We start from the raw sequence: 72,089 nt of genomic DNA, 5'->3' as shown, positions 1-72,089 counted from the left end.
TTGGTCTTTGTACTTTAATTAATCACTAATTTCGAAAATTTACTTATTCAAAATTCAATTCACCTATAAAATAACCCCATAAATATTTAATAAAAATATTTACATGCTCAGTTTACGGAAAGAAGATACTGATACCTCATTTTCCAAAACCACTAACTTTAGAGTCATTACAGTTGTACCTTAATTTACTGTCAAATCAATAAAATTCCTATACCAAAATTCAATAATATACTAAAATAGACTCATAAATATTAATTAATAATGTTTATGGACTCAATAATCGAAAATGGGGATCTAAAACCACCATTTCTAGAACCACTAAAAACGAGCTGTTATGGGAAAAGTTCATCAAGGATGAATTTGTTGGAACGTCGGTTTGCCTCGTGGCGTAATTGAAAAATTATTTTGGCAATCATCAACCATGGATCCATGTAAGAGGAACGAATCGGGTTGGAAAAGAGTTGAAGATATACCTTTAGGATTTGATTTCTTTCATGCTGTCAATTCCAAACCGCAACGAAAAAGGTCTCGGCCTCTACGTAGTCCACCCAGTCAAAGAAAAAATAACAAAAACTCTTTGAACTTTTTAGAGAGAATTCAAAAAGTGACTGCTACACCTTTGTCAGTTTTTTTTGTAACCCTAATACTATAATAGATTACCTTTCTTTTTCCTTTGATATCACAAAATAAAAACGGAAATATTCCATTAGAGAACATACGGAAAGTTCTATTATATTCTTTCCGAAAGAATATTATCTTCCATGTTATTTATCTTTGACCGAAATTATTATAACTATTTATTTTAATAATTTTGGTAAACTATATTTAGTTAATATTTTATATGAATCAAATTCATATATTAATTTTAACCATGTTCTCTATTTTTGTACAACAAGTTTGTACATATAATGCGTTCAATATTTAACTATCAAATTAATTTAATTCAATAATTAATTTAATTCATGTGATAGGTAAATATAATACCAACTATTTTAGGATTCTTTTTGCTTCAACCATAGGGTGTGACCCTATAGACTATTGTAACATTAGTAGTAATACTAGAAATCTTCTAATGTTACAAGCAATGAGTGGAATCTAGCAATGCATTATTGTTAACCAAGTTACAAGAAGTCATGATTCGACATAACCTGTCTGTGATAATTTTTTCATGTATTATATCATTTTATACTTTATATCTAGATTGGACACAAGTCATGGAATAATCCCACTTGTACAGTCCAATCTCATATTTCTTGATATTCTGAGTAGACTACTATAAACAAAAAAGTGTGATATCTCATATCAACTTATTTGAGAATGGCCATGCATTTCTAGTCTCACTCTATCAAGTGGCCTAAGATATTGCTCACATTATGTAAGAGGGACAAATCCTATCTTGATTAATCATATCCCACTACATTGATTGTGGTATACCCAACATCAATCTTTATAATACAACCAGTTACGATAGACGTTTGACTGTATCAAAATATACGACTCACGATGTTCAGACAATGATGATATCAAGTCTGAGGATCATATGCATAGTTATCACTATGAGTAATGTTTTGATTATTACATAATTATCCAAGAAACATACTCATAATGGGTTAGTCTAGTATGTTGTCCTCTAACATGTGCTCATGCACTGATTTTGACATCCCTATGTCAATGACAACACATTGTCATCAATAAACTACACATTAGTATCAATGCATTATTATTGTTCAAGCCCACAATAATACTTGACTAAGGACCTTTTAAGAGTAATCATATTATTCTCAGGACCTTATTATTAATCAATTTATTTGCACACACACACAAAAAAAAAAGAAACTAAAATAACAATGGGAATGCCTTATATTAGCAAACAAGGTAAAACAAGTATGTGATTACAATAATCTCATGATTGATCTTTGGGCATTCTCTAACAGAATTTGTGTTTCTCATAACTAAGAATTATCAATAAGTTTCATTTCATTCTCAAAAGTTATCCCCAATCAATTTTTTTTCTCAATAAGAATGCTAATAAGAGGAGTAGAATACATATTTGAACTGAAAAACAATAAAGATTAACTAATTACCATCATTGTATTAAGCAAATATTTTCATTTTAGCAACATATGAAGAATGCAATATGATGCATGCATCTTGTATTAAAACCTTAAAAATCTTTTCCCGTTGATACGTTCATTCTCACACCCGTCAATCATGTCACCTTGGGGTCCTATTATTAACTAGCAAGAACATGGATTACATCCAATTAGTTTGTGAATCTTTATTCTCAAGACTCCACACGAACCAATGATCTTTTAATATTTGGTCATCATCTCTAGCTTAAATATCGTTTCTTGGGAAACTATTTGATAAGAGTCAATATTAAAATGTAACACACCAAATCTGACCGAGTAAGTTGGACCCAAATTCGACGTGCCACATTAGCCATTGAAGTGACTCTCCATTATCTCCCAACCTAAACACCAACACACCTGTAGCTTTCAAAAAATAATGTGTTAAGTTATAACACAACAGCGGAATAATATCAAACACAAAAGGTAAAACATGCGAGCTTATCAAACAAACAAAGGTAGGGTTTTCATGTCACCTAAACAATAAAAATTTAAGGGTTCACATATGACACACAACATAGGTTCGTCTAATAGAAAATCATATGTGTTTGCAATACAACATAAAAGCATGAGTTCGTATAGAAAATGGTGGTTCACTATAACACTAATTCGCATATAATACTGAGACGTTTTCACAAAACTAAAGGAAATACAATGTAACACTCATGCATGAGGAAACATCAAACTTTATTCATAATAAAGTATAATTTAATAATTGAAGACATGGTTTGAAAAATGAAAATAAACTTAAGCTTTTTAAAGAAATTATTTCAATAAAAGAATTAAATAAGTCTAAAATCCCCATAAATAAAACATTGTCGCCTATTTTCTAGGTTCGCCAATATATATTTAGGGATAAGCCTTGCCAAGTCACCTTGCCACTACCATCTATGACCTACTTACCTGCGAAGGAAGAGAGGAGTAGGTGAGTTCATTGAGAATTCAGTGAATAAATTAGGAATTGGCAGAGTATGCTTAAAATAAAAAAGTTTAAAAATAGAGAGAAGACTTAGTCTAAAAATCATGTCGCGAGCTGGGTTCGCCATAAAGATGCGAGACCCAATTTGTCGTTTTGCCTGCTTATCAGAAAAACATATAAATATGTAAAAGTAGTTCCAGTCGTGCTTGTAGAAAACTCATACTTGACTTAGCTTGTTTGAAAATGGATCTTGTATAGCATGAAATATGTTCACATACTTGTCTTATCAGAATGGCTAAGAAAATATAAAATATGTTCTTGCCCACACTTATCTTATCAAAATCTATTGGATATGTCGATCTCTTTATAATGCCTTAGAATAACTCAAAGAGTCCTAAACATGTCCCATAAGTGAAGTGTGAAGCAATGCCCTCTCCTATACACCAACATGTCCCGTTGAATAGAGCATAGCTTGACATTCCCTTATCTCTCCACATGTGCCAGGGCCTCAATGCCCAAATCATAGCACTTATAGGTGAGTACTTGCAATCCTATGGCATGCCAGTATATCCAACATAAGGGATTGGAAAGGAGCACACACAAAAACTTATCACATAAAGCTCGCACAAGGAGCTTGCTTGAAAACACTTACTCATAGAGCTCGTACTAAAGTGTGTAAAAAACACAATTTATAAAATTTTACTTTAAAAACATATCTTAAAATATAGGCTCAATTAGGAGCACGCATAAAACTTATTTTTAAAAAATAGCTTTAAAAATTGTGACTTGAAAACATATTTTTAAAACAGGGTTTCAAAAAACTTGTTTTTGGAGCTTAGTTTGTAAACCTTAAAATTTCAGAAAAAACATAACAGTTTGCACACGCATGGCAATTCTTAACCACTCACTAAAAAAGCTTGAGAATTTAAACGAGTTTATCTTTACCTTTATCCTTGTTGGTAGATGGCCCGGTTGGTTCGCAACACACATAAACACACAGACTACTTAAACAAACAAAGCTTACAGAATTCATACATGCAAGTGAACCTAGCTTTATGGACAACCAAACCTAACAGAGGCTTACCTTGGTTCCTAAAAACTTGATTCAAAATAGAGACTTGACGATAGAATATTCATTAAGAGAATTATCATGGAATAAGGGTCGTATTTACAGGTGCTAAGTGTCTTAGAAATCTTAAGATACCTTACTTGACTTAGGAAATGTGTTACTTGCACAAAAAGTATTCCTAGATACACCATATCTTTAATTTCTAACTTGAGTCTGACTTTAAATTTGAATGGCGAACACCAATTTGCAACTTAACTAGCGAACACTAGCTCGTCAAACAGATTGACGAACTCTAGTTTGCCAAACAGAACAGCGAACACTAACTCGCTAAACAGACTGGCGAACACGATTTCAATGAATCTGGCAAACCCCCTTACCGCATCTTTTGGTGTATACTGTTACGTCGAAACATTGGCAAAATCCTTACTGATACTCCTTTGACAAACTCCCCAAATCACAGTAACACTAGTGATAACCTAGTTTGTCGAAACACTAGAGAACCCTCACTTGTGAGGCTAAAACTTCTAATCTCGGTCTCGAGATGTTACAGTGTAACCATTGACTCAACATCCATCATGAACATGCTTTCATTTGTGAGTCATCTTGGGACAATCTCACTGAAATTCATGCATGACTAGTTGTCCTTAAAAGGAGATCCCATCTGGTGAACCCATTTGATAAAGTTTACCTTGGGGTACAGTCAGGGTAGGATCCAACTCGAAACTTTATCATGCTATCACTTAGGGACCATGAATGGAGGTCTTAGGTATTGTTCAAGGACCTTCTCCTACTCAATATTTTAAAAAATATGCAAGGTTTTTTTATCCTAGATTTCAAGAAAGATCATACAATAGTCATAGTGGCATTCTTACCTAATCTATATGACATATGTGCATGGCATGCTATGACAGTTTTATAATATTCATATTCATTCATTCACAAGAATCAATCGATCATAAAAATAAACAATTTCGATTCTCCATAGTTTTTCGTTTAAGGGAAAAACTGAAGAAGTGAATATGAATAGTGCACCAGGTAGGGTCATGGGAAAGGGAGGTGAATCTTATTTGATTGCTTAAAAACAAAGATTTTCCTTACCAGAGCCAATCCTAAAGATGCACATTCTCATTACCACACTTCTTAATTTTTAATTGATCAACTATGGATCATTTCATAAATATATATCACAATTATAATATAAAATTATATAAATATTATAAAGAATTGTAAAATAGATATATAAAGAGATGGGTAATTAAAATAAAATTGTTGACCACGGTTTCCATGGTCTTATTTCTAGAAAATAAAACAAAATTACATAGTTTTCACCACAAGGCATTCCCTAGGTCTTCAGCTGACACTGCTCTATCTTCTATTCATCATGGACTCTATTTGGAAAAATTACATTTAAGCCCTATGTCCGTTTCTGGCTCACAAAAATTCTATGAATTAAAAAAAGGTCCTACGTAGAGGTGATAGTCCACGGTCTATTTCCTAGAAACCAAAACCTTAGCAAAAATAACAATTATATAACAAATATATAATATTGCATCGATTCCCGTATATAACTCCAAACATGCATAAGATCTAAATAATGTCACCTTCTGTGTAATCGAATTATTCAAGAAAAAGAGAAATCTATTTTGATTACTTATTTATACTTATAGATAAAACACAACCTGGCTCTAATACTAATTATTGGAAAATTAGGTTTGGAAAACGCAGCGAAAAATAGGTTTAAGTGAAAACTAGAGTTTTAAATTTTTTTTCTAAAAACAAGAACTTAGATGTGTTATATAAAGTAATAAACACTTAATAAAAATCGTACATTTATGATTCATCTAGGATGAACAATTCGATCGAGTAGTCTTCTCCACTATCCTTAAGCTCACGTTTGCTGAGTGTGGGCTTGCTTCGAATTAGAAAATTTTCCACAAAATTATTAATGGGGCAATTCTATAATTTCACTAAACTTTTAGGGTCAAATTGTAAATAACAAGAATATCTCTAGAAATTTTCTAAAATAATTTCTTCAAAACATTTTCTCTCTACAACTTTTCTTGAATTAAACTGTGTGAGAAACTCATGCTTTCTTTATATAGGGAAAGTTTAGAGAGAGTTCAACTAGGATTAGAATTAATCACATTAATATTAAATTAATAAAATATTATCAAGATAAATATTAAATTAAATTTATTATCTCATATTAATATTAAATTAATAAAATATTATCTTGATGAATATTAAATTAAATTTATTATATAATATTAATATTAAATTAATAAAATACTATCTAGATAAATATTAAATTAAATATAAGATTAAATTTATTAAAATAATATTATCTTTGAAAAATATAATTTGAAATCAAATTACACAATAGTGTCCCACTAGGAGTATGAGTTTTCCACTGCTCTACCGCCGAAGAATCGTGGCCGTCGGCAATTTGCCAGTTGTTGGACGCCATCATCGTAGTCACCGTACCTAGAGGCGCCATTGTCGATGCGACTCCCCCAGCACCCTGAACTATTGCCTCTTAGCTCAAATGGGCTTGGTCGGCTTGAGATCTCCTCGCAAGGCCGCTGATATTGTGGTTAGGGCGGGGCTGGTCGTTCGAACAGCTACCCTACACCTAGCCTACCCTTCTTCCCCAATCAGTAGATGCCCACCCAGGTCGATCGTTCGCATGACCAGCTATACGGGGTGCAACATCCTTTGGCTAGGCGTTTGTAGGCCTGGCTCAATGCTGCCGATGAGGTTGGCCAAAACCCCTAGCAGGTTGTTTGAATAGGTTGCTGCCATGCCCGGGGCACCATCAGCTAAGCATTCGCGTGCCTGGCTGGTGTGCTAGTCGGTTTGGTCTAGGCCAGTGAAGACCTGACCGGTCTAGTCCAACCATCAATTGGACTGTTGGCCCTGTTTTACAAATTGGACCCAGTTCAAGCAGTTTTGAGTTTCGGTCTCAATTTTTTGTTCTCGAGTCCAATTTTCAAGTTCAATTACCATCAGACTAATTGTTGGACTTGAAAATTATTTCCTAAAATATCATATTTATTTTAATGAATTTGGTTAATTTAATTTTACTTGATCAAAATTAATTTTCCCAAAAATCACTGAGATTTTCCAAATTAATTTTTCAAAAAAATTATTTATTCAAATTCTCTACTTGAATAATTCTCACGGCCATCTAATTTAATTTCACATCGAATAAATCGACTCTATTAAATTATTTCCAAAGTCATAGAGTTTTCTTCTAATTCAAATGTAGTCCGATCAAGCTTTTGTTGAGCTAACGGAGGGATCAATCGAACATATACAATTAGGCTCGAGTTAATTGCAATTATGCCTAGAAGCATCATTTTGAAATTCACAATTTACTTAATATGGAGTCAGACCACAATAAGTACCATGATTGAAAACTCCTTATTGTATACTCTTTACGAAAGCAATTCATCCAACTGTTTTGACCAATGACCTTTTCATGTGTATGTTACCCTCATATGATATCCTTGATTCCTTTAAGTTAAATCTATTTCGCTCAATACAATTTTGTTTTATCTCATTGTCACATTTGTGCCTTCTTAATGATTAATATGATCATTATCAAATAATGACTATGATAAAATTTTCATTCGAGAACAAGTAACCTGTGGTCTCGTTCCATATTTATCAATGCACACAATGTCAATGAAATGATATCGTTAACTCTTTAATCAAGCTATGAATTCCATTATAACAGTAAAGTCATGTCATACACAAGTCATGTACCCAACATACTGACTATCGACTCAGTCATATTTAGAGCATAAGCATCTATTTATATCAAAGTACATCAGTTGCATACACATGGTTAGTGACTAACTCATGATTTAGGTAAGTCACACCATGCATGTCACAAGTGAATTAGTTCACAAACGGGTTCAAAATAAATTCAACTTAGGTCCAATCCAATGTATCATTCTTCGAATGAGTACATATATGTCTTGACCCATGGAGTGAGTTGTTCCGATAGCCAAGACTAGCCATCTCCCCAATTTGAATTCTAGATGACATAATAATCCTTATAAGTATTTGAATCAAATTCTCACTTTGATTATTTTACGGGATTATGGACTCTCTTAGATTATCTACTGAAGTAAGCTGTCTTTCTCGTAATGTAAACATTCTTATAGTTCCACTTATCATCATTCGAACTTAGACAATCAATGAGCTAATACTTTTCTTGTCACAATTTCATTATGTATGCAAAATATGAAAGATAGAAACACAAAAGATATAATATTGAAATGTGAAATTAACTTTATTCATTTATTCATTGCTTAAATACATAGAAAACGGTTACATGATTATTACAATATAGGCACATTTCCGAACATATGTGGGCTAGACAAATAATAGTGGTTAGGGTTTAGGTGCCAAACAAGCATTACTATTCCAAGTTGGTTTTTATTATAGTATGTGTTGTGTGAATCTACATGTATCGTAGATTTTCTTGGTCTGGTACCTCCATCCTTAGAGTACTTGATGATCGGTGGTCCCACTCGTCTTCGTGAGAAGGGGTTTAAGTAAGCAAGGATTAGCGAGGGGTACCTTACGAAAGATCGCCACAGTGGTCCAGGTGAGATCGCTTAAGTCGGCACTAATGGTTCGGGTTGAACAACTCAATAGTCCACTACGTGTCTAACGGTAAAAGGGAGTATAAAAATTATAAATATAATAAACTTTGTATAATGACCCGACTTCCAGTGGTGAAAAAAATGCAATTTTGAAACCCTATTTTCATAAACCGATTCCATAAATATAAAATAGTAATATTTATGGAATTATTATAAAAATTATCAAAGTTCGATTAATTAATTTAGCCGAAAGAGAAGTTAATTTAGGCTAACAGACTAAATTGTAAAAGTCTAATCAGTAATTAATAAAAGGCTTGAAGACCTAAATGAAAATTATCCAAAGGATAAAAATGTTAAATAAACCAATAATAAATGATGGATAGTAGATGATGATGATGATGATGGATGCCATTAAGTTTAATTAATTAATTATTAAGTTACATTAAACTAAGATTAAATTAATTAAAACATATTAATTATAATTTAATTTTAGCATATAAATAAAAGTAAGTGGAGAAAGATGATAAGCCATCATCTTCTCCACCTTCAACCATTTTCTTGAAGCAAAGAAAGTGTAACACCCTCAACCCAATCCGATCAACCGGATCTAAATCTTGGGTATTACCACACAAATACAATAAGTAAATACAACTACAACGCAAGGTAATTAAATTACAACGATATTTAATTTGGAATCCTAATCTATTACAAGCACTTCAAGGTATGGGAATCTCAATGTCAACTCAGATTTTGAATACGCCGCCAACACGCTCTATATGCAAAACAGCCTAATACGCCACTCCTTAGGCATAGCCCTGGCATCATCCCTCCTAGCACAGACTCAAATCAATTCGCATGTAACAAAACACACACCTATACAAGTTTGTAAGAACTTAGTGAGGAAAACATCATTTACCTGTGTCATTTTTGCACATCTCAACTGGCAACTTATTTGGATGATTACATCGTTCTGAACCTCTAACTTAGTCACTAGCGAATTCTCCCTCAATTTCTATTCTCATTTACAAGTCTGATATTATATCTTGCTCAGATCTCATCTCTTTACCCATCAACTTCTTTGATACGCCACTTACCTCTTTCAATTTGACCTTTCATAAGTCTTTACCTGTTTCCTTTACAAAGATCCATACTATCGAATCATCGTCACTCTTGTATATGTAACTTTAAGCTGTCGTTCCACAATTCATGTTTAATCACCTATACATAGCACGTACATTCCTTCTGATATACAGTTAGAAAAATCCTTACTCAGAATACGTTTCTTTTACGTTTACCCATCACTTCTTCTATATCTCATCACTTCATTATTCTCAGCCAAATCATGGTCTTGTATAACACTGTAACACCCCAAAATAAGGCCTAGGAGTTTTAGGGGTATTTTAGGAATTTTAACCTTAGAGTGTTCGAAATTTTGTGACTTGGCATACTAGTAATATTTTTCATTATGGTTTTTAGAAAATTAAATCAATTTCTAAAAATGAGTTTTAAATACCTTTAATTTTGAAAATAGGACTGATTTTTAAAAGAGTCAAAATTGAGAGTTTTTATGAAGCAATTTAACTAGATTTTAAAATCCAAGATAAATAACCTCCCTTCTCTAAGTTATTTCACGTAAAAACAACCCCAAAATTTGTGCTTGTTGTCCCTTGCTCTCTCTTGTTATTTCAATCAATTTTGAACTCCAAATTTTAATTCCTTTTCACTTCTATCATCTCTTAAGTTATAAACCTCTATAAAAACTAAGAAAAGCACCCAAAACACCATAGTTTCCTCCATTGTCAAGCTTGTGAGTTTTTTGGGTTTTCGATCAAACGCTCCATTTTTCATCATTGGAGGTAATGGTTCAATTCTTTGTGATTTGTTTTAATGTTATCCAATCTTTAAAACTAAATTATTAGCCACTAAATTGCATGTTTTAAATAAAAGTCAAAACTTGGGTCGTTAATGAAGAATTTCAGGATTTTGAATAAAAACATGGTTTTAAAGTGTTTTTCAACTTGTTTCGACCTGATTAGAAGGTTTAAAGTTTCGTTAAGGATTTCTAAGGATTTAATGAATTTTCGTGAAAATTGTCATAAACATGTCAAAAATTTTGATACCTTAAAACCCATAGTTTTGATTAGTTTAAAGGTTGAGAATCAGTCGTAAGTGAATAATTAGATGAACATAATTCGTTTTAGGCAAAAAGATTAAGTATAGACCTAGATATTTGAGTTTCAAGTTTGTTAGTTAAAATTTTAGTTTCTTGAGAAATATAACTTAGGCTTGTGTTTTTGGTTGGTTTAAGTGAGTTTTTGGTTGAATAATTGATTGTGTATATTGTGTGGTTAATATGTGTGAAGCATCGAAACCGTTGGAACCTTCTTTGAGCTAGGCGAAAGGTAAGGAAAAGCTAGTTTAAGCTTTCGAATTTTCGGCGAAAGCGTAATTGGTGAGTGCTTGAAATAACTACTTGTAAACATGATTCATAGTGTTAATTGGGAGCTTAAGAATAGCCTAAACCCGTATCCTAAGTTTCGAGTGTAAGCTTTCTATTTTCCTTGTTTTATTTTGGCAAATATGTGAATATGTGAATAATTGTGGATTGATTATTATGATGCAATATTGTGAATTGTATTGTGTTGTAGGAATGTTAAATATACTGAATGACAGTAATGATGTTGTATTAACGATATAAAGATGTGCAATGAAAGTGTGCAAAAGTTGGTAAGTATGTATGTGTTGAATTGTGAAATATAATGCTAGTGTAACAGGTTTTGTATGTGATAAATTGATTTTAATGCACTCGTGTGTTGACAGATATGTGATGGCTCAATGAGCATTATTGTGGCACTTTAAGTGCAATTGAATGTGAATTCAAGAAGCATTCATTGTGTACAAGAATGTGATGTGAATTGATGAATATGAACAAAGATGATGTGCATTAAATAAGTGGTTAAAATTGTGTAATTATGGATATTTTGGCCTTGTGACCTTTGGGTATTGAGGCCCTGAGAGATAAAGGAATGTGAGTTAAGCTCCATTCAACGGGATATAGTTGGTGTTTTGGAGAGTGTTAACTTTATGCTTCACTTATGAGACATGTTTGACTCTGTGAGTCTATTTGGTGTGTTGGAGATTCGTGCATCCGATGGGTGATGATAGAGCTCACTTAATGTTTCATAGCCTCAAGTGCCAAATTATCTTAAAATGTTTATATGTGTAATGTGATGCATGCCTAAATAAAGATGTGGTTGCTATGCCAATTTATCGTTTAAACATGATCTTATATGTTATGATAATATAATAAGAGATTGTTGCTTTTAATTGTGAATAATATGTTAAATGAGTTTATTTAAGTTACATGAAAATTTTAGTATGATCTCCTAGTAAATTGCGTATGTGATTGTGGATTGGGTTGTTTTCATATAACTTGTGAATGCCTGTGAGTATATAAGTTAAACTTGTGAGTTATTAAAGCATGTATATGTTGTTTTAGTCTCGAAGAATTATTTTTTAAATGAATTAATGAAGTATGAACATGTAATTCTAACTTGAATGGAATATGGTTGTGAATGTATTGTATTATGCTCTTGATTGACCTTTGATATTGTGTGTACATTGTGGTTACTTTGAGCTTGTTAAGCTCACCCACTCCCTTCTTAAACTTTATAGATTAGTTGTGTGCCAGTGCGAGCGGTGTGGTTTCGAGGGGTGGTCTAAGCAAGTCCATTTCCATGATTTTGTAGGTGTTATTCTTATTTGTTTATGTTTTGGGAATAAGGCAATATGGTAGAATTTTATTGGTATTTACCATGATGTTTTGGATGCTTCCATAGATTATTTGTTCCTAATTTTATGAGATTAATTTCGTATTACGTTGATTATTGCTCTGACTTACTTTCGATGTTTGAAACTATTACTACGGCCATTTTAACATTTATTTAATGATGATACGACAACATGATGATTTGGTACATGTTGGAATGACTTATATGCTTATGTATGTTGATTTTTCTGGTCTAAAGCAGAGGTATTGATATTCGTGTTACAAAAATGATAACTCTATGATTTGAAATGTGCAAGAAGTCAGAATCGTAATTTGGTATCAATACCCTATCATGAGTATCGATACTCGGGGTAGAAAGATCGAACCTTGGTACATGTACTGATAGTTTTTGAGGTTTGGGTTTTTAAGCGAGAAATAGTAAGCAATTTTGGTATCGATTTTCCAAGCAGTTTTGATACCATTTGAGAGAATTATCGATACCTTTGTTACAATATCGATACCTACGTGAATTGTCTTGGAAATGTTGCTAAGTGGTCCTAATGCATGTTTAATTATTAATAGAAGTTTATTTAAAGTATGTTTGCCATGTTTTAATGATGGTTGATATATGTTTGACTAAAAATTTATAAGATCACTAATAAAGAGGATGATTTTTTAATAATATGACAATTTACTGTGAGTATGACATGAAATGGTGGTGTGGCATCCTGATATTCAGGCTTGGTGACCAAGCCAGGTATAGGGTGTCACATCACTTTATCATAGCCCGTACAGACATCATACCTTACTGTTCTTTCTAATCGCACGTACAAGCCATGCTAAACGTGCCAAAGCAGTTTAACTTAGAATTTGTCAAGGATCATTCCTTTACATCACGCCATTGCGAGTGATAATGCCTGAAAAGAGTTATATGTCATGCCTTTAGACTTGGTTAATTGTCTATATTCAGATGAATTTAGTTGCATTTTAGAATATTATATTAGTATTTTTGCAGGGCATTACATTACAGGAGTAGAGGATAATGATTGAGAACTAGGCAAAGCTGAAAGGAAGAAGAAGAAGGCAGTCCTTCTTAGCCAGTAGTAGACACTGTGACGCTGGAGCTGTAGGTTGGATAGGTGAAAGCTATCTTCCTGAAGTTCTTTCTTTACTTTCTTATTTTTTGTTTCATAAACTGAATTGATGAAAGTGATGTTGAATGCTATTTTGAATCTAGATGTTATTTACCAGCCCATGAGTTAATCTCATAGGGTTGGGATTACTTGATGAAACCTTTATTTCCATGAATGGCTAAAGCGTAGGTCAGTTTTAATTTATTGTTCATTGAATGGTATTATTGAATTGCATGGGTGTAGTCTTTAGACATAGATGAATGTGCAGCATGTTTACAAAATTAATCTAATTCTAAAAAGGTTAGGTTACGTTAGGTAGATCGAAATTGAATGATATGAGTAAGTGTTTAAAGGAATACTCATAGCGGACTCTAGACACAGAGCAGTGTCTCATACGGAAGGAAGTAGAAATAGTCGTAGGAACCATACTCAAGGCCTATACAGATATAGTGCTCTAGGTGAGTTAGCATAAGGTCTAGCTCTCGAATGAAATAGACCACAATAGAACAATTTCGAGCAGTAGAATAAGATTAAACTTGTCAAGGCATTATTGGTTAGTGAGGGTACGTTCTTAGTAATTTCAACTTTACAAATCAACATCATAGATCCTTTATCCTTTGTCGTAGCATCTTTGTCTTCACATCCTTAATTTTTTACTTATTTGTTTTGCACATTTTATACAACATTATTCTCCTAATTGCCACTGCACTATTATTACTATTTTTGCCTTAGCATTAGGCTCACTTTATTATAATAACTTAATTTTTTTTACCTATTTGATCCCTATGTAGACGATCTCACTTATCATTTTATTATTTGATTTGATGTGTATACTTGCACAATTAGCATATCATATTCACACGCGAGACGTATTTGGCGCCATTACCGGGGATCGAAATTTTGGTGAAATTTAGTTTTGTTATTTTACAAATTTCACTAGTTTTAGCTAACTTAGTTGTATTTAATTTCTATAGGGTTGTTACCAGGGCATGAATAGAAGCATTCCTACTAATAGAGGCTATCCTTTTGACCTAGAGATTGAGAGAACTTTGCGAAAAAGGAAAAGAGATGTTTGTAACATGGTAAGGGACGGGAATGATTCTGGTCTAAATGATCCATTTAATACAATTGGTCAGGATGTTGATCTTCCTATTCATCATGTGATAGATGATCAAGACAGGCAGATTCAAGAGCATGTTGTGCCAATTTTAGATGACTTGAATCCACGGATAGTTAGACCACACATACAAGCTCAGTAATTTAAATTGAAACCAGTCATGTTTTAGAGGTTGCAAACTGTTGGGCAGTTCAGTGGGTCACCAACTAAGGATCCAAGACTGCATTTAAGACTTTTTCTAGAGGTCTGTGACTCATTTCGACAATAGGGTGTTCTTGAAGACACTTTGCGACTTAAACTGTTCCCATATTCCTTGAGAGATTGAGCAAGAGCGTGGCTTAATACTTTATCGTCGGGGATAGTGGCATCATGGAATGACCTTTGCCAAAGGTTTTTGTTACGGTATAATCTGCCAAATAGGAATGCCAAGCTTAGAAATGGCATTACGTCTTTTTGACAATTAGAGGATGAAACAATTTATGAATCTTGAGAAAGATTTAAAGAATTACTGCAGAAATGTCTGATGCATGGGTTTCAGCACTAAACTCAGATGGAGATATTTTATAATGGGTTGAGTGCACATACAAGGATGGTAGTTGATGCTTTTGCTAATGGTACTTTGTTGGATAAATCTTCTAATGATGAGTATGAGATTGCGGAACAGATTACCAACAATGATTATCAATATCCTACCACGCGAGTTGGGATCGGTAGGAGAACTGCTGGCACCGTGGAACTTGATACAATCACTTCATTGACTGCCTAGGTATCATCTTTAACTAATATGATGAAAATAATGAAAAGGCCAATTACGGTTCAGGAGACGAAATCAGTTGAGCTATCGTGTGTTTATTATGGTAAAAATCATGTGTTTGATGAATGTCCATCGAACCCAGCATCTATGTGTTACATGTGTAATTTTAATCGAAATAATAACCCTTATTCCAACACCTACAATCCAGGGTGGTAGTAACATCCAAATTTTAGTTGGAATAATCAAGGTGCGGGGAATTTTAACAATGCTCCAAGATAGAATGCCATCAGTGCATCGCCTGGTTATACTCAACCTATGTCGAGGAAAAATGCCCAACAAGGTCAAACATCAGCTTCATCATAATCATCATCTATTGGTGCTTTGTTGAAAAAACATATGGCCAAGAATGATGTCGTAATTTAGAGTCAAGTTGCATCCCTTCGAGCTCTTGAGAATCAAGTGGGGCAGATAGCAAATGTTTTAAACTCGAGACCTCTAGGAGCTCTGCCGTGTGATACTGAGAATTTGAGATCATAAGGGAAGGAGCATTATAAGGCAATCACTCTCAGAACTGGGACTCAGCTGAATGAAATTGTTAAAAATGCCATTGCAGAATAGGGAAATTTAGATTTCAACCATGGAAAGATTTCAGAAACATTTGAAAAGAACACTGCAACTGGAAAGGCTAAACAAAAGACTGTTGCAAAAAAATCAGATCATCTTGTTGATGGAAATGCTACAGTAAAATAGCAGCAGCAACTTGAAGGACGACCACCTCCACCATTTCCGCAATGATTCCACAATTGTAAACAAGAGGTTCAATTTAAAAAATTTCTAGATGTCCTTAAACAACTCCACATTAGCATACCACTAGTGGAAGCTTTGGAGCAGATTCCTAATTATGTAAAATTCATGAAAGATATACTGTCAAAAAAGCATAGATTGGGAGAATTTGAGACTGTTTCTCTCATTGAAGGGTGCACAGTGATATTAATGAATAAATTACCCCCAAAGTTGAAGGACCCAGGGAGTTTTACTATTCCCTGCTCAATTGGAAATCACTATGTTGGGAAGGCATTGTGTGATTTAGGAGTGAGTATCAATTTAATGCCCATGTCTGTATTCAGGAGATTGGGAATTCGAAAAGTAAGACCTACTACAATCACACTACAATTAGTTGATCATTTCTATGCACATCCGGAAGGTAAAAATAAAGACGTGTTGGTAAGAGTAGATAAGTTTATTTTTCCAGCCAATTTCATAATTTTAAATTGTAAAGTTTACAGAGATGTGTCAATTATTCTTGGAAGACTTTTTCTTGCTACAGGTAAAACTTTAATTGATGTGCAAAAAGGGAACTGACTATGAGGATTAATGATCAGCCGATCACGTTCAATGTATTTAATGCACTAAAATATGCTGATGAGAATGAAGATCCCATGCCATTGACTTGATAAGAGTAGCAATGGAGGAAGAGTTCGCAAGATTTTTCCACAGTAATTCTGATAGTGATATAGATTCACTTGAGCTCAATGAAACAGAGACTCTCAGAGGATTTAGTGAACTCATAGAGGTAAAGCAAATTGTGAATGGACCAGAGAAAAAGTTTAGATCCTTGGATTTATCAGTTCATACTTTCAATCCTCCTAAACCATCTATAGAGGATCCCCCTACACTGGAGTTGAAGCCTTTGTCAAAGCATTTAAAATATGCTTATTTAGGAGAAAACAACACTTTGATAGTAGTTATTTCTGCGGAGTTGACACCAACTCAAGAGGTGAGATTGTTGGAAGTACTCCGGCGATCTAAGAAGGCATTGAGATGGACAATTGCCGACATTAACAGAATTTGTCCTGCTATCTGTATGCATAAAATTTTACTGGAGGATTGCCATAGCAATTCTATTGAACAACAAATAAGGTTGAATCCAATCATGAAGGAAGTTGTTAAGAAAGAGACTATCAAGTGGCTCGATGCTGATATTATTTAACCGATCTCTAATAGCTTGTGGGTGAGTCTTGTACAATGTGTGCCTAAGAAAGGATGTGTCACAGTAATCAACAATGAGAACAACGAGCCTATTCCAACTTGCACTATCACGGGGTGGAGAGTATGCATGGATTATCACAAGCTCAATAAGGCAACTCAGAAAGACCATTTTCCCTTACCATTTATTGACCAAATGTTGGATACATTAGTTGGGAAAGCTTTCTACTATTTTTTGGATGGTTATTCAGGATATAATCATATTACAATAACTCCTAACGACCAATAAAAGAAAACTTTCACTTGTTTATATGGTACTTTTGCATTTCGACGAATGCCATTCAAGATATGTAATGCCCCGACGACATTTCAGTGTTGCATGATGGAAATATTCTCTAACATGGTGGATAATTTTCTTGAACTCTTCATGGATGATTTTTCTATCTTTAAGGATAATTTTTAGGGCTATTTGGCAAATCTAGAATTGGTTCTCTGCCGCTGTGAAGAAAAAAAATCTTATTTTTAATTGGGAAAAATGTTATTTCATGGTTCTTGAAGGTATTGTGCTAGGTCATAAGATATCGTGACAAGGGATTGAAGTTGACAAAGAAAAAAGTGAGGTGATAGAAAAATTGCAGCCTCCTACAAGTGTCAAGGGTATTAGAAGTTTTCTAGGTCATGCGGGATTTTATAGAAGATTCATTAATGATTTCTCAAAGATATCTAAACCTTTGTGTGCCTTGCTGGAGCAAAATAGACCTTTCAATCTTGATGAACCTTGTTTGATCACTTTTGAAAAGTTGAAGAAACGATAAGTAGAAACACCAATTGTAATAGCTCCAAAATAGACATTGCCTTTTGAACTCATGTGTGATGTCAGTGATTATGCTGTGGGAGTAGTGTTGGGACAACGGAAAGACAAGTTATTTCATGCAATTTATTATGCGAGTAGGACCTTGACGGATACGCAACTGAACTACACCACCATTGAAAATGAGTTATTGGTTATAGTTTTCGCATTTGATAAATTTAAATCTTATTTAGTTGGTACCAAGGTTAAGTTCTACACAAACCATTCTGCTATTAAATATTTGATGACCAAGAAAGATGTCAAGCCAAGATTAATTCGGTGAATACTTCTGCTGTAGGAGTTTGATTTAGAAATTCGAGATAGAAAGGGGACTGAAAATCAAGTGGCTAATCACCAATCAAGGTTAGAAGCTGGGAATAAAGATGGTAATGTTCAACTTATTAAGGAAGATTTCCAGACGAGCAACTGTTGGGTGCCCCGGCATTATCTTGGTATGTCGATATAGTGAATTACTTAGTAAGTGGGTTACTGCCACTTGATCTCAACAGCCAAAGAAGATGGAAGTTCTTTCATGATGTTGACATTACTATTGGGATGAACCCTTCTTCTTCAAGCATTATGTTGATTAGATAATTAGAAAATGTGTCTTTGATGAAGAAGTACATAACATCCTGTAACATTGTCACTCAGCGACCTATGGGGGACACTTTAGAGGAATGAAAACTGTTGCCAAGATACTCCAATCTGGTTTCTATTGGCCAATTCTATTTAAGGATGCCCATGAATTTTATAAGTAATGTGATTGTTTTCAGAGGACAGGAAATTTATCTAAGAGACATGAAATGCCATTGCAAAATATTTTAGAGATTGAATTGTTTCATGTTTGGGGACTCGACTTTATGGGCCCATTTCCACCATCATTTGGCAATCTCTACATACTTGTGGCAGTGGACTATGTCTCTAAGTGGGTCAAGGCAATATCCCTACCTACAAATGATGCCAAGTCAGTGCTAAAGTTTCTACACAAGAACATTTTCACAAAACTTGGTACGTCTCAAGCCATTATCAGTGATGAAGGTTCTCATTTTGATTGCAAATTAGTTTCTAATGCTTTGTAAAGGTATGGGGTGAAGCATGAGATTTCCATGGCATATCAGCCCCAAACAAATGGAAAAGCAGAGATCTTTAATAGAGAAATTAAACAGATTCTAGAAAAAGTGGTGAACCCAATTCGAAAGGATTGGTTCTCTAGGCTGGATTAAGCCTTGTGGGCTTATCGTATGACATTCAAAACCCCATTGGGGATATCACCTTTTAAGTTGGTTTATGGGAAGCAATGTCACCTACTTTCTAAGTTAGAGCACAAAGCGTTTTAGGCCATTAGAAAACTAAACATGGATTGGATCATTGCTAGCCATAAAAGGTTGTTAAAATTGAATGAAATGGAGGAATTCTGGGCACAAGCATGTGAGAATGCTAAACCGTACAAGAAGAAGACCAAGCGGCATGATAAAAATATTATGTCAAGGCAATTTGAACCAAGACAACAAGTGTTGTTGTTCAACTCTAGGCTCAAATTATTCCCGAGCAAATTAAAATCTCGTTCGGCAGCTCCCTCTGAAGTAGCTCAAGTATACCCTCATGGAGTTGTTGATGTCAAAGATATGAAAATGGGGGTCACATTTAATGTTAGTGGACAATGCCTGAAGCGCTACTGGGGTGGTCATGTAACTCAAGATAAATAGTTCATTAGTCTCTGAGATGTTTAACTTCAACATTTCGATAATTCCTTTTCATTTTATTTTTGCTGATTTTAAATTTCTCTTAGTTATTTTCTTTATTTTGTTTCATAAATTTAATTTCCTTATATTTCATGTATTTTTTTTCATAACAAAAATAGTGAGGTCGGGCCATACGTTACCCATAGGCCCATAGAAATTTGTTTTACAAATATTTGGGCATTTAACTTTTTCACTTTCACTCCAAATTCCATTACATCAAAGTCAGGTCATAATTACTGACCTCCCATCACCCATGTCATACCACATTTTCTCCCTGCATTGTCGTCATTTTATTTTACCCTAATCTCCTCAATTCTTTTTATAGTTACCCTAAATCTTCTTTCTCTCTACACTTGTGTTTCTTTTCAGAAACTACAAATTTTTTTTCTTCTACACTGACTTTTACCTTAACTTTCAACAATGGCTAGACGATCTATCTCTCAATCATCCATTATGCCACCTCACACTTTCTTTAACACTACGACAGAAAAGCGATATCAGAACAACATCTCCAAGCAACCCTTTTGCTTAAAAAAAACCTTTCTTTTAAAAACGAGCCTTTTATGGGATACGATGCTTCCATTTCTTCTATCATTGAGCAACATGGATGGTAAATTTTTTGTTTGCATCTAGGGGATGTTCTAACCAAGATTGTTCGAGAGTTCTACGCTTACCTTACTTCCCCAAATACTGCTTCTATATATGTGTGAGGAGTCTCGATCTTATTTGATGAGGAAACTATTAATGCTCAATATGGTCTTTCTGATATCCAAGACGAGCATACCCAGTTTGCTGCAGACATCACTATTGATGGGCTTTTCAGGTTCTTCAAGACAATGTCAAGGCAAGATTGTTACAGAACTCTTGAATGGAACTGGAAAAGAGATGTAACTCTAGTTCCTTCGGAAATGGTAAGATCTTTGGAGCAAGAAGAAGGGGTTGATCCGTATCATCTTGACTTGGTTCTGATTTCTCTATTTTTTTAAGAATACCGCTTCTCCTACTCGTATCGAATAGAACATGCTGAGGCAAACCTTCTTCATGTAAAACCTGCTTGATTTAGATCGGGAGAATCGTACGGTTTTATGAAACCATTTGTATATGGCTCGAATCTGTAGTCAATCCTATTTCTGTATCACTTCCTTAAGACATGTTTAATCCCTTCTAACCACAACTCGACCGCCTCTAAGGAATGGATGTTGTTGTTCCATTCCATAATGCAGGGTAGGAAGATTAATATTGGTAAGATCATCTTAAACGAAGTCCACCGATGCATACAAAAGAATGTCGGGAATCTCAACTTCCCATCTCTAATCATCGCGCTTTTCCAGCGAGTAAATGTTCAAGTGCAATCCAGTGAAGATATGACCCCAAATAAAGGGGCCATTACAAGATTGATTGTTGCAAAGATTTCTGGGGAGGATTTGCCACTGCAACAACCTCTTGGCTCAACCTTTACGTCCTATACACTGACATTTTCCACTGCAACCACCTCCACTTCTAACAGCTTATTTAAGCAGGAAGTGCTCAACTCATTCGAGAAATCATAGAAGTAGAATAATATTATCGAGACTTAGCAGTTTCAGCTTGTTGTAGATTTGGAAAAGCTAAAGGAAAAACTGGTTTTCTACTAGGCTTATGCAAAGAAGAGGGAAGCTGCTATGAAAAGTTCCTTTCAAAAGAATTTCACCAAGTCGATGCCTATATTTCCTGACTTCTTTAAGGAATTGCAAACAATTGTAGCAAAAAGGGTTGGTGAAGTAGAGCCAGCTGAGACAGACCCTGCCACTGCCGAGAAAGAAACAAAAGAACCAGAGGAAGAAATAGAGAAAATGAAATCAGTCTACATTGTTACTGATCGTGAGGAAGAAGAAAAAGTAAATCCCACACCTGCACCACCAGTGGACAACACTGCAGCTATTCCACCTCCCTCTATTGAACCAGTGACTGAACATGATCGAGACATCAATCGCCTCATTGACGAAATCACCAAGCCTGATAATGAATAGAAGGATGTGCCTCTCCACTCATTAAAAAGGAAAATATGTTATAAGCATGGTACACGAAAATCCACCTACAGAAAATAATGAAGTAACCATACTAAGCTCCAAGCCAAGGAAATTTTCTTCCTTTCCTTACATCATGCATTCCATTTGTTTTGCCATGTCATTTTCTGTAAATATTTATCTTCTTGTATTCATGTTTCATGTCTGTACATGCATTGAGGACAATTCATTAAAATAAATACTTTGTTTATATTCAGTAAGCATGTTTATTTTAGTGAATTTTGTTTTGCCAAGTAATTGACAAGAACTGTTTCAACTATGATGAGTACAAATTTTACTTGTGATGTTCGATGATGAGTTTAAATTCTTCAATAAATCTAGAACATGTGACAGTGGATTAGATAAATTTAGCTTAGGAGAGGTTGCTTGGAAATTACCTCTTAAAATGTCCTGAATTTTGTTATATTTGGACTATAGCGAATTTCTTTCAATAAACTTAGAGATTCTTATAGCTAAACTTAATAAAATTTCCAAATCATTATTTAAAGAGATAACAGTAGATACCACAATACTTAGAATTGCCAAGTAAGTCAGTAACACTTTGTTTGCTCCATCGTGTTGTTGGCTAAAAAAGCAAGTGTAAGCAAGAGTGTGCAATAAAGTAAAGAAAATTGGACGCACTCCATTGTAGCAACAGGCTGAGTAACTAAGAAGTTGTTTGCTCCATCCATCTTCTAAGTTAATCGCTTTAGCTTCATGAGTGATTTTTATGCAAATTGTGACATGGTTGAGTACTCGATAATTTAGTGTATGCTCCATTTTGATTATCGAGTGTGACATGTTACAACCCTTGCTTCGGAAAAGTTTTAAATAAAATAAAATGCCATTAAAAATCACCTTGAGTTTAGCTAAAAGATGAACTAAGTAAATTGGAGATACTTGTTATAGTGAAAGTTACATGAGTACATAGGGAAATATTTTCTACAGTACCTTTGCTGAATAAGCTTATGAAACTTGATCAAATTTTTAGACATAGAAGATTACTAAGAACTGAAGTACAGGATGCCCTTTTGATGGTCTAACAATAAAAATGTGATTATGTTGTTGTGGCAATTCGTACATTCATGCATTCATGCATATCGTGCTTGAGGACAAGCAATAACTTAGGTTTGAGGGCGTGATAACTCTTGAAAAAATTTATATGCCATGCCTTTAGACTTGGTTAATTTTCTATATTCAAGTGAATTTAGTTGAACTTTAGGATATTATATTAGTATTTTTTAGGGCATTTCATTAAGGAGCTTGGATTATGCTTAAATTTTATTATATGTTACTTTTAATTGTTTGCGGGAAGGATTTGTTTGTTTATTGAGTGGTAGGTGTAGAATGAGGAAAAATGAGTGAAAGAATGAAGGTTTGTCGTGGAAAAACGTTGATGAGGTTACCAACATGGATGATGTGGCAATGCTAGGAAGATACCCAGTCAGCACTTAATCGTTATAAGCCTTGATGTACGTGTACTAGAAAAATAAACCTAAAAAATAGTGAAAAAGATCATGGAATGATGGGCCTACTCTAAATGAAGAGATATAAAACCTAAAAAGAAAAAATGGAAATGTAAAAATTTGGAAAAAAAATTGGGGGAATATTGGAAAAAAATATCATTAGACAGGAGTAAAGGATAACGGTTGAGAACAAGGTAGAGACGAAAGGTAGAAGAAGAAGGCAATCCCTCTTAGCCAGCAGTAAACACTAAGATGCCAGAGCTGTGGGCTAGATTGGCCAAAGCTATCTTCCTGAAGTTCTTTCTTTACTTTCTTATTTGTTGTTTTGTAAACTAAATTGATGAAAATGATGTTGAATGCAATTTTGAATCGAGATGTTATTTACCAGCCCATGAGTTAATCCATAGGGTTGGGATTACTTGATGAAACAATTATTTCCATTAATGGCTAAAGGCTAGATTAGTATTAATTTATTGTTTCATTCAATGGTATTATTGAATTACATGTGTTTAGTTTCTAGACATAGATGAATATGCAACATGTTTATGGAATTAATCTAATTCTAAAAAGGTTAGGTTAGGTAGATTGAAATTGAAGGATATGAGTGAGTGTTTAAATGAATACTCATAGCGGACTCTAGACATAGAGCAATGTCTCATACGGAAAGAAGTAGAAATAGTCGTAGGAACCATACTCAAGGCCTATAGACATATAGTGCTCTAGGTGAGGTAACTTAAGGTCTAGCTCTTGAACGAAGCAAACCGTTGTAGAACTATTCTGAGCAGTAGAATAAGGTTGAACTTGTCGAGGAATTATTAGTTAATGAGGGTAGGTTCTTAGAAATCCCAACCTTACAAATCAACATCATAGATCATTTATACTTTGTTGTAGCATCTTTGTTTTCACATCCTTAATTGTTTACTTGTTTGTTTTGCACATTTTATACAATATTATTCTCCTAATTGCCACTGCATTATTATTACTTTTTTTTTGCCTTAGCATTAATCTCACTTTACTATAATAACTTAACCATTTTATACCTATTTGATTTATGTGGAGACAATCTCACTTATCACTTTATTACTTGATCCGAGGTGTATACTTCCATAATTCGCATATCATATTCACACGTGATTGCAAGCCTTACTATGATATGCCACAAACACCTTTTTTTTAGATTTTTTCCATAAAGGCTATCACATTAGAATTTTCCACACAGGTTATTAGTTCATTGTTCATCACAAGGGCGATTCTTAAGAGTGCGTCATGAATGCATTTTTTATGGAGTTTGCCCCAAGTGCATTCCTTTCATTTTCCTCCATAAAGGCTTCATTCCATGGTACGCCACAGAGGCTATCCCTTCATGATTCGCCACAAAGGCTTCCTTTCATATTGTGCCATATAGGCTATAATTGTAGGGTTTTCCACAGAAGCTACCCCATCATGATTTGCCACAAAGGTGCTCCTTTCATCTTGCGCCACATAGGCATTCCTTTCCTAACATGTTTACGATATGGATTTGCCTAAACTCACATTATGTGATATTTTCCCATCATCATCGTGGGACGCGCAGAGAACCCTTTTGGGAAATCACCATCCTTTAGTTCTTTCCATATGATGTCACAGCCCAACTATGGTCGTACACAATATGGTGCCATGGCTGTGGTCTTTCCTTTCAGAGATTGTGTTTTTAGTCCCAATGGACCCTTTTAGACTCCACCGCAATAAATTTACACTGATTCTCTAGACAGACCCTTTATGCGCTGATACAATTCACATTCATCTTTAACTCCATAACTTACTCTGAACAGAGCTTACCCATAACATACATCTAAGACACACATATACGACCAAACCTACTTCTCAGATTCCATACCATATAATGCATTCTATCCTTAGCATTCGTTCGTATAGTTGCATAAGCATCATACTTATACTTTTCCAGTTTCGATCTGTACAAAGATATCTCATATACATGCAAGAGTCAGCATAGGGATTCATCTAATTCTCACCTACGACAGTTAAATACTCCAGATCCAAACTTCCACCACACAAATCAGCAGCAACTACTGTTACAGAATATGAAAACCCATTAAGATCTATTCATATACCCATTTTTCTATTATTTCTAACATTGTAAATCCCCAATCAAGGCCTTGTATCTTCATCTTTCTAATTTACCAAATCCAGCAGGCTTAGATTTTCACAATATAACAGGCAAAGTCATTAATCTTACCTCATTAGAGAGTAATCATTGTTGAAGATCAAGATCTAAAACTCTAGCTTGAAGGAGAGAGAAATAATGTAAGTTCTTTAAGACTCCGGTAACAATACTTCTTAAAGAAGGAAGAAGAAAAACTCCTTCTTTTCTAACTTGAGTATTTATATAAATAACCTAAGCCCTTATTGGAACATGACACGTGTCTTAAATTTTCAAGACTACCTTAATAAAAATGGTTTACAACTGTATACGGAAATTCAATATTTTATAATTCTGGTCTAACCCTTCATTCCATCCTAACTACCTCATTAGCACATAACTGACTTGATATCCCAATAAACTGGGCGTACAATTCCTTTGGCGATAACCCAATTTACCCAAATATCCTCATCATTCTGACCAATCACTTCTTCTTTACAACTTACCACATTCAGAGAACAATCCTTGCATAATACTCTAACGTCAACTATGTGCCCGACTTATACGCCAAAAGCATCTATTGGGTGGATAGGACTTTACCACTCAAACTACTTTTGGGTTTCCGCCTAACTCAAGACCCGCCAAAACTAGGTGTTACAGAAAGCTTCAAATTGAGCAAAGCATTCAGCCAAAATTCAACAAAGGTAACTAAATCTTTTTCTTAAAATTTTTTATAGATTTATGATCATGGGAGTTTGATTTAGATAGCCCATGTAGCAATTTGTTCAATTTTAGAATTTTTAGCAAGCTGCCATTATTAATAAATTAATGAATTAGGCTTGAAATTGATAGACATTAAGCTTAGATTATGATAAGGACTAAATTGTAAAGCTTAATAAACTTGGTTGTTAACTTTGTTACATTAGGGACCAAATTGAATAAATTGAAAATTTTTATGAAATTGTGCTAGGAATTGAAATTATAGTATCCATAATGAATGAGTGTGAAATTGAATTTTGGTTTGATGCTAAAAATCGAAAGATATGCTTATCCCGAGTTCAGAAACTAAATTGAATAAAATGCAAAATATGCTTGATTTTCTATTTGAATGTGAATTGGATGAATTCTGATATTATTCTTTTATTAATTATTGATCACAGGTAAAGAAGACGTTAAGCCATCGAGAGGGAACAGAAAAACGAGAGTCATCGACGAGTGACGTAAGATTTCGATTTGTCCTTTTATGATTCGAGATCAATTTATTTCTTTGCATATTCATGTCATATTGAATGATTGAATATCAATGAGAGTTAATAATGACTGTATGAATTGATTCGCTATGATTAATATTGATTACTGAGATAATGGACTGAATTGAATAAAAATTAAAAGTGTTATGATTTTATGGGAACATAATGTTTAATATGAGAATGGATTGAAACATGTTATATGGTGAGTTATTTGTGTGTTACTGATGATTTGGAATGAAAATTGTGAAATTGAATGTGAAATAATATATAAATTGGATTGAATTAAATTGAATTGAATTGAAATAAGTAATTGTTGTGTGATAGTATAGTGTACAGGGTATGAAAATGAAAATGTGACAGATTACAGGGTATGACAAGTAAATGGAATGCTTACAAGGTATGCATATGCAAATATGAATTATTACAGGTATGGTAATGCAAATATAAATAGTTGATGTCTATGTGAACTTACTAAAATGTTAGGATATGGTTGGCATGCCAATAGAGTTATATTTGCACTTGTACAGGTTATGTGATTCTATGGAGATTATGAAAGGTTATATCGAGACCCAGCATCTATTTCGGATCATCAAGTATTATTTGTCTCTACGGAGACTGTGGTGTGGTAGAGGGATGTAATTGAAAATGTACATTTAATGCCTACGAGCTTTGCACTTCGGTGCTTTAGTATGGTGTATTTTACCCATGTATCTGAGTCCATTTTACTAGGGTTCATTGGGAAAAACATTAAAATCAAATCTTGAAATTAGAAAAAGAAATAAATCAAAATTTTGGTAAGCAATTAAAATGTATGATCCGAATTGAAATGGTATGAACTTGTGAATAAATACTGGTATATGATATGATATGATTTGATGATATGGAACTATATGTGTGTTTATATATAATTCATGATAATTAAAGTATATAAAAGATTATATGAACTGTTTAGAATAGAGCCCTAAAGGCCAATTTGAGTATGAAAGAGCTATTAAGCTCGAAAGTGGTTGAATTGGTATAATGAGATTGAGTATTCAATTGAATGAATAACTATGTATGTATATGCTTATAGATGAATGTATGAATTGAATAAGTAGGATATGAAATGAATGGAAAATTGTATGGTAAATTTTAAAAAGTATAGTATGACACAATCATATGAATTTGTCAATGAGAATATGTTTTAATTGTGTACGCTACAAATGAAAGAATTAGTATTCTAATTTTGTATGTTATTACATGGTAAGTTATGTCAAATTTATTAATGAATTGGTATGCAAATTGCTATATATATTCATGTAATATTTGAATGGAAACTATTAGCATAAATGGTATATGTGAATAAGTTAGACATTAGATTTGAATTTTATTGTATGCATTTGCTATTATAACTTTGACTTGAATTATGAAAGTACCACTAAGCTTTATCATTCAACGTACGATTTGTTTATTTCATGCATAAGTATAGATGGATCTCGAGGTCCCGAGAAGCAACTTGGCATCCAATCCGTAGCCCTCAACTCAACAATGTTTGTATAATCCCTTTTTAATTTTGATAAATGGCACGTACCTAGGTTTTAGAGTCAGTTTTATATCGATATGGTCATATTGAATTCAGGATTGGCAATGTAATTTAATTTTAATGCATATCTTTTTAAATACATATATGAAATTGATATTAATGGATGGAAATGGTTTAAATGATTTGATATGTATAAATTGTCATATGTATTAAAGTTGGGAAAATGAATTTGTGTAATGCATATGCATATATGATACTAAAGGCTAGATTTAAGTAAATGGGAATGGTTTTGTTTGCTTAAATGGTAAAATTATGGTATTGGTTTGTTTGTATAGGTGATGCAATTTGGTACCATTTTGAGATAGGAAGTCACGTCGCGACGTCGACCTCTTTTCATCACTCAACGTCACCATAACAAATCGTCAGTGAGTTATGTCGCGATGAGTAACCCCTGAAGTTGCAACGTTAACCTATATTTTACAAACTTTTCAATTTGGTCCAAATTCAACCTCGGGTTAGGAAAAGAGCTTTCGTAAGCTCGTATAAGACCCAAAAATGACAGAATTCATATTGAGATTAATTAATATTATTAATAGCACATATGGGTAATTGAATCATAGTTGCTCCGACAATCGATGTGGCATCCCATAGCTTGGATCTGGTGATCGGATAAGGTATGAGGTGTTACACTTTGTATTGTTCACTTTCTAGAAACCATGAAACTTAACAATGTTTTTAGCTCCTGAAACCTTTCAAATCAATCTATTTACACCTTCAAGCTACATCATTTTCTTTATCAACATATAAATCAAGCTTTGTTGCAAAGTATTGGAGTCATCTTCTTCATTTCTTCTATTAAAATTCCTTTCAAAAAATTTATTGCTATTGTTGTTAAAAGAACAGTTGATTATGAGTCCAGAAATTGGGCAAATTACAAACGAACTAAGTGACAAGTGCAAGAAAGTGACAAGTGCAAGAAAGTAAAAATGAACACCAAAAACTAGGCTACGCTATTTGAGTTTCTCTTACGTCTGTAGGGCCTTACCTAGAGAGCTAATCCACTATTCTACAACACGTACAATGTAACACCCTATACCCGACCCGATTGGTGGATTTGGATAAAAAGTATCACATCGTACTAACCAGACTAAGACAACCAACTAAGAATTTCAAAATCATACTTCACTTATTTTTGAAAATTACCAGAAACACTCTTACTAAATTTTTAACTAATTGATCCGCCAAAATAAAACGCTACAGCTACAAATTCCTAGTTTAAGTTCTTATTATGTGAATTTATGAAAATTTTAACAAAAATGACTTTACAACATTTAAAAAATTACTCATCATATAATATTTAATACCTAGATCATACGCAGTTACAAAAGATTCACACCCCTAGGCTCAGCCTCCAAGTCACCCCACTATATGCATGTTATAAATAAGAACACTAGTTCACCTAAACTTCAGAGAATTCTAGCTTGATCCCTCCTCAACTCCTCATATAAACCATTATACCTGGAAAACATAACAAAATTAAGTAAGCTCAAAGGAACTTGATGAGTTTATAATATTTCATATCGTTTATGAAACTATAAGCTAGAATTTCATGGGTTTGATCGCCTATTTGACATCATTTTCACTATTATAGTTTGCACATATTTGATAACACTTGAAAAGAGTTATATTTTAGGTCTCTAAATGAAATCAATTGTTTGTAATTAAGTATATCTATATTTTAGGATAATTTTGGAGCATTGCATAACAAAGCTTGGATTGCGCTATATTGGTCATCATTTATTACTTTTATTACTTGGGGAAGGAAAAGTTGTAGTTGTGGTTAGACATAGGTACAGGTAGAAGAAGAGGATGAAGAGGATGTAGAAGGAAAATAAGAGAAGTGAAACATTGTTGTGGCAAATAGTGAGATTTATTATCAACACAACTACCATGGCGATTCTAGAAAGATGACTCCGCACTTTATTCACATCACTCTCAAACAGCTAGACATATACCAGAAAAAACCACCCTAAAAAAGAGGAGAAAAAATTTGTGCTGAGAGGGACATATCCACACAATAGAAGAAAGAAGGAGAAGACGTGAGCAAAGGGGGGAGAATTGGCGTGAGAAAGAGACTGGTTTCAGTAATTTTCTCTTAGCGCAAAGAAGAAATCCATTGAGAATTCCAGAGAAAGAAAGGGTAGTAGCTTAGAAGATAGCAGAATACAGACGTGAGGAAAGGGAAGAGAAATCTATCCTGGATTCACGAGCAATCTACAGAACCAAGAGGAGCTAGACTGTGGAATTGACTTCCTATAGTTTTGCCTTCATTTTCTAGATTAAAACTTCTGTGATTCAAACTTATTTGAAAAATGTTGATGAATGATCCTGTTTTGATGTTTACTTTTCCACCTATGAACTAAATCTTTTCTGGGTTGGAGTTGTTTGGGTGAATGTTGTATCTTTAATGCCCAGGATTTGAGACCACCTATATCATTGTTTCATTCGATTTATGCTTATTTTAAATACATGCATGCAAGCTCTAGACATAGTTGAATGTATGTTGTGTTCTTAGGTATATTTAATTCTAGAAAGGTTAAGAATATTGGATCTTGAATCGTTTGATACAAGCAAATAGTCGACAGACTATTTGTAGCACTCTAGACATAGATGCTACGAGTTGTACATAGAGGAACATCATTGCAGTTATTAATCCCAAGTTTTGTATATGTACATGAACTTAAATTTTTAGCTTAAGATCTAGCTATCGAAAGAGGCAGGTCATAGTAGCGAATCTCTAGGCAGTAGATTAGACAATATTTTGCCATGGTATTATTTTGATATGAACATTTCACCTAAATAATTCAAACCCTATTCATTCAACAACGTAAATACTCTTGATATTCTCTATGAATTGCCACATGATTTTATTTGTCATATCAATTCTTTTTTTTATCATTTAATTTTAGTAATTCATTATTCAAGTTTTTTATTCACTCTAAGATTACTTCCTGATATTTTGGTATAATTAACAGGACAATAATAACATATTCAATTTCTTACCAATTCCCGATCCCTGTGGAGACGATACTTACTTATCACTTAATTACTTGAATGACATGTACACTTTCACAATTGCATTAGTTATTTTACATGCAACAAGTTTTTGGCACTATTACCGGGGATTGGCAATATTGGTGAAAAGTTGGTTTATTGTTATTCCTGTTATTTTTGTTAGAGCAATTAATTAGTATTTTATTTTATTTTATTTTTCAAGTTTGTATTAGTGCATGAGAAGAAGTATTCAAGAGGATACAAAACATTGTTTTGATCTTGAAATTGAAAAGACATTAAGGTGAAGAAGAAAAAAGTTAAAAGAAATAGAGAGAATTAGAAATGATCCAATCATAGAAGATCAAGTACTTCAGAATGAAAGGAATGCTGATATTCCTCGAATCATAGATGATAGAGACAGACCCATCAGAGAACATGTACTGCCTATTTTGGATGATCTAAATCCAGGAATTGTTAGGCCACATATTCAAGCTCAACATTTTGAATTAAAACCAGTAATGTTTCAAATGCTGCAAATGGTAGGACAGTTTAGTGGTTTACCTACTAAATATCCAAGATTTCACTTGAGACTTTTTCTTGAAGTCTGCGACTCATTCACTTAGCAAGGCGTCTCTGAAGATGCCCTTAGATTAAAATTTTTCCCTTATTCATTGCAAGATCATGCTAGATCATGGTTGAATGCATTAACATCAAATACGGTGGCATCTTGGAATGAATTGTGTCAGATATTTCTGCTTGGGTACAATCCTCCCAACATGAATACCAAGCTTAGGAACGGCATTACATCGCTTAGGAAATCAGAAGATGAAACATTATATGAAGCATAGGAGTATTTCAAATAACTAATTAGAAAATGCTCGATGCATGGTTTTCAGCATTGGACACAGATGGAAATGTTCTACAAGGATTAAATGCTCATACGCAAATGGTGGTGGATACATCTGCTAATGGAACATTGCTTGACAAATCCTACAATGAAGCATACGAAATTTTGGAAAGAATAACAAATAATGATTATCAGTACCCGACTACTAGATTTGGTACTGGCAGAAGAGTTGTTGGAGCAATGAAACTTGATGCAATTACCTCTTTAACAGCTCAGGTATCATCTTTGACAAATATGATTAAAACTCGATGAAGGTTACAGAACTAGCATGCATATATTGTGGAGAATATCATGTTTTTTTATGAATGCCCATCCAATCCAGCCTCTGCATATTACATGGGGAATTTTAATTGTAGCAACAACAATCCCTACTCCAACACATACAATCCAAGGTGGAAACAACATCCAAATTTCAGCTAAAGTAATCAAGAAATAGGAAATGCCAGCTATGTTAATTGATAGAATGTGGTCGGTGTACCACCTGGATACAGTTAACCAATGTCGCGGCAAAATGTGCAATAAAGTTAGTCATCTTCAACATCAACTATGGAAGCTCTATTAAAGAAGTATATGGCTAAGAATTATGCGATTAGTCAGAGCCATGCAGCTTCCTTAAGAGCTCTGGAGAATCAAGTGGGACAAATTGTCACTACATTTAGTTTTAGACAACAAGGAGCATTGCCTAGTGACACTAAAAGTTCTCGATCTCAAGGAAAGGAAATATGTAAAGCCATAACACTCCAGATTAACACTTATCTGCCAGGAGTTGTGAATGATGCCTTTACTAAAAAGGAAAGTTCAGAAGTTCCAAAAAGCACAACTTTTGAGTCAGTAGTGGAACAAACTACAAAAGATGAGATTAAACAAAAGCATACAGAAGCAAATTCATCTTGTAAATCCAATACAAATGCCATGGCAAAGCAACCTCAATAAATAGAAGGAAGGCCACCGCCACCTTTTCCCCAGTGTTTCCAAAAGTCAAAGTAAGATGCTCAATTCAAGAAATTTCTAGAGGTCTTGAAGCAATTACACATCAATATACCTTTGGTGGAAGCATTAGAACAAATGCCTAACTATGTGAATTTCATGAAAGATATCCTATCCAAGAAGAGAAGGTTAAGGGAGTTTAAACTATTGCACTCACTGAAGGGTGGACAACAATGCTAAAGAACAAACTGCCACCAAAATTAAAAGATCCAGGGAGTTTCACTATACCTTGCTCTATTGGAAACCATTATGTAGGCAAAGCATTATGTGATTTAGGTGAGAGTATCAATCGAATGCCTATGTCTATTTTCAAGAAACTTGGGATAGGAAAGGTAAGACCTACTACAGTCACACTACAACTAGCAAATAGATTATACGTCCATCTAGAAGGTAAAATTGAAGATGTACTTGTAAGAGTTGACAAGTTCATTTTTCCAACAGGTTTTATTGTTCTGGAATGTAAAGCAAATAAAGAGGTACCCATAATACTAAACAACCTTTCTTAGCAACTGGTAGAACATTGACTGATGTACAAAAAGGTGAATTAACCATGAGAATTAATGATCAGCATTTGAAATTTAACGTGTTTGATGCTTTAAAGTGTGCAGACCTATATGACGAATGCCATGTTGTTGAACTTTTTGACATTGTAGTGCAGGAAGAATTTGCAGGTCATATGCACAACAATTTTGATGCAGAGTCTGTTGAATTAAATGAAACAGAATTGACTGAAGAATCTAGAGAACTGATGGAAATTCAGCAATCTAGAAATGGATTCAAGAGGATCTTTGAACCATTAGACTTATCAGGTTGATCTTTCAACCCTCATTGATCGTCAATAAAAAATCCACATGTGCTGGATTTGAAGCCATTACTAGTGCATTTGAAGTACACTTATTTGGGGGATAACAATACACTGCATGTAGTTATCTCTGTCAAACTTATAACAGACCAAGAGATGTAACTACTGGATGTCTTAAAAAATCCAAGAAAGCTTTAAGATGGTCAATCACGGATATCAAAGGAATTAGCCTTGCAATCTACATGCACAAAATAATAACTGAAAATTGCCATGGCAAATCTATTGAACATCAAAGGAGACTGAATCTTGTCATGAAGTAGTTAAAAGGGAGATTATCAAATGGTTGGATATTGGAATTATATTCTCAATCTCTAATAGCTCTTGGGTGAGCCTTGTTTAGTGTGTACCCAAGAAAGGAGGGTTCACTGTATTCAGCAATGATAACAATGAACTCATTCCCACACATACTGTCATAGGTTAGAGAGTTTGTATGGATTATCGAAAGCTCAACAAAGCAATGAAGAAGGACCAATCCTCTCTACCTTTTATAGATTAGGTATTGGACAGACTAGCAGGGAAAGCCTTCCATTATTTCTTAGACGGCTACTTAAGGTACAACCAAATTTCCATATCTCCTACTGATCAAGAAAAGACTACATTCACCTGTCCTTATGGAACATTTGCTTCCATAAGATGCCATTTGGGTTATGTAACGCCCCTATAACATTCTAGCGTTGCATGATGGCAACATTTTTCGACATGGTGGAGAAATTAGTTGAAGTATTCATGGATGATTTCTCAGTGTTTGGCGACACTTTTGAATACTATTTGAAAAACTTAGGATTAGTACTTTGCCGATGTCAAAAAACAAATCTTGTGCTGAATTGGGAAAAATGCCACTTCTTGGTTTGTGAAGGCATTGTTTTAGGCCACAAGATTTCACAGGAAGGAATTTTTGTCGACAAAGTAAAAATAAAAGTCATTGAAAATTTGTCACGACCCACTTTAGTGAAAGGAATCAGAAACTTCCTTGGTCATGCAGGATTTTACCGTCATTTTATCAAGAATTTTTCTAAGATATTCAAACCTTTATGTTAATTTTTGGAATAAAGCAAACCATTTCATTTGACAAGTTATGCTCAAAAGCGTTCACAGAGTTAAAGGAGCGATTAATTACAGCACCTATAGTCACTGCACCAGACTGGACTTTACCGTTCACACTGATATGTGATGCAAGCGACTTTGTTGTAGGAGCAGTTTTGGGGCAAAAAAAAACCAAGATGTTTCATGCTATTTATAATGCCAGTCAAACATTGACAGATTCACAGCTCAATTATACCACCATGGAGAAAGAGTTGTTAGCAGTGGTATTTACCTTTGAAAATTTTAGAGCTTATTTAGTGGGCACCAAAGTCACAATTTATACAGACCATTCTGCCATTAAATACTTGGTGACAAAAAAAAAAGGCCAATCCTAAACTCATTAGATGGATATTGTTGTTGCAGAAATTTGATTTGGAGATCAAAGATAGGAAAGAGACTGAAAATCAAGTGGGTAATCACTTGTCACGACTAGAAGTAGGGAATAACTATGGTGATAGTCAAATGATTAAAGACAAATTCCCAGATGAGCATTTATTTTCAACTATGGCATTGCCATGGTATGCTGATATTATTAACTTTCTATTCAATGGGTTGTTGCACCTGCACCACAATCCAAGGCCCCTATGACTGCCCAAGAACGTGCAATTCATCAACTGATTGATGAAATTACAAAGTCAGATACCGACGATGATGAGGAAGAGGTACCCATCAACCAACTTAAGAGAAAAAGACTCAAGAAGGCTACTAGTAAAACTGCTCAAGTTGATAGTGATGAACAGGACAGGCCGCGATATTACAAATGAGCTGCAAGGAAATCTAAAAAACCCAAGTAAAGTAACATTCTTTCCATTCAAGCTTTGATTTTGATAATTTTCATTCATTTTTGACATATATGTTAATTGCATTTATGTAGCTTTTATTCATTTAATTCTTTCATGTTCATGCATTGAGGACAATGCATCCCTTAGGTTTGGGGGTGTGTTATGCATATAGACTGCATGTCAATTGTTCATACAGTCATTTTGCCATAACATTCAATTGTCATTCAACTGCCTGATTATGTGAGTATATGGTTATCAATGATGTTCAATGAGGATAATAACTATTCTTTGTAAACTTAAAAAATATTGTGATAGTTGTTTAGGCATGTTTAGCATAGGACAGTTGTTGAAAATGAATTTCTAAAAGTAGAATAATTGAAATATAAATGCAATTAAGCTATAGTAGCATTCTTTGAATAAATTTAGGACTTCTTGACTTAAATTCAATATAGTAATAGTGTATAATTTATGTCATGGTAAAATAATATGAATACTCCAATGTTTGAATCTGTTCAGTAATATTTTGTTTGTTCAGTTATATTGTTGACCAGAAAAATAAGTTCAGCTATGAGTGTTTGTCTAAAACAAGTATATATTGTAAGGACACTCCACTGAATTTTTAAGCTAAATTGCTAAGAAAGTAGTTGTTTGCACCATGCATAGTTAAAAGATTTTGTTTCATGAGTGATTTATATTCAAAATGTGACATGAAATAATACATGGCAGTCTAGTGTATGCTCCATTGAGGTTGTCGAGTATAAAAGCATGTGAGAAAATGAATTCCCTAGAAAAATTTTATGTTGGAAATTGAATAAATTCCAAAAAAAAATGTGTTTACGAGAGAGGTAACCTAGGTATATTAAGAAGAAATCTGCTATAGTTTTAATTGCTAAACTATTTAGAAATTTTTACCTTTAGGAAACATTTTCTGCACTTCATTTGCTAAACAAGTTTACAAGAACTGTAAGCAATTTTTCTTTGTCTCAGTAGAAGATTGCTGAGAATAGAGGTACACAGGATGCTCATTCTGAATTGGCAATATAATTGGCGACTGATTGTTTTGGAAGTTCCTTGCATTCATGCATATTCATACATTATTTGCTTGAGGACAAACAATAATTCAGGTTTAGGGGTGTGATAAATCCTTAAAGGAGTTATATCTTAGGCCTATAGATGGAATTATTTGTTTGTAATTAAGTAAATATATCTGTATTTTAGGATAATTTTGCAACATTGCATAACAAAACTTGGATTGCTCTATAATGGTCATCATTTATTATTTTTATTACTTGAGGAATGAAAAGTTATGGTTGTGGTTGGACATAGGTACAGGTAGAAGAAGAGGATGAAGAGGATGTAGAAGGAAAATAAGGGAAGTGAAACATTGCCGTGGAAAATGGTGAGATTTATTGTCAACACAACTGCCATGGCAATTCTAGAAAAATGACTCAGCACTTTATCCACGTCACTTTCAGCCAGTTGGACATATACCAGAAAAACCACCCTAAAAAGAGGATAAAACATGTGTTGAGAGGGATAGATCCACCCAGTAAAAGAAGGAGAGAGAAGACGTGAGCAAAGGGGGAAAATTGGCGTGAGAAAGAGACTGGTGACAGTAATTTTCTCCCTGTGCAATGAAGAACTCCATTGAGAATTCTAGAGAAAGAAAGGGTAGCAGCTTAGAAGAGAACAGAGTACAGATGTAAAGAAGGGGAAGAGAAATCTATCCTGAATTCACGAGCAATCTGAAGAACCAAGAAGAGCTTGAGTGTAGAATTAACTTCCCACAGTTCTTCCTTTATTTTCTAGATTGAGATTTTTGTGATTCAAACTTATTTGAGAAATGTTGATGAATGATTCTAGTTTGATGTTTACTTTTTCACCCATGAACTAAATCTTTTCTGGGTTGGAGTTGTTTGGGTGAATGTTTTATCATCTTTAATGCCCAGGATTTGAGATTGTCTATATCACTGTTTCATTCGATTTATGCTTATTTTAAATACATTCATGCAAGCTTTAGACATAGTTGATTGTATGTTGTACTCTTAGGTGTATTTAATTCTGGAAAGGTTAATAATGCTGGATATTGAATCGTTTGATGCAAGTGAATACTCGGCAGAATATTCGTAGCACTCTAAACATAGATGTTGTGAGTTATACAGAGAGGAACATCATTGCAGTTATCAATCCCAAGTTCTGGAGATGTACATGAACTTAGACTTTTAACTTAAGATCTAGCTATCGAAAGAGGCAGGTCACAGTAACGAATCTCTGGGCAGTAAATTAGACAATATTTTGCGATAACATACTGGAAAACTTTTATGTGCGAAATTGTCATGACAGATTCATATATGTCAGTTCTTACTTGTGAACTCAACATTAAAAGATAGCTGCTACAAGACTCTTATTTGAAGGAGTCAATACTAAATTCTTGTTTGGCGGATAGTCATTGCGGATTCTTGACTTAAAACTAATCCTTAACAGACTCTTGGATAATAGACTTATTGACTATAGTGAAAGATAGTTACAGGTATGCTTCACATCAGAGGCTCGTTCGAGCTAATCATGTACAAAGGTGTCAGGTTACCCATTCAGGCTAAACCTTTACCGACACAATAATAGTCTGCCAGAGCTATATATACATGTAATGTTACCAGTCCAGGTCAAACCTTTAAAACGACATCAAATTACTAGTCCAGACTAAATTTTTGTCACATGTATCTTTGAGTCCACAACAAATGTTGGATCCTAGAATCATCAGGAAATAACACTTGAACATGTGAATGAGTCTTTTACTAAGGTCATCAGGACACTTTCATTTATATCCTAATCTCATTCCTTTGTATCAGCAAACTATCATACATATATATGCAGATTCATATACGTGAATTGTTCTTTGGACTTCCGCATGGAGAATTTCCACCAGTAACCTTGTCATAAAGCTTAGAGAATAATTCCATCAAATTGTATTATTTTGCATATACCCATGGCCATAAAACTTGCTTACATACATGAGGCTTAAGACCTTAGACTCTGCATACCAATCATTTTCACTACTAACATATATCATGCATTCAACTTAACATACTGTCAATAACACAACATAAATCATAACAAACCTATCGCCATTAACAATTCATTAAATTAACAACTTATAAATTTGACCAGACATGCATTTGAAATTAGCACTTTGCATGCTTCATCGGTACGACAAATTTCCACTATAATTCCACTCTTCATCAATAGTTGAACATAAAGTTAAACATACCACAACAACATAATACTAATATACATAAACACCCACTGAGGATTTAAGTTCAGAAACTCACCAAGAATATACTTGAAAGCTAATTCTGACTATATCTGCTTAAACTTTTCTCTATTGCTTGAGCCTCCTCTTTATCGATTAACTAAGCCAGTTTACTAAATTTCTCAATTTCATAAGCTAATTCACTAGTTTCTCCTTTCATGCAGACCGCTCCATGATTTCTCTCTTACCAAAACAAACCAAAGAATAAAATAGAAGAAAGAAAATGAATAAAAAAATGAGAGAGTGTTCCCAGGAGAATGACGTCCATCTCTTATATAAACCTCCCACACTTGTACACCAAAATCAATTTATCAGCAGCAACATTAGTGTCACCCATCATAATGTTTCCTACTAAGAAAATACTTGGTTCTAAAGTAATGAGACTAATAATGGAAATTTAACCATTTGCTAAATTAGTTAGCAAGATCTAAGTAATTACACTAGGACCCTCAAAAACAGGAGGTTTTATACTTTGATACCCGAAATTAATGTTGTACTTATTCTTTAATATTTTTGGGTGTGACATCCAAGTAATGATTTAAGTTTTACAGTTCACCATGTAGCAACCTCACACTCATACAAAAATCTGGATCACTCTCCACTAGGTCTTTCTCCTTAAAAGCTTAGTTGTTAAACCAAGTGACTTACTTGAATTTTACCTACACAAAATGCACTCCAAATTCCTTACAGAACAAAAGACAAGTGTTAATTCTCATACATACTACCCAACACAAGTTTATCATATGTAAGAGTTTTAGGCTTGCTAATATACATATCAATTACAATCTCCTAAGTAGCCTTACAAACAAGACTACAACTATCCTAATAAATACCAAGATAAGTATAGAGGTTTTCAAGATATCTTCAAGTCAACTCGATCCAATCTTAATAAAATAGAAAATTCAAATTGCATTGGAACACTTGGATTTGATCCTTATGTGATTTGATTCGATACTAGTAATCTTAATATTTGGGCCAAAATTTTATGGCATAATCAACAATTGCGTAACCCAATGGATTTTAGTTCAAAAGATTGTCAATTTAAATAAGATAAATTATGTCGTAGGTATAACTTGTAACTAGTGTGATAATTGGAACCATAATTGCTCAACAGTTTTTTTTAAAATATATTTTGCTGAAAATAGCTAATTGTTATGTAGTTGTTGCAACTTATAATTTATAAAAGTATATTTTGGTTTAGGTTGAATCAGAGACATCAAACATTTTCGTCACCGATGTTTAATCGAAATTCGATTATAAATATAATGGACTTTGGTGTTGTTCGCTTTCTGTAAAATCATGAAGCTCAACAATGTTTTCAGCCCCAGCTGAGGCCATTGAGATCAAATTGTTTGCACCTTGAAGCTACATCATTTTCTTCATCAACATTTAAATCAAGCTTTGTTGCGAAGTAATGGAGTCCATCTTCTTCATTTCTTCCATTAAACTTCCTTTCAGAAAATCTGCTGCTGTTGCTGTTGAAGCCCTTCCCTTTATCTCCTTGTAATCCTACAGTTATGGACAAATCACTGCCATTGGAGCTTCTATCTGCAATCTTGCCTGTTGAAGACGGAACCATTTTGTTCTCTTTCAGCCCAGTTTGGGGTAGCCATGGATCTTCTGCTACAAGGCTGTAGGGTCTTAAACAAATCCCATTGTTGTGTATTTCTTGGTCTTTCTGAGATCCTTCAATGGAGGTCAAACAGCTATCTATGGAATTTGTTTTTGTTTTCTGGTGGCATAAACCCTGCAACTCTTTCAAATCCATTAGTGTTGAATCCAGGCATTGGTTAGACACTTTAGACACCAGTTCAGATAATTGAAGTTGGGCTGCTTCAAGCCCCATTGAACCCGGATTGTCTTCCAAGACTCTCTTGAGCTTTCTCTAGTACTGACTGTAAGTACTTCCCTTGGGCCTCGATCCGAAACTGTAAATGTCGCTGCACCTCGAGCTGCTCGTGAAGCCGTCTCTGGACTTCAATTTGCATTTGCAGTGCTTCGCCGATTTGTAAGCCTCTGGATTGTTTTATGAGCATCAAAGTCAGTATATGAAAATATATATATAAACGATTGAGACACCATTCATGTTATTACCTGTTTGTCTGAGGTCCAACAGTTGAGTTATTCATCTGAATCCCATTTGCTTCACTCATTTTGTCTGCTGGCATTGCAACCGCACCTATATCCATTGGGTTAAAAGTTATAGCTCCTGACCCTTTATATTTTTGTTTGAAGTACACTAAAAAGAAGGGGAACACAATCTTCTTACCTATTTTGTTACTGCCATTATTAGCTTGTCCATGGGGATTTTTACTGAGCCTGTATTTCTGCAGCCAAAATGTGAGAATTAATTAGCAATTGTTCAACGTGTTATGTTGGAGGCCGATTCTGAACATGTGACAATGAGGAGTTAGATATAAATTACCTGAAGGTGACTCTTGAGATGATACAAGGTAAGGCCTGGAATCCCCATTATTTTCATTACTGTTTTAGGAGTAGCCTCTGCAATGAAAAGGTGTATACGGTTATTTGTACTCGTCCGAAGCAGTTTATGCATGTGGCGGAGACATATTTGGATAAGAAATTACTTACTGTCTGCTCCTCCGAGCTGATTGACAGCTTCAATGAAGCGTTCATGGAGGTCAGGCGTCCACTTCAGTCTGGGCTTGGCATCAGTTGAGAGGACAAGGCCAGAATCTCCAGTTCCATTCCCACCTTGCAGTAACAAATGCCTGTCAGGAATGGCCGTTCTCAAACAAGCCTGGATGTTCTTCCCTTGATGATGATGATGATGGTACATCTTCTATCTCCAAAAGGAACTCAAAGCATGCAAATAGACAAGAGGACACGCTCAAATGTTGCCTCTCCCTAATGCCCAGTAATTACAAGCCAAAGGTGAGCCCAGCCATGATGGCTTTATAAAGCAGGTTTTACAAGAATAGAATCTGGGAAATAGCTACATGGCAACACCATGACCTGATCCATTATTAACAGTGACTGAAACAAAGAGATATTGTTAAACTATGGAAAGCGCTTTGAATTCCTGCAACACAAAACCAACTTTCTAAAAAACACTTGCAAGAACTTGCATTAGATACCGGGAATTGATCCATCATTTTTCCTATTCGTCCCTACTGGCAAAAGCTCCAAGAATCTTATTCCCCCATGGGTGACTTGGATTAGGGGAATCCACTAACTATGTTTTCTCGACTTCAAACAAGATTCTTAGAAACTCTTGTACCTTTGTTCCTCACTATCACACCCCAAACCACATGATATTGTCCTACAAACCGTTTCGCTTGGGGCCATCTGAGTCTCTACAGCGCATCCTAGAGTTTTTCAATATGGAATTGGAGCGATGTCAGGAATACAATTAAGTGATTAAGAATATAATTATCAAATTTTAGTTTTTAACCGGTAAGATTCTTTTGACTGAAGCACCGTGAAAATTTGTAATTAGATACATACAAGAAAATTTTAAAAATTTGAGGAAGAAATATGCTATTCATTGGAGATGATTATTGTTTGGTGGCAAAGGAATGAATTATGGAATGCATTCCACAATCTGTCTACTACACCTCCAGTTTACTACTTAAATGACACGAGCAAATCTATTAAAACAAAAAAAAAACTAAGCACACCAATATCAACCCTTTCCGACTCCAATTAACATAGGTATAATTTAGAAGCTGTAGGAGAGAACTCTTGCCCCTTACTAGGCACCTCGAAGACCCAATGAACACGTGTCTGAAAATATCTGAAAATATTAAATATATTTGTATTTGGCACTCGGTCTGAATAATGTAGTTATAATTTAGGAGCAGGGGTCCCAAATCCTTTGCCTTTGTGGAACTGGCATAAGACAGCCGGCACCTTAAACGGGGAATCCTAAGCACCCGATGAAAAGGAAGGGATTTTGTACTTGCATTTGTTGAAAAAACATGACAAACCCTGGCCCTGAAAACGACAAGTTGCCATTGACCTTAATGCTTTTGTCTGGTTTTTTTCTTGATTCTCTTTCTATGAATCTATACGCTCTTCTTTCTTCATTTCCATTACTTACTTAAGAGCTTATCTTAATTAACCAATTATAAGTGGCTTCTCAAACATCCTTCTTATAGATATATATAGAAATGTCAGCCTAATGCAGAAATATACATGCTTAAACTTGGGAGTGTAGTTTCTTTCTGTTTCGTATTCTTTGTTATTCATTTCTGTAATATTCTGTTTATTTCTTCAATCAATGTGGTAAATAATATTCATTTATGCCTACATCCTCTATAAATGAGATATAATTAAAATGAAAACAAAAAAGAAGCCAGAGAGGGAACTAGTTTTGGCGATAATGAAGGAATTATATGATATTATTAATATTATATGATATTATTAATCTCTTTTTGGCCAGAATATTACTGTTTAAAATAAAAAAGAATAATATCTGCACGATCAACAGCTAATGAGGAATAAATTCGTAATATTAAGTTATGGAGACCAAATCTGGAAAATAATATAAACCAACAAATATAGAGAAAATTTAATAAAAATTGTTGAAGAATAGGAATGTATATATATATGCTGACTGCTGATGCCCACATTTTTACCACTTTACCAATAAAGGCCCATTTCCAACTTTATTTACGGAAATGGGCCACTTTTTTTATTATTTACTGGAATTGGCCGAAAACACTAAAACGCGTCTACATAAGAGCATTTTAGGGGAAAATTCTAGTAAAACGTGTCCCTGAGGGAGCGATTTTTTCACGTCAGCACAAAACGCGTTGACGTGGCAAAATCGCTCCCTCAGGGACGCGTTTTAGCTCATATTTTTCTAGGGTTAGGGCTATTTGCATGTTAAGTGCCTAGGTTTTTAGGTTTTAAGGTTTTAGGTTTTTGTTAAAATAATTTAAGGTTTTATTTATTTAAGGTTTAAGAGTTTTAAAAAATAAATTAGGGTTTAAAGTTTTTTTTAAAAAATTAATTAAATTAGATTTTAGGAGTTTTAGATAAATTAATTAAATTAGGTTTTATTAAATGAAACCATATAAAAATAGTTTGTACAAATATATTTAAAAAAATCAATGTATGTATCGGTTGAAATCAGTGCCACATGGGGGTGATCGACGGTTACGCACTGGATTCCTTTTTGGTTCAGCTTTCGACGGGGGGTTGTGGTTGTTCTGGTTGTGGGTGTTGGGAGGATGACCCACCTTGATAGAATAAAGAATGCGAAGGTGTTTGCATCACTCATTGTGCAAATGTTTGAATCCTATAAGGCGATGGGGATTGGAAATGAGATGAGCTCCCCGGCAGTTCCTCGTGCGATCCCTCCTGCGACGATGGCCTATATATTGTCGGTTGAGTTGGAGTCATCGGGAAAGGAGATGCATTGGGCCATGCATACCAACCTGGCATAGGACTGGGAAAAGGAAATATATAAGGGCTAGGATACATATAAGGGCTAGGATACGCACTTGACATAATCTGAAGGGGATGTGGTGTGGGCGTCGTCACTTGAGGCGTTGGGCCCGGTGATTGTGTGGGCGCTGTTGATGGGCCCATTCCGTCATCCCTTCTCCTTGGATTTAAAGGGCTCGATTATTCCCTTTCGACATGGATTTCTCGACGCCTTTGCTCTTCCGAGAGCAAATATGGCTTGCCATGGATCCTAAACCATGGCATGTAATCAGCGCGCACGCTAACTCTGGAACGATGATCGGTTCGCGAGTAGGTATATGATCATACCGATTTTCCCAAATTTCGATATATTCCAAGAAGAATACCGGCCAATGCGTATTCGATTATTGTAAGTCGATTTTGTGCTCATCATCGAGCACCTCAAGTGTCACAAGAATCGGTGGTTGGAATCCAAATTGCCGCAACACTTATCCGTCTGGTGCATCTCGACAGTAGCATAGTTGACCAATGTGACATTAACATGCCAAATGTTTGGATTTTGAAAGAATTCATCCGGAATTACTGCCCGAATTGTCGGATCCTCGTATGGTGTCCATTGAAACTATATGAATGTGATAAAAACATTAGTTGTATACATAGTACTAAATACTAAATATGAAACGACTATGTTATGTATATATATTTTATTTAATCCTTACATGCGTTTCTGATTGTTGGTCTAATAGAAGCCGTATATCTTCAAGAGTGGTAGGTATTCCAACATAACTCACCGAATGGTTCCACCTAATTAAATAATATTTTAGCATAAAATTATATTTTAAATCTATGTAATAATTGTAAAATCTAATATAAGAATGTATATGGGTAGTTCAGTCGATGACGTAAAAATGGAAAGCGAAACCAAGCCCGTGATTCTAGTAGTGATAGACAACCTCCGATTTTGGCTTTATTTGGTTTCGTCGCCCTGCACATCTCCCGGTACAATATTTCCAACAAGGTAAACCTCCAACTTAGTTCGCCAACTGCTCTAAAATCAACAAGTTTCAACAGCCACCTCAGATGTACGAGGTTTCGTGACAAGTCCGACATCAGATTACCTCCAATGATCTCAAGGATGTATGTCCGAGCATATCGTGTTCTTTCTACTTTAGTCGAATCATTCCTCGGCTCCAAGAATGGGTCTTATAACCAGCCCATCTCGATCCAACCCCGTTAATATTATTCGGAATCGCACCCAAAAGATCGTAGCATATAGCTCCCCAATCAGCAGATTGAACGGACCTGGTGAGTACAGACCCATCCACCGGCAATCTCAATTGTAATTGCACGTCCTCTAAAGTGATGGTACACTCTCCGCATGGAAGATGAAATGTGTGCGTCTCGGGTCTCCACCTCCCTATGAATGCGCTGATGTGTTTCGGCTCCAACTAGCACCCCCGGCCTATATTGGCCACGTGCCAAAAACCCGCTTCCCTCAAGTAATTTTCTATCAACGGTGATGGAGGACCTGACATATTACAAATATAACATTGTAACACCCGGTCTACAGGTTGTTATAAAAAAATTATGAAATAAAAATTAATTAAAATTACATAAATGAAAAAAATATTAAATAAGATTCAAAAATTGAAATTAACCCTTACCATTTTCATTTGTTCGATAGAGATATGTTTATGATCGAGACGAATTAATCCCTCGGTCATTGCTAACACGATCAAATATTTTTAAAATTATAAAAAATAATACTAATTTAGAAAAAAAATTAAAGGAAATAATTAATTAAAGACAGCTTTGAGAAATTTAGGGAGAAATTTGAGAGCTTTTTTGAGAATTTTGGAAGAGATGTTCGTGTGAAAAAAATAGGATGAGGGTTTTTATAGTTTTTTTTTACCGTTGGACCCCCAAATGGTCAAAATTTTAAATGACCATCGGGGGTCAAAAACACGGGCTAAAACGCATCCTTGAGGGAGCGATTTTGCCACGTCAGCAAAGCACGTCCACGTCAACGCGTTTTGTGCTGACATGGCAAAATCGCTCCTATGTGGACGCGTTTTGGTGTTTTTGCTCATTCCAATAAATAATAAAAAAATGACCTATTTTCGTAAATAAAGTTAGAAATGGGCATTTATTGGTAAAATGGTCAATAAAATGAGTGCTTGAAAATTTTCTAAAGAAAACAAAAATTACATTGGCATGTGTTTCAAAACAATTATAAGCTATAAATTGTTGCATTTATGTTTAATATTTGTATTTCAAACATTTTTATTATACAATTATAATAAAATATATAATAACTCAATTCAGAATTTAACTTGGAATTCAATTCGATTATCCAACCCAAAATACCTATGATTCAAGTAACTCCAAACACTCTATTTTGGGGGCTTCGACTCTGTTTCTGAACTAGGACACCATCCCCCTCCATCTTAACCTCCGTTGACCCTATGTATAAACAATTTTCAAATATAAATATGAGAATATCAACTTTTAATATCTTACCCAAAAAAAAAAACCTTTGAATACACTTTTAAAAGGTATAATGATTTATTTGATTTTTTAATTTTACAAAAAAATATTATTTTATTCTTAAATTTAAATTTTCACCACTTTTAATCTTTAAACTTGTGTTAGTTAATATGTGTTAACTTTGCTGACATGTTCTCACATGAATGTAACGTTAGCAATTAATTATTTTTTTAAAAATAAAAAATTTAAAAAATATAATATTTTTAAAAAGGTATAAATATATATTTTTAATATTTTTAATTTAAAAAAATAATTGCTTACATAGCATACACGTGAAAGTCTACGTATATGTCATGTAAACAAAATTAAAAGAATATTAACTTTTTCATTCATTTTTAAATAATTTGATAAATGATTCAAATTAAAAAAAAAAGTAAAAATTTAAATGAAAAACTAAAATAATTTTTGAGTAGATATGATACTTATACCCAACAAAACTCCATTTCCCAATGTGCGGCATTTTTGGAAAATCAATTGATTCTGAAATGTGAGGATGCAGTTTGAGAGAATCTAAGAATAGCTTTAGACAGTTATTAATAACAGAATCCGAAAACTGTTTGGTGGAATATGATTTGAGAATAGGCTAACAGTCATGTTATAGTTATTTGCAATTTAGTCCGTAAGCTGTAAGTACAGATATAATAGGGAATTTTGACATTTAGTTCTAAGAGGGCCTATTAAACGATTAAATTGTTGAATAAAAGAATGGCAACCGATATGCTTTACTAATATTCTCCCACCCTCTCTTTCCATATCACCTAATTTTTCTGTTTTTGATCATCATTCATCAAATAGAAACAAAGAAAAACAAAAATCACAAATCAGGTACCCAATATCGATATGTGTTTCTTGTGCTCTTTTTAATTTATGTGTTTGTTAAGCACTTACAAAGTTTTGTCCAACACAAATTTAAAGGCTAAATTACACTTAAGGTCACCAAGTTATTATTAAATTTACGTTTTGATAACTAAACTTTTAAAAGTTACATAATGGTTACTAAACTATTCGAAAAATCAATGGGCTGTTAAGTTTTTTTTTTTAAAAAGTCCGATGACTGAGCTCCAAGCGACGGTTCAACAATCGGTACAGTGAATCAATATCCATCAACGAACAGAAGAACATACCTTACACATAAGTCGATCATACAGTCAATATTTATTTCATAAAAAATAAAACTAAATTGTGAAATAGAAGGGAGAGTAGAGCTTTCGATTAGTGTTGGTGGTGTGAATAGAGAAAGTCATACAACAGTGATTTTAACACCCAATGACTTGAATGAAAATTTTTAAATAATTTAGTAACAATTTTGTAATTTTTTGAAGTTAAATAACCAAAACGTAAATTTACTAATAGAATTGACCTTGAGTGTAATTTACCCTATTTTAAAAGAAATAAACAACGGCAAGGCAACTATTTCAACATGATATATATATGGTTTCTTTCTGCTTTTGAGATTAACTGAAGATGTTAAAATTACCCAACATATCTAAACCATGTCTTTAGATTGAACCCAACTTAAAATATGTATATTTCCATTTATCAGTTGTTATTATGTTGACAGAAAAAGTATTTTTGTTCAGATAAAACAAGTACTTCACTTGATATCCAAAAAGTTAAGTGCATGTAAATAAACCATTTGTAGGACGAAAAATACAAGCTTTAAGTACTTGATATTTCGTGTCTGTTAAGGACCCAATCATCATCTTCCCAACATTTCGGTACATAAAAAGTTACTTAACATTCCCTGATGGTGTCAAACCGAAAGTTCAGTACGGGTGTACGTCATGTTGTCCATAAATCGACCATTTTATACATCAAACTCCATTGTATGATACCAGCGTGACACAAAAGAACATAATACACGATAGCGAAATATAACTAGAATACTTAACACACAAATACCGACTATCCGAAACAAAATATAAATAATACAGACACTAATGATTAACAGTTACTGCATTTCAGGCCAATATTTGTTCTTCCTTGTACTAAAAGCTTAATATAATTTCACCCCTTTTTTTGCCAAAGACTAAAAAGAAGAAGTTATGAAAAGAGCAAACAGAGCACCATAACCAGATGAGAATATTAGGTTAAAAGGACTAGTTTTAATCATAAGCAAGACACACGTGTGAGATTCTTATTGGCCACTCAACACAAGCATTGGCTAAAATGGAAAAGTGAGAAATGACCACGGAATGTTATTCCATTGTTGAAAAGAAGGCCGAAGTCTTGTTTATTTTTTCCAGATTCCCATGCATGGAACAGGAATGTAAGAATCTTAACTCAAACTAAAGCCACTGAGTCATATTCTCAAGTGAAGTGTTTTTTTTTTTTGGGGGGGGGGGATTATTCCTCTCTACTCAAAGCCACAAAAAATGGATTCCCTCCCCATCTTCTCTTTTTCTTTTCACCAATTTTTTTGGTAGAAAAAAAAAGTTTGAGAACAGTGAAAGAAGTTGTAGATGCTTTGATTTGAACTTTATATGTGTTGAATGTCACTGTCGTCAACTACATATACCAAGTTCTTTTAGATCAGTGAAAACTAATATAGATGTTTTTCATTTAGGCATGAGATTGGGATTATATATTATGCCACCCTCCCACTGCTAACCCAAATATCCTCAAATTAACTTAAAATTCTTTTATGATAGAGTTATAAGTTTAAAAATTATTATTATTATTATACTCGGTGCTAAATATAAGAGTTAAAAAAAACTACTATTATACTTGATGTTAAATATAAATATGTCAAATATGAGTTTATTATACTCGGTGTTAAATATAAATGTCACTAACACTTTAAAAAATAGAGTTGAAACAACATATTATAGTGAAGCTCATGGCGTTGAAGTACACATGTCCATGGACAAGCTGGACCACAGCTCAATTTTAAAAAAGTTCTCATTTTTACTGTTCATATATATTATAAAATATAAAAAATTATTTTATATTAAAAATATACATAAAAATTAAATGAAAATTTTGATTGGAATAATAAAATTGAAAGTTTAAATAAAGGAATATCAGATTCGAAGGTTGCCACCTCCGTACATACAATCATCCAAAAGATGTAAGAAATATTAGAACATAAATGGTGGCAGAATCATATGAGCAATGCCATATACTTCTATTTGAAACAACAGAGTCGGTGGATGAATTGATTGCATAACCTCTATTAAATAGCAAAAATGGAGCTTCACTATACCTCGCTGTATAACTGTGTCTGTCGAAGATGTTCGCCTTTCTTTTTCTGGCTTAAACTTTCTGTACAATACTAAAACCCAAAACCCTTCACAAAATAGCTGCCAATCCTACAGTTTCCCCCTCATCGATTCTATTTTCTGGAGCATTGACTGAACTACGTGGCCTTGCTCAGAGGTGGAACATAATAAACTAGTAAGCACATGATCATTGAACTTACTCGGAGGTTCCTCCTATTCCGAGTTCAAGATTAGAAAGGTTAGGAAGAAAAAAAGAATAACTAGAACAACCCTTACTCAGATTAGAGTGTGCTTCAATGAAAAATGGAGTGCTTACCTGTAACATTTGTTATAATGTTTACACATTTCTGAGCAGCAAGAGCCTTTAAGTTGTTCCCGGTAGCTAATAAAAGGAAGCTCTTCATAAGCTGCTTTTGTTCTTTCGGACTAGCCGTCTTTGTCAAGGCTTCTTCAAAGGCATGTAAGTCATTGGGGCTAATACATGGGAGGGAGAGTAAAATCTGGAATAGTCCAATAAAGATGTCCTTCAGTTAGTGTTTCAAGACGCTTGTATGATCATAGTGTATCCACTTAATACTTATGAAGTGATTAGATCTGAAACTAACCTTCCTGGGGCCTGGATCTCTGTTACATAGATATATGAATATGTCACGACAGAGACTAACAAGATCGGCACTGATAACAGCATTTGACTCAAGGGCCAGACCTTGAATGACAGCAGAAAATAGATCTCTCGAAACATATTCCCTGAGATCCACATTATTCGTAAATATAGCTAGAAGAACTACAGCAGCAGAGAAAGCACAAACTTTGGTCACTGCTTCACTGTCGGTCCAAGAAAATGCTTCTAAAGAAATCTGCAACACTGGAATTGCCAGGCTCTTGTGCTTTAAAAGGAAACTGCAATAAGAAGCGACTGTTTAGAAAACTAGATTTTATGGAACAGAATAAATATTTAAGATGTGCAAGTATAACTGCATGTAAATATAAAATAAATAACTAATGAGCGTATTTCATACCTGGCCATAGAGCTCGAAGCAAATGCATCCAAATCTTTCAGAGAAGATGTGTCGACGTGGCCAACATGGCCAGCATGTTCTAACGAAGGAAGGCTGGCATTTAATCCAGATGATGCTATAGTAGAGAGGAGTGAACATATCTCACGAGTTAAATCTCGAAGCAGTTTCTCCTCCATTACTTCCACTTTCAAGTCAGACCCGGTGAGAATCCCATGATTATCGGGGACATTTGCTCGGCCTTCGTGCAAAAGACTGGACCATGAACAGCTTAGAGCTTGCTGACAATGAACAAATAATGGGTGCAGTAGCCTTTCAAGCCATACCTCCCACATGTCCAGAGGACAGGACTTAATTAGCGGAATCAAAATAGAATGAACAAGCAGCCGTGTATGTCTGAACTCCATTGACTGTATATTTTCTATTAGAGTTAAAGCAACAATATCAATGTCAATGCACTTGAAAAACGGATCCCCGATGGTTGTAGATAGGCCCAATACATTGTACCTATGATTATGAAAGACAGGTCAGCACCAATTTGAAAAGACATGATGAGCAGATGATGACTGAAGTATGCCAATTAAAAATATTAGTTCGATTTTCAGTCAAGTAGTTGCATTCTATGTTGCTCCAACTCTTCATTTTACTTGTAAGTACCCGTGTCTAACGCATATTCAGACATAAGTGTAGAGATATGACCCCCAAAGACCCTCCAAACAAATGAAAAAACTAAGAAAAAATGAACATACCTGTATCTGACACTCCCACTTGAGTCAAAGTAAAATGGGACAAGGTAAAATCTCGTTGCTAGTACACTAACCAATTTCGTAAGTTAGAGATGTACAGAGATGCCATTACTTACCCACTGTCTCGAATACCCTTTAGCCAATTTCGTATGTCAGCCTCGTTTGGTTTGATATATCCTTCCTTATTCGTATCAAACTGAGATCCATCTACAAAAGTTAATGCACCCTTTGACAATTTTGGGTTCCCACCACCAAGAAGACTGGATTGTTCCACATCACTCATGCTCATTGCCGATTTGATTTCTCCGGGTAACATTTGGAATACAGATGGTGACCAAAGGGAATGTATACCACGAAGCAGCTGCAGATGGAAAACAATGTTTTAAGGTTATATTCTCGATGAGATTCAGTTGATACCAACTGGTCCTCATTAAGTAGGCAATACAACAAGGAAAAAATCCATAAGAAAATAAAGGTTGATTCTCAAACACGATAGCATACTTTTAAGAGAGGAGGAAGCATCCACGGCAGATGAGAAGCTAATGGATGTGGAGTAGAAATTGCTGTTGAGCTGTTCTGTAAGTTAGAATTGCCTTTCCTTGTTCCGCTCCTCTTAAGTGCTTTCTCGAAGAATGTCACAGTGTGGAAAAGTGACCACATAAATGCTCTCTCAGAGCATAAACCAACTAGACCAAGAGGTTCAGACAAGTAATTATTTTGCCACTCTATCTGCATCCACTGTTGGCTCAAAGGTTCGAGTAACCATGCCAAAACTTCTTGCTGCTGTTGAATCCTGCTCCATTTCAAGAAAAATTCAATAATAAGAAAGAAAGAAAAAGGCTGACTTCACGAGACATACTTTAAGCAAGTAATTACCCTGCAGTAGAAGCCATGACAAGAAATGCTTCACCAAGAAGATTATGTTCACTACGAAGCAAACGACCTTCTCTTTGCAAACATGCCATCATATCAGCAATACCCTGCGTAAGAATATGATAGCTATAAAAGTCAATTATCTAAACCTTTGTGATAAGTTCGTATCTACTAAAATATTAAGGCTCTTGATTATACTATTCACCTATTCCTTCTAAAAATAAGGAATGGGAGTTCATATTTAACAGGTTTTTAACCATAGCCACAAGCTAGAATCTCATTATTAGTACAAAAGAGTGGTCTTGTGGAATTTTCTGCAGACTGGAAACTGGCAATCTAATGCTTCTGCATCTGAAACTTTTATTTCAGCTTGAAATTATCTAAGTCAGCATTTTGAAACTTCAAAAAGCTACAATCAAATATATTATCATTTCTTGACAGATAAAAAAGAAACACCTGTCACCTTCATATGAGGCAGAATACTTTTATCAGCAGCTTTTGCTATTCGAATAAATGACGTAGAAATCTGCAACCTTGCATGTCGTGCACTGCTCGTTGAAGGATCCTACAAAACAAAAGATTCAGGAAAAAGGACAATTCTAGGTCCATATTGTGAGTAATAGGGTGAAACAAAGATAAAACTAAAAGGAGAACCTTAACAATAAAAGGAAGTGAATTTAGGAGCTCAAAAAGCTTATTGATGACACTGGCAACTGCATCAGGAAAATACTTGAGGAAGGGACCCATTGCTTCTAGATAGTGGCCAAGTACTTTCACAAGGGCTGGCTCAGTCCAATTCAAAGAAAGAAGTTCCCGAAGTAATCCTTCAATTTGCAGTAAATGGTGTTGTTCAGTAGGTATTGTATGATAAACCGAGAGCCTCTAATAAAATAAGAAAAAACTGTCAGCAAACCTTCAAATATTCTACATAAAGCCAGGTGAACTTCTGAACTACCCCCGGCAAACTCATTTGATCCGTCAAAAATAGAGATGATAACATTTTCAAGAGCCATTTGCATGCTTTCCATCATAGCCAAGTCCTGAAAAGTTGGAAAAGATAATAACGACGAAGCTTCTAAGCCTGAAAACATATGGAAAAGGTGTCACAGGAAGGACTGAAATGAAAAGGGTTGGCAACCAAACCTGAGCTGGCATTGGAGAATTCAAGAGGCTCTTAATGATCATAATAATTCTTACGGAAACTTTAGCACCAGCCACAAGAGGCTTGTTTGACGCAATAAACTTGATTAACTCAAACTGCAACTTAGATATGCTTTTACAATCAAAAGTACCCAAATATAGATCTAGATAAAAACAAATCTGAGGTTAACAGAGCCTACCAGCCTAGAACGGTACTGGCCAAAATCACCCTTGCTTTCAAAATCATCACTCCACAATTCCAAAATCCCCGGAGAAAGGGCTGTTTCAGTCATGAGCTTTTCTTTCTTAAGCATGCGTTGGAAAGATATATCGAGAATTGTACTACAAATACCGTCATTCAGAAAACTTAAAATCTTTCTCTTTTCTTCATCAACCTGAGCCAAAGTAGAGTCCACATTGGTAGCAGTCAACCCATCTCCAGATGAATGTACTGAAAGCTTTGGCTTTGACATTGCATCCCTCAACAGCACCTGGAGAAACAAGCCAACATGAAATTTATTCAAAGTCAGCTATTTGTTATTCATGCTTTGCTATTACAAAATTTACAGAAATTTCCACATACCAACCAAAATTGCAGGGATTGGTAATGAAGAGCTAGCTTAAAATGTTGAAAAAACCCAAGCATCTGAAAAGATAAAATTAGATCATAATCAGAAGATATTACTCATTAAACAAAAGTAGTGAAAAAATAATTAGCAAATGAAAATGTTACACGATCTTGGCATATAAACTGAAACATGTTAGAAGACTTGTTTGTAAATATACAAGTTCAGTTGAATTAAAAGATAAAAAGTAGTAATTTTATAAAACAAGGCCATAATCTTCTGACAGTCATTACCTGCTGTAAATAGAGTGAGAATGTAGTGCTATCTCCAACAATACATTGCAAGTTTGAGGAACCCAAAGACACCATACTTTCACATACATATTCCACAAACTCGTAGTCACTTTCATCTATAGCCCCACCAGCTGGGCTAGATCTGACCAAAAATTCTCGGGATACGTTCATCAAGATTTGAATGATGCTAATCATTGCGGAATCGAAGTCGGAAGCAGAGTCATCCACAGGTCTCTTTCTGCATGTCAGAATCAAGAGATCCCAATGTCAAGCAGTAGTCTTCTAGGAGAAAACCTATATCTTAATCATGCAAACCATAAAGCATACCTTGGAGAGACAAGTTTGAAAAACTCGCAAGCATGAAGCTGAAAATCAGGAGAAGAAAGTAGAAAACCGCACCTGTGAAAATAGGGAAGTAAGAGTAAGGAAGGGACTGCATCAACTATTAAAAATCTCATCTCTTGATAAGTGAAAAGAAGAATATCATACCCGTGAATGATGCCATATTTAGAAAGATTGGACAAAGGAGCCCATTCAGCATAGGCATTAACAGCATTTAAAGTAGCTGTTACAGCAGCTGCATGCTGTTTTGCAATATCAAGTTGTTGTCTACCCACCTCATTCATTGCAGCTCCAAAATGCCTTTCCAGTAACTGTATCAAGAGTTAAGGATAATAAAATAATGCTAAAAGAATCAACTAATGTTCTAGGAAAAGATGGAGGCATACAGTGTACAGTAGTGGCAAAATTTCTGGCAAAGATTGAGTAAGCCCACGTAACAGTAACCTACGCCGATCACCTGAATAATAAATTTGATTCCAGAGGGAGAAGATACACCAGTATGAAACAAAAGAAGCTTAAAACATCATATGATATATAATATCACTCCCTTGTAATAGAAAGTGAAGAAAGAAAGGAGAGAAGAGAAAACAAATATGCGTTCCATTTCTTAAGTTTCTAAGAAAGCAGCATTTTGAGATCTTGGCTTGGGATCTTGGGAGCCAAAAAATATGAAAACATTCAGTTTTAGAACAAAAATAAAATCTCAGTCAAGGTAGACTATAAACCTTCCAAATCTTCATTGTGGACCGTAATATCTTCAGGTAGCCATCTCAGCATCATGGAGACCAATTCAGCCTAAAACATAAAAAATTGGCAAAATCATCCAATGCATGATTCAAGAATACAAAAAGACCACGACTACATGTATGTTACAAGGAGCTTTACTTGTACAGGGCCTTTGCTGGATAGGGAAACAAGAGAGGGAAGCAGCTCCTGCCAAAGATTTAGAAATTCTCTTCTAAAAATCTGTAAAAATGCATATACATATATGGTTATATAACTGATAAATGATAATCAGATTCACATATAATAAGTCAAAAGCCAAGGCAATGTGGTGAAAACCTCAGCAACAAGTGCAGCAGTTTGACTTTTCAAAGCCCATTCTTCACAATTGTCTGCAATTTCTGACATTAACTCAAAAGTAGCATTTGCAAAGTTTCTATGTTCTAAAGGACCAAAGTCCTCCCACCGAAACCGAACCAAGTGCTGCACAGAGATTAAGATGATAAGAATCTTATTGTCAAGACTCAAGACAAAGATTTAGCATCATAATTAAACATATTGGTACCCAGAAATTAATCTTTCAAAGTGAGCACTCAGCGTGAACCGAAAAGGGGGAAAAACAGTGAATGAGCTTGAACCTGTAGCATTTTAAATGCATGCAAGCGAATCTCTGAAGACCAATCTTTTTTCACTAAACAGAATGATGTGTTTGCCAAAACCCGTATATCTCCTGCTTTAATCTGTGAATATTTAAGAGATATAAATCACTTAGGTCAAGATATGAAAGTAAATGCTGCACTACATTAGATCCTGCAATCATTCGTAGACTAAAGTAGACACTAATTTGCAAGGTATGCAGACAACTTTCTCAATCATCATTTACTAAACTCTTTTCACAGGATACCTTTAGCTGTCTATTTAGGGAATCTCTCCTTCATAGTTATTACAGTTCACTTTTACTAATCACGAAAGGAAGTTGATCAACCAAACACTATCCTAAACGATATAACAGAAACCCTAAAAACTAATTGCTTCCAAATCATAGTAATGAATTTCAGCAGGATGCTCAATTATTCATCCTAGTTGCCGAAGCCCCAAAATCTCAATCATATTATTAATGAAGCATCAAAATGTCACAAAGTGGAATCATTTCTAAACAGTTAAAACCATTCTAAGGATTCAAACTTCGATCAAATTTCAAATTACGGCTTGCTGTCAAAATTTCAATAGCACAAACTTATGGAACAAGTGCAAACCCGATCGCAGATGGTCAAAACTTATCCCAATCTTCATATAAACATTGAATATTTACTGATCATAAGATGCTGAAAATCACAAAATAAAAGAGAAAATGCAGGTAGAAACTGCAAAAGGCAGATTTTGAAACCTCTATAGAGACCAAAAGTCAATCAATTCCTGCTCAAAAAAATGGATATCGAAAAACCATTTTGCAAAAATGAAAAAAAAAACAAAGGGAAAGAAATACAAAGATCATACCATTATTGTAAAAAAATGCAAAGCTGAAAATGGAACTATCAGTTCCATAAAAGCAAAATACAATGACCCTCTAGATTAAACCCTTAAACTCACTTGAACCAGTAATCAATCTTAGGAAAAAAGAAAAAAAAAACTGGAATTCATAAATTTTCCAGCTTTACATAAATCCAAACCCAGTCAAATGAATTAAAGTTGGAAATTTTCACCAATGACATAAACTTTCAAATAAGTATTCTTTACATCAAAGTTGATCAATTTACATTCAGAAACAAACAATTGAGAAAAATACATACATTCTATATGCGTGTATATATATATATATATAGAGAGAGAGAGAGAGAGACAGAGAGAGAGTACGGATTCAAGGTAAGAAACGGCAGCTTTGCGAGCATCGGGAGTGGAGTTCCAATCAAAAGCAGCAACAATGGCTCTGGCCACATTGTTTGCTATGCTGTTGTTGTTGGCTTCATCCATTGTTTTCTCTGCTCTTGCTTTTACTAAAACTATAATGTTTCAGGGTTTCCCGTCTTGAACAATATTGTTTTGGGGATTGTTTATTGAAGGCTCTACCTTTGATGGTTGAAGATTTCAAAGAAAATAGTGAAAGAATGTGTTCTTTTTGAAAGAAGGGGTTTATCAAAGTCAGGAAAGGTTTTAACTTCTAACAGTTTTCGCATAATCGTTCGCAGATTGCAGTGATGCTTATTCATATTTAAACCCCTTTTATTAACTCAAATTCAAAAAATTATAAAATATTATTAATTTATTTTAAAAAAATATTTAAATCATTGATAAAACCGGAATTTTTCGTTCCGACCGCACCAATTGAAAGAGTTTTTTTCATTTCTCTTCTCCACTTCAGTTTTTTAATAAAACAACTTGAGAATAAAAATTCTAAAAATTTTCTTCTCTCATCTTTAATCATTAAAGTCTTTTAGTCATTAACAGATATTGTTCCACCATATTTTTCATTATGGAATTAATATTTGAAGCTCATCCATCATATTTTTAAAAAATAATTTAACAACTTAATAATATATATGACAACTTTTATTTCGTAATTTTTAAATTAAAAGATTAAAATATAATTTTATTTAATTCGATTACATTTTAACTATAGTTATCCTTTCTTTTAAAAGAATAATTTTTCTCACAACTACGTAGCTTAGAAGTTCTTAAAAGATTGATTTATTATTATTATTTCGCAGCAAAAAGTAAATGGGTCACAACTTTTTCTTTTTCTTGCCATTTTCATTCCCATTTTAAGTGTAACTAATATTATCAGTGAAAGAGTTTTCTTAAAAGGGAAAATTATAGCATTTTTTCAAAAAGTAATAATAAGGTAAAAATATAGTTCTATTTGTTTTTTTCCTTTAATTTTATTGATTCTTCCAATAAATTATATTTCATAAATTTAAAATTCTTAATAAATTATAAAGAAACAAATAATATCATCTTAAACTTAATTCTAAAGTTTTTTAACACCGCTGACAAAATATAATATAATAATCATATATATTCTATTTGCTCCAATTTCTATTAATCTAAACAAGGTATAGTTTGGAACACACACCATTAAGAACTGATATATAAAAATATACACGAGTAAAATTATTCCTCAATGTCCCAACAATATATCAATGCGGTATTTTGGGTAAAAAGAATAACAACATATAGATGAGCTTTTTTGGGTAAAAAGAACACAAAAAAGGAGAGAGAGAAAAAAAGAGTATAGAAGAACAAAAAAGATTTGAACCCTTCAATGCCATTTTAACAAAATAATCTGTATGGAAACAAGAAGCTGTTAAATATACCTACATGGGAGTGTAGAAGAATCCGTGACACTGCCGATAAACTACGATTGTTAAATCGCCTTCTTATGTATACATCGAGAGTTAAAGCTTTTATAAAGCTTTTAAAGTATGCTTTTCTATCCTTTATCCAGGGTGTTGCCGTTTTTGTCTGTTTGGGATCCTGGAGGTTTAGATGGTTCGAGTGAGTCACTTGCAACATGTTTCTTTTTCCTCAGAGCACCGGTGCTGGTAGAGTCGATTAATGGACCTGACCAAGTTTGAGTTGATTCTTTTGAAGAAGTGAACAATGTTGAGCTGAAAGTGACATGGGAAGGAACAAATACAGGATCTGTTAAATAAACTTAAATGAAAAGTTAAGAGTTATGTAAGTGAAAGGTCAAGAGTTGAAAGGTCAAGAGTTATGTTGTTTTTTTTTAATGGGTTTAAATTAGTAGTTTTTTGTTTAGGAGAATGAAAAGTCAAGAGTCATTGGCTATTATTAGATTTGAATATTTTCAGTTTTTTTTGTTTTAAAGGGTTATCTATAATCTATAAATAGTTTGTAAGCATTTTATATGAATGTGAACAATTTTACATTGAGAATAATTTTATCAAATTGGTATCTGAGCTATGGAGAGTGTGACCAGTAATGTGCCGCTGCTCGACTAACAAAGGTGAACTATGAGAATTGGAGCATCCAAATGAAAGCTCTTCTCGGGTCTCAAGATGGTTGGAAGGTGGTCCAAGAAGGTTTCATAGAACCGACAACTACTGTGGGATATACGGCGGCTCAAAATAAGGTATTGAAAGAAATGCGATCGACAGATAAGGCGGCATTGTACATGTTATTCCGAGCTGTTGACGAGTCGGGCTTTAAGAAGATTGCAAGTGCAACAACTTCAAAAGAAGCGTAGGACATTTTAGCAAAGGTGTACAAAGGAGCTAACCGAGTTCAACAACTTCACCTTCAAACTCTTCGCGGTGAGTTGGAAGGCATGAAGATGAAGGAATCGGAAGGTGTCTCTGACTACATCACGCGTGTTCAAACCATGGTAAACCAACTCAACCAAAACGGAGAAGCGTTAACCGATGCACGAGTTGTGGAGAAGATTTTGAGATCGTTAATTGACAGTTTCGAGAATGTCGTATGTGCCATAGAAGAGTCAAAAGGTCTAGCAACGCTCACAGTCGATGAACTCGCCGGTTCTCTCGAGGCACATGAACAACGTAAGAAGAAAAAGAAAGAGGAGACACTTGAGCAAGCACTTCAAACTAAGGCATCAATCAAAGACGAAAAGGTTCTCTATTCTCAAAGCTTTCGAGGTAGAGGCTGTGGTCGTGGAGATCGAGGAAATGGTCGTGGTGGAAAAGGCCGTGGTCAAAAAGGGAATTATGAGGAGAAGGAGCATTCAAACCAACAAAATTATCGTGGAAGAAGAAGTGGTCGTGGAAGAGGCGAATGGTCGAATTATTCTAATGTCGAGTGCTTCAAGTGTGGCAAATATGGTCACTATGCGAAGGATTGTAACTTTGATAAGTGTTACAATTGTGGTAAGGCGGGACACTTTGCGAAAGAATGTCGCGTCTCAAAAAAGGTGGAAGAGACAACCAACTTAACCACAAAAAATGATGAGGCAAAAGAAGGTTTTCTCTTGATGGCACACAACGAAGTCAACACCAACAACAACATGGTATGGTACCTTGACACGGGTGCAAGCAACCATATGTACGAGCATAAACACCTATTCAAAGAGATGCGAAAGGTTGAAATGGGACATGTGTCGTTTGGAGATGTGTCGAAGGTTGAGGTAAAAGGCCAAGGTACCGTTTGTTATTTACAACAAGATGGGTTAGTTGGGTTAATCCAAGATGTGTATTACGTACCAGACCTCAAGAGCAACATTTTGAGTATGGGGCAACTCATGGAAAAAGGTTATTCGGTATTTATGAAAGATCGGGTGTTACACTTGAAAGATAAGGAATGCCGTTTGGTCGCTTTAGTTGAAATGGAGAGAAATTGCATGTCCAAGTTGAATTTGAAAAGTGTTCGAGGAAAATGTTTGAGAGTCGACGTTGAAGACAATGTGTCATTGTGGCATCTCCGTTTTGGCCACTTACATTATGGTGGTCTAAACGAGTTAGCGAAGAAGAACATGGTGCATAGGCTACCAGACATGGACTATGAGGGAAAATTTTGTGAAGAATGTGTGCTTGGCAAGCATGCGAGAATTTCATTTCAAAAGAAAGCAGAATATCGGGCTAAGCAACTTCTCGAATTGATTCATACCGACATATGTGGACCAATCACCCCCGAATCTTTTAGTGGTAAAAGGTATTTTATTTCTTTTATCGATGATTTCTCACAAAAACTTGGGTTTATTTTCTTAAAGAAAAATCTGAGGCATTCGAGGTGTTCAAGAAGTTCAAAGTGATGGTGGAAAAAGCAACTGGTAGACACATCAAATCTGTACGATCTGATTAAGGTGGCGAGTATACTTCGACGGCTTTCATGGAGTATTGTGAGAAGCAAGGCATAAGACGATTCCTAACCGCACCGTACTCTCCCTAACAAAATGGTGTGGCCGAGAGGAAGAATCGGACTATTCTCGACATGGTTCGATCAATGCTCAAGAGCAAGAAGATGTCGAAGGAATTTTGGGCGGAAGCCGTGCAATGTGCCATCTATGTGCAAAATCGATGTCCACATGCGAAGTTGGATGATCAAACACCACAAGAGGCTTAGAGCGGACAAAAACCATCAGTTTCTCATCTCAAAGTATTCGATAGTGAGGCCTATGCACATGTGCTGGATCAACGAAGAACGAAGCTCGAAGACAAAAGCAAAAGGTTTATTTTTATTGGGTATGATGAGAAAACAAAACGATACAAGCTACTCGACCCGATAAGTAAGAAGGTTGTGGTAAGTCGTGATGTACGATTCAATGAAGCAAGCGAGTGGGATTGGAATAACTCAACGGAGGTTATCATCAAAGATGGAAGATCATCAATTGCTACACCAACAATCATACCGACAAATCTTGAAACACCGATGATGAAGATGAACTGCAACAACCAAAAATGCGAAGTTTGCAAGATTTGTATGATTCAACAAATGAGGCACATATTGTATGTCTTTTGGCAGATTCCAAGAATATAAGTTTTGAAGAGGCGGTGCTAGACAAGAAGTGGCAAACTGCTATGGATGAGGAGATTAAAGCAATTGACCGTAACAACACATGGGAGTTAACGGAATTACCGAAAGGAAGTCAGCCCATTGGTGTGAAGTGGGTGTTGAAAAGAAAGATGAATGCTCAAGGCGAGTTAGAACGGTACAAGGCGTGACTTGTTGCAAAAGGGATATAAGCAAAAGGAGGGGATCGGTTATGACGAGGTATTTGCTCCCGTTGTAAGAATGGAGACAATCCAATTGCTCTTTGCACAAGCAGCTTAATTTAAATGGCTGATATTTCAAATGGATGTCAAGTCGACATTCTTGAATGGTGTGCTCGAAGAAGAAGTCTACATCGAACAACCACCCGGGTACATGAAAAATAGAGAAGAGAAGAAGGTGCTGAAATTGAAGAAGGCACTTTACAGGTTGAAGAAAGCACCGCGGGCATAGAATACTCGTATCGGTACATACTTCAAGGAGAACAGGTTCAAACAATGTCCTTATGAACATGCCCTCTACGTGAAGAAGAATGGAGGTAATATGTTATTTGTTGCTCTTTATATCAATGACCTCATTTTTATGGGGAACAATGGTGAGATGATACTAGATTTTAAAAGCAAGATGACACAAGAATTCGAGATGACAGATTTGGGTTTAATGAAGTATTTCCTTGGTTTGGAGGTTAGACAAGAAGAGGTATTTTTGTGTCACAGGAGGCATATGCAAAGGAAATTTTGAAGAAATACAATATGGCACATTGCAACCCGGTATCAACACCAATGGAACCAGGTGTAAAACTCTCAAAATTCGATGGAGGAGAACGAGTCGACCCGAGCAAATACCGGAGTTTGGTGGGAAGCCTTCTCTATCTCACTTGCATAAGGCCTGACATTTCGCTAAGTGTTGGCATTGTAAGTCGGTTCATGGAGGAGCTGATTTATTCACATTGGAAGGCGTTGAAGCGAATCCTACGGTACATTTAAGGAACGGTGTCACTCGGGTTATTTTATTCAAATATGGAAGATTACAAGTTGATTGGGTATTTCAACAGTGATTAGTGTAGAGATTTAGACAATCGAAAAAGTACATCGAGATATGTGTTCTTTTTGGGTAATACGACGTTTACTTGGCTTTCAAAGAAGCAACCAATCGTGACACTTTTGACATGTGAAGCTGGATATGTGGCAGCATCTTGGTGTGTGTGTCATGCTATATGGCTCAGAAATTTGTTGGGCGAGTTGGAGCAACAACAACTTGGTGCAACTGAGATACGAGTTGACAATAAATCAGTGATTGAGTTGGCAAAAAACCCAGTGAATCATGAGAAAAGCAAACACATTGACATTCATTTTCATTTCATCCGAGATCATGTAAAGGAAGGAAGTGTGAAATTAGTGCATGTGGCAAGTCGAGACCAAGTCGCGGATATCTTCACAAAACCGCTACCGATGGTACTCTTCAATAACTACAAGAAATTAATCGGCATGAAGGATGGCAGAAGCATTTAAGTTTACAGGGGAGTTTTGTTAAATAAACTTAAATGAAAAGTTAAGAGTTATGTAAGTGAAAGGTCAAGAGTTGAAAGGTCAAGAGTTATGTTGCTTTTTTTAATGGGTTTAAATTAGTAGTTTTTTGTTTAGGAGAATGAAAGGTCAAGAGTCATTGGTTATTATTAGATTTTAATATTTTCAGTTTTTTTTGTTTTAAAGGGTTATCTATAATCTATAAATAGTTTGTAAGCATTTTATATGAATGTGAACAATTTTACATTGAGAACAATTTTATCAGGATCAATGTGTTGTGATGCTCCAAGATAAACCCCGAGTGCTCCATCCCGGTGCGGTGGGGGGAACTTTTTGCTTTTGCTTCACAATAGAACCGTAAATTAGTTAAAAGTATCAGGAAACTTTAACAACTGTTAAATGGCAGTCACAAATTAACCTAAAATCTACAGGACTCGACATCTTATGAGTATACCTTCATATTCACAAATACTCTTATAATTTATATCTCAAAATAATTAAACGGAACAACATGTCATACAAGGAAGAGCTTAGATATAAACCTCTAATGCCAGATCTTGATAAGAGTAAGTGTGCATTCATCGCATATTAACTTCCAATCCAACAATAGAACGACTTCCAACAAACAAGCACTGCTTTCAAAGTCCTTACTATTTTAGTTAGAGGAAGTACGGAACAAACGCCAAAGATATACGACAAGAAAAAAACAAGTCCATCTTTGACAATATATGTATGTACTTGTATAACGGTACCTATGCATACAAGATAGCTGTTGTCAACAAAGTGAAATTTTAGACGTACATCAAGATTAGATTGAAGCTCAGCATTGGCTTCGGGAGCAGGAAATGCCCTTGCACGATCCCATGTCCGCGTCTTCTTTGCACCATCATCTTGGGATTTTCTTACAGTTCTGAGACTGCATAATAATACCAGAAAAGGTTTCATTTTGTAAAACAGCCAGTAGTTAAAGTGGCTGGAAAGCAAAAGTAAAAAAATGACCTCCGAGCTTCATCATCTTGTTGTTTTGCATCCATTTAAGTGCTTGGCTCCTAAATTGTACAAGTATGGAATGTTTGAGTTTGAAAATGTAACAATTTGGTATAACTATTTGCTAAAGGGATGAATTTGCTTAAATGATAAATGTTGGCTTGATGTTATCTTGAATGTTTGAATTCACATGTTCATTGACTTGAATTAGCATCGATGGATATGTATTGATTGTGTTTTGGATTGTGGTAAGTTTTATGAATGGAAATAAGTGTTGGATTGAAAGCATGAATTGATACCAAATGTGATTTTTACCAAAATAAGGCAACGTCGGGACCACCTGTCCTCAACGTCATGACACAGTTCAACGGTAAGTGGCATCATTTTGAAAACCTTACAATTTGATCCTAATTTAACCTCAGGTTGTAATAGAGCTTTCGTAAGCTCATATAAGACTCGAAAATGATTATTTAGCATAAAATGCATGTGAAATACATTAAGTTGCATGTGTGAATGGTTGGTGAATATGTGACTATAGTTGCTCCGACAACAATTGTGGCATCCCGTAACTTGGACCTGACGAGTGGGTCAGGTATAGGGTATTACAACAACTCATACACAACTTCTTAAAACACTCCCAGTAATTGTAAAGCGATTCGCAACCCTTTGTCGAACATTAAAAATTTCCCTTCTTAACGCATCTACTTTAAATGCTGGAAAGAACCTATTAATGAGTAAATGAAACATGTCAGCCCATGTGTTAACTGAACCAAAAGGTAAATAAAATAGTCACCCTCTAGCAGAGTCAGCTTAAGAAAAAGGAAAAGCTCAAAGTTTAATTTGGTCTTTGGTAACTCCTTGTGGTTTCATACTCAAGCAACCATGTGGAATTCTTTGAGAAGTTTATGTGGATTCTCATTCTGCAAACTGCGAAAAGTTGGCAACAAGTGTATCAAGCTTAATTTAAGTTCAAACAGCGTATCTACCATCGGATAGGCGATACATAATGGTTGTTGTTCATTCGGTGCCTCAGCAAGTTACCTAAATATACGATTAGCCATGGCTTCAGTTCACGAGGTGGATCTTTGTTGACTCTTATGTTATGAGGTAATTCATCGTCGACCTTTGTCACAATTGTATTTTCATTTCCAAATTCGTCTTCTGACGTTTCGGACCCTATTAGTCATTTACCATATCTTATTGCTTCTCTTCGTAATGCTAGAGCGGTTTTCTTAATTTCAAGATTAAACTCTAGCAGTTCTCTTGGATCTAACTTGGTCATTAAGAAAAGAAAATAAAGTTAAATTCTTGCTAGTCCCCAATAACGGCGTTAAATTTAGATGGATGTCAAATCCACCAAAAATAAATGCCTACACCTAAACATTATATAAATAGCAGTATAGGGAGTAGGGTCGATCTGACAAAGACTGGGATATCTAAAATTGTTATTTAGTTTAATCAGGTTACGTACCTAGGCAGTTGTCGTGCCAACTCTGTGTGACGATTTGTGCAAAAATAAAACGATGGATTTAAATATGATAAAAGTAAAAATAATTAAAATAAAAATAACTATAAAAATAAGCAAAAATTAAATTAAATTGAATACACTGATGTGATGAAATTTCAACTTCAAGCTCGATTTTTCTCTGATTTCGAACCAATGATAACAATTTTTTTCCTTCAATCGATAAGTTAGTTATAGTGATCGAGGACACCTCAAACCACTAACCTTTTTGTGTGTAAATTAATTGCGAGATCACCCAATAACTAACCCTTACCGAACAAACAACTACGAAACATGTGTCCACGATTTAGCTTTTTGGTAGCCTTTAAAGGGCCCAACTCAAACCAACAATCTCAACCATACAGGTTATTTAGATCTAATTGCTATTTTTCTTAACAAAATCCAAGCAACTGCTTAATTGGACGTGCCAATGTGTTTTTCGATAGACCGGATACGAAAAAAGATTGACTTCGTACTTCCAATTGTACGCCTATCATCACCTAATCAACGAGCTATTTTTAACTTGGTGCCAATACAAATTTGTGAAATGATGGAGTCTTTCTGCTAAACCGAAAAAATAAGAAATACCAAAATAAAGATTTTGAAGTGCAGATTCGAATTTCATGACTCTCTACCAAATTATTTACTAGCCTAAAGCTAGATCGAAAGTTAACTACTCCTGAAATTTGACATAATTAATGGAGTTTTTAACAAGTATTTTGTAAAAGTAAAAAGGAAAAAATAAAAAGTTAAATGAAATCCGTGCAGGCGAAACGAAAGAACCAGAATAATGAAAACCAAAATTTTGCAATTGAAAGTTGTTATACATCAATAATCATTAACCTGAGCCCTACTAGGGATCCAAGTCTCTGACCCATGACTCGGATAGGTGCTACCAAAATATTAAGTGTGAAATGAGCCATAAGAGGACAGCAAGTTGAGTACTCGGACCTTGCTCACAGAGCGAGCTCATGGACTCAGCTCGTAAGGTAAAGCCAAGGACTAGCTCGTAACGCAAGACCACAGATCCAGCTCGCAGGACCCATAGAGCTCGTAGAAAAGGGTTATGTGCTTTATAAACCACCTAAACACATGTTCAGTAGGTACGAAGCCTACCTAGAATGTCAGCCTCAGAAACAGAAAGGACTACATGCTCCGTAAACATTTACCCAGCAAACTTGGAGTCCGTAGAGAATGTCAGTACTAGAGGTAGTAGAGTTAAGGCAAAATAGTGGGGCCTTATCATGAGCTATAATAACATCTGTAACAACATGTATAAATACCTAAACACTCTTATCAACAACATATGAGAAAAATATTACTCAACAATTGGTGCAATGAGCATGAACGAACTTCCGATCATCAGATTTTTTCGAGTTTGATTAAGTTTTCTTCAATTTTTGAAGCAAGTGGCTCACCCAAGTAAAAATTTCCCCTTTAAATCTTCATTAGGAAAAGCCAGAGTGTTAGGTTCTAGTGAGCAGCACAATGAAACAGACTTATTCACCAGATGGTTCATCAATAGAGCAGAAAACCATGACAACACAATTTGTTGTGGAGCTTCTGGTCCTTTAGACTTGAATATCTCTACTAGTCAGGAGTTGCCACTCCCTCTCAACCGAGAGCCACCCCTGCAGTAGTTCTTGGCTCTTCAGGAGCAAATGAGACTTATGAGAAAGCAGATGGCTGATCAGAAGGCACGATTCGAACAGCAACAAGCTGTTTAGTAGGAACTACTGAAATAGAACGAGGAGCTGCGAAGGAAGGCATGTTTTGATAACTCTGATTTTTAGGACAATGTAAACACGTAGGACAAGGCCCCAGGTACCCAGGCTAAGGAATGGCAGACGGAGATAGCTGAGTTGTAAAGAAACGTACGGGCGTTACACCCTAAATCACAAGACATGGGTTGGTTGTTTTGTTCCAATAATCCACTAATCCCTGAGCTCGCGACTTCAAGGTCCCAAAAGACATGTTTGAAGGAAAAAAGGACCTGCGAGCTCATTTAATGCAGTACAATGACTACATGAACGTACTGGGAGCATCAGATGTGGCAAACTATAAAGTCTTTTCCACAATGCTTAAGGGAAGCGCCAAGGCTTGGTACTTGTCTCTTTCGTAAGGTTCGGTTTAAAACTTCTCGCAGTTGGGACAAATGTTCTTAGGCATATTCAGGGCCCATAAAATAATTATAAATACGCCCATAGGACTCATGTTCGTGAAACACAGGGAGGGCGAGTCCTTTCAAGATTACGTAAAGAGATTCTATGCGACAACCCTAAACATGAAGAACTTAGAGGACCAGTGGGCCACAGATGCCTTTGTCATAGGGGTACAGAACGACTATATACAGTACTTCTTCATAGATAACAGATTGCAGAGTTTGGCTGACCTCTACGAGTGAGCTCCCAAGTTTACGGAGGAAGAGGAGATCAATCAGGGATCGCGTGCCACCTTCCATAGGAAAGACAGACAATTCAGAAATAGGGAGGGACCTCATAACAGGCAAGCCCCCTCGCCAATCACTGCGAGTAAGAAGTGATAGGCCACTGAGGAATTAGCCCCAAGGTGATACACTCAGAGCTCCTCAGAGACCTCAGCAAGACTATGCCAGAAGATATGTTCTTCAAGGAAGGTTCGAAGCTTACACCCCTTTGAATGCCACATGTACCTACATTCTCAACCAAGTCAGAAGCCTTAGCATCTTACCTAAACCATGGGATATAAAATCAAAAATTACTTAACATTGAAAGACGTTATAGAACGAGTGGTCCAAAATGGCAAGCTCGCATAATTCTTTAATCGGAGTGGCTCCAAAAAGGGTTACAGCTCGTGCGACAATCACAAGGGTAAGCAAAAATTTAGAGGCACCATCCATATGATTGTAGGCGTAGACAAAGATTGGACAGGCTCCAATACGAAGAGAATGAGAAAATGAAAAGTGTGATGTTAGTCAGTGCTTCTAAGAGGTCACGACAGCAGGAAAAATGGAATGTTGAGTTTAGAAGTGATGACGAAGAATTTGTCCAAGATGAGGAAGGCAATAATCAGATGGAGATTTTAGCAACATAACGGGTTTTGAGGTTAAAAGAATACTCGTGGACAGTGGAAGCGTGATGGAAGTACTATCTTGGGATGTGTATCGGAAGATGGGACTAAAGAAACTGGCGTTGTCCAAGGCTAGTCTGTTGTATAGTTTTGCAAACCATCCCATTGAGGTGAAAGGATCAAACACTTTTCCAGTCACCTTAGGGGATGGCGAGCATACAACCACGGAGAAGTTTTCCAGTCTTCTGAAGATGGCGTTATATGTTCAGTTCCATATGGTAAATCACCCAATGGCATATAACGCCATCTTCAGAAGACGGATAATGAGGATGGAAAAGATGGTGATTGCAACATTCTGTATGAAAATTAAGTTTTCGACAAAGACTGGAGTTGGATTCTTACGATCTGATCAACGAACTACGAGACAGTGTCATATGTTGTCTATCAAGTAAGTGAGAGAGTCTGTAGCTGAAAGGCAGAGTTCATAGGGGGCTAAATTGGCGAGCCAAGTTATTGATTTAGATAGTTTGGATGTAAGAGATGAGCATTGGAATAAAAATCCTGAGGTTGCGAAATATACTGAGACTCTACAACTATTTTGTGTTAGTGAGGAAAGAACTATAAAAATTTCTTCAACATTGGAAGAGAAAGAGAAGAGTATGTTAATATAATATTTGAAGAAGAACTCAGATGTTTTTCCCTAGCCCACAGCAGACATGTAGGGTGTGGACCTCCGAGTAATTGTGCACAAGTTGAATGTACTCCTGGAGGTGAAACCAGTAAAGTAGAAGATAAGGTAGTTTGCACCATAAGTGGTGGAATCAGTGAGATAGGAAGTAGTTAATTTACTATTAATAGGGTTCATTAGAGAGGTGGAATACCCAGATTGGGTTTCGAATGTAGTAATGGTAAAGAAGTTGAACGGAAAAGGGAGAATATGTATTAACTTCACCAACCTCAACAAAGCATACCCTAAGGACAGTTTTACCCTACAATCAATTGATTGATTGGTGGATGCCTTTGCAGGTCATAAGTTCATGAGCTTCATGGATGCTTTCATGGATGCTTTCTCGAGAAACAATTAGATCATGTTGGATCGGGACGACCAAGAAAAGATAACCTTTATCACCGATGAAGGACTTTTTGTTATTAGGTCATGTCATCTGGCCTTAAGAATGTGGAAGCAACCTATTAGAGACTAATAAATAGGATATTCAAGAACAAAATAAGTCACATGCTCGAGGTCTATATGGATGACATGCTAGTAAAGAGCGAGTCGATGGGAGAACATGTGTGAAGCCTATCAAAGACAATCGTAGTCCTAAGGGCTCATAACATGAAGTTAAATGATCTCAGAAAGAGAGATAGAGGCAAACTCAAAAAAGATCCAAACTAACATGGACATGCCTCGTCCGCAAACCAGGCAGAGTGGTGGCGCTAAACAAATTCATTTCCAGAATGGCAAATAAGTGCCTCCCTTTCTTCAAAGCTTTAAGGACCTCCTTCTCATCGACCGAAGAATGTCAAGCGGCCTTCGAGTAATTGATATTGTACCTTACCTTCCATCCACTTTTGAAATCACCCCGGGTAGGAGAAACCCTTTACCTGTATTTGGCTACCATAGAAGAAACAGTCGCAGTAGTCTTGGTTAAGTCAGAGGGTGTCCACCAATTCCTGGTATACTACATCAGTAGGGTACTCCAAAATGGTGAACTGATGTACTTAAAAATAGAAAATGCATCTATGCTTTGATAATTACAGCTCACAAATTACACCCATACTTCTAAGCCCATCCAGTCGTAATGATTACCAATCAGCCAATGAAATAAGTGTTGTCCAAGGTGGACACTTTAGGAAGGGTAAAGAAGTAGAGTATTGAACTTATTGAATTCAGAATAGACTTCACCCCAGGAACGACAATAAAAGGACAGGTGCTAGTCGACTTCATAGTAGAGTGTTCTTTTGAAAAAACTGAGGACGCATCAGTTAATGTGGGCTACAACTTGAAATGTTGGATAGTAATTACCCTATAAAAATTGTATGTTGTATGAACATTGATGGAAGTTAATAGTTTGATTAGTTATATTTTATGAAGAGGCATAACATAATAACAATTCCATATGTTATACTTTATAATGAAGCACCATGTGTTTTGTACTAAATTGCTTTTCTGCTTGTTGTACGCCATTTAGTAGTTAACCTACCTCTAGAA

The 72,089-nt window shown here is 35.0% G+C and overlaps 1 protein-coding gene, 1 non-coding gene and 1 pseudogene across 6 annotated transcripts; all 3 read right to left on the bottom strand.

The window, feature by feature from the left end:
- Positions 1 to 15,179: 15,179 nt before the first annotated feature.
- On the bottom strand, positions 15,180 to 15,286 carry LOC121226007 (small nucleolar RNA R71). The gene has a single exon (XR_005923908.1). It is a non-coding gene; the product is annotated as a small nucleolar RNA R71 (small nucleolar RNA).
- Positions 15,287 to 40,751: 25,465 nt separating this feature from the next.
- Positions 40,752 to 43,195, bottom strand: LOC107918963 (myb-related protein 2-like; annotated as a pseudogene).
- Positions 43,196 to 50,402: 7,207 nt separating this feature from the next.
- On the bottom strand, positions 50,403 to 58,554 carry LOC107920533 (protein HASTY 1). 5 transcript variants are annotated; one of them, XM_016850279.2, is made up of 22 exons: positions 58,208 to 58,554; positions 56,992 to 57,093; positions 56,693 to 56,836; positions 56,516 to 56,596; positions 56,356 to 56,425; positions 56,017 to 56,087; positions 55,778 to 55,941; positions 55,616 to 55,687; positions 55,289 to 55,526; positions 55,013 to 55,075; positions 54,630 to 54,920; positions 54,433 to 54,546; positions 54,203 to 54,329; positions 53,944 to 54,113; positions 53,753 to 53,854; positions 53,293 to 53,396; positions 52,918 to 53,209; positions 52,533 to 52,777; positions 51,674 to 52,177; positions 51,260 to 51,554; positions 50,971 to 51,154; positions 50,403 to 50,800 (listed from the first exon to the last, which is right to left on the bottom strand). In XM_016850279.2, the coding sequence occupies exons 1-22, from the start codon at positions 58,322 to 58,324 to the stop codon at positions 50,745 to 50,747; spliced, it is 3,606 nt and encodes a 1,201-aa protein (XP_016705768.2). In that variant the 5' UTR covers positions 58,325 to 58,554; the 3' UTR covers positions 50,403 to 50,744. The 5 variants fall into 5 exon arrangements, with proteins under 5 accessions (XP_016705768.2, XP_040965672.1, XP_016705769.2 ...); XM_041109738.1 differs by having other exon boundaries at positions 53,950 to 54,113; XM_016850280.2 differs by having other exon boundaries at positions 50,403 to 50,867; positions 58,208 to 58,553.
- Between the last annotated feature and the right edge of the window lie 13,535 nt (positions 58,555 to 72,089).

This window comes from Gossypium hirsutum, chromosome D13 (genome assembly GCF_007990345.1).
Source record: "Gossypium hirsutum isolate 1008001.06 chromosome D13, Gossypium_hirsutum_v2.1, whole genome shotgun sequence".
In the NCBI taxonomy this organism is placed as follows: Eukaryota; Viridiplantae; Streptophyta; class Magnoliopsida; order Malvales; family Malvaceae; genus Gossypium; species Gossypium hirsutum.
Note: the sequence above shows the minus strand (reverse complement) of the source record. Positions and strands in the feature narration are given on the sequence as shown.

Excerpts from the sequence above, each read along its gene's own strand:
- LOC107920533 (XM_016850279.2), bottom strand. The coding sequence starts at position 58,324 with ATGGATGAAGCCAACAACAACAGCATAGCAAACAATGTGGCCAGAGCC. Across the intron at positions 56,837-56,991 it reads ATGCATTTAAAATGCTACAG|CACTTGGTTCGGTTTCGGTG; the intron begins GTTCAAGCTCAT and ends ATCTCTGTGCAG. Across the intron at positions 54,114-54,202 it reads TTTATGTAGAATATTTGAAG|GATTACTTCGGGAACTTCTT; the intron begins GTTTGCTGACAG and ends TGCAAATTGAAG.